General features: G+C 40.5%; 1 protein-coding gene across 1 annotated transcript; it reads right to left on the bottom strand.

Moving 5' to 3' along the window:
* Nucleotides 1–20,245: 20,245 nt before the first annotated feature.
* On the bottom strand, nucleotides 20,246–60,164 carry LOC306960804 (dual specificity testis-specific protein kinase 2-like). Its single transcript, XM_079553370.1, has 10 exons — nucleotides 59,955–60,164; nucleotides 42,964–43,085; nucleotides 33,342–33,390; nucleotides 31,281–31,427; nucleotides 28,488–28,570; nucleotides 28,285–28,372; nucleotides 27,112–27,195; nucleotides 25,831–25,917; nucleotides 25,660–25,753; nucleotides 20,246–21,457 (listed from the first exon to the last, which is right to left on the bottom strand). Exons 1-10 carry the CDS (start codon nucleotides 60,159–60,161, stop codon nucleotides 20,289–20,291), a joined length of 2,130 nt encoding a protein of 709 aa, XP_079409496.1. The 5' UTR covers nucleotides 60,162–60,164; the 3' UTR covers nucleotides 20,246–20,288.
* Nucleotides 60,165–72,089: the final 11,925 nt, after the last annotated feature.

Raw genomic sequence — 72,089 nt, forward strand, 5'->3', positions numbered from 1 at the left:
TTTGTCAAGCTCATGCCTTTACGATCTGGTGGTTACTGTACATGAAAGCATTAGTTTAAACGGGACAGTTCTTTTGACTTTAGGTTTTTGTTCTTGATCAGTGAAGTAGCACGATCAAGAGACTGAAACCCAAAGTCCAAAGAGCCGACCCGTTTAAACTAATGCTTTCATGAACAGTAACCACCAGATCGTAAAGGCGTGAGCTTGACAAAACCAAACGATGCTTTCAGACGTGTGTATTATCCTCACTGAGGCCACACCGCCTTTGCTCTGCCTGATCCCGTCAGATCTCAGAAGCTAAGCAGGGAAGGACCTGGTTAGTACTTAGATGGGAGACCCTTTGGGAACATCAGGATTCCTGAGTGAATGTTTCCACAGAATTATCCTCACTGTAACAATATTCACCAGACTCAGACCTTTACGATGGACATAATAATGTAAACTGGTCTCATTAACTGCAACACGACTCTGACCCCTGTCCTGAAGGTGTTTGAACACAAAAATCTCTTCACTCTGCGCTGATCCTAAACTCCTCGATCTCCTCCGTCAGCTCCTGGTTCAGCCGGTCCATCTCCTCACTCTGAGACTTTGCGATGCCGGTTAAATCCAGATGGATTTCTGTGCTGACGGTTTCCACAAACATCTCCTGCCACTTTTCGCGCAGCTGTGTGTTTTGCTGCAGCAGGCGCTCGTTCCCCTCGTCCAACTCCCTTATCTCTTCATGTAGCGGACGCTGTTCCCACCAAACGCTTACCAACCACGAGTGCTCCTGCTTCAGGCCGCACCTTGTCTGAAGCAACCACTCCTGCTCGGCTTTCAGGCTCTTCAGACGGAGCTGCAGCATCTTCTTGCTCGACATTGTCCCGTTCAGGTCTCGGATTTTGCTGTGAAGGAGACAGTTTTCCTCCCGCTCCTGGTCCAGGCCATGTGTGAAGTTCTCGAGCTCCACCTCCACAGGTCCAAGCTTCTCCAGCTCCTTCTGAAGCCGCTCCACGGTCGCCTTGAGCTGCTTGTTCTTAGCTTTCACGTGTGCATCTTTCTTAGCCATGTCTTTGTAGTTCTCCCTTGCGGATTTGTGGTTCCTGATCTCGGTCACCAGCTTATCCACGTCTTGCTGTAGAAGGATATTTTCGCTCTTCTGCCTGTTCACCTCCTGTAGGAGGAGCTTGTGCTCGAAGACGCTGATCTTCTGCACATCAAGCTCTTTCACCAGCTTCTCCTTGTGTTTCAGCAGCTGCTCGTTTTCACTGTCAAGGACGCGCTTCAACACTTGCGTCGTCTCGAGTTTATGCTTCCAGCTTTTCTCCTTAAAGAGTTTCCCGAGCGTTTGGGAAATCTCTTGCCGTATCAACTCATTTTTGTCTTGAACGCGTCGGCTCTCGGCTTCCAGCTCGAGACAGCGCTCCTTCTGGGACGTTTGCTGCTGGAGTTTGGCGTTGGCGCTCTCCAACTGACCCTCTAAAACGCCCGTGTGGCTCCTCAACGCCGAGATCTGCTTCTCCATGTCGTTTACCCTTTCCAAACACAGCTCTGGTTCTAGTTTGTCACAGAGCTGTGTGAGTTCGTTCTGAACGGCCTCCTTTTTCTCACGAAGACCATTTCTAACTCCTTCCAACTCGAGAAGCTCCTGTTTAATGTCGTCCTGTTCTTCCAGATTGGATCTCGCTTGTTTGACTTTCTCCTCCAGAGCTTCTGTCTCCATTTTCAGACCCGCCATCTCAATGTGAATCTCTGCAGCGTACTCAACACTCCACTGTGGGTCATGTTTCTGCTCCTTGTTAATCTCCTCCAGTACGTTCTGAACAGCTTCCTTTTTCTCGCGGAGACCATTTCTAACTCCTTCCAACTCGAGAAGCTCCTGTTTTATGACGTCCTGTTCTTCCAGATTGGATCTCGCTTGTTTGACTTTCTCCTCCAGAGCTTCTGTCTCCATTTTCAGACCCGCCATCTCAATCTGAATCTCTGCAGCGTACTCAACACTCCACTGTGGGTCATGTTTCTGCTCCTTGTTAATCTCCTCCAGTACGTTTTGAAGTGTCTTGTTTTTGCAGAGAATGACAACTTTTTCTGCCTCCAACTGGGCACAGCGCACTATCAAAACCTCTTTGGTTTCCTGGCTAGATTTGGCGACTTTGATTTCCTCCTGCAAAGAGTTTGTCTTGCTTTTCAACGCTGCGATCTCCTTCTCGATGTCGTTGGCTTTTTCCAAACACATCTCTTTGAAAGACTCCGGCTCACGTTTGTCACAGAGCTGTGTGAGTTCGTTCTGAACGGCCTCCTTTTTCTCACGGAGACCATTTCTAGCTCCTTCCAACTCGAGAAGCTCCTGTTTTATGACGTCCTGTTCTTCCAGAGTGGATCTCGCTTGTTTGACTTTCTCCTCCAGAGCTTCTGTCTCCATTTTCAGACCCGCCATCTCAATCTGAATCTCTGCAGCGTACTCAACACTCAGCTGTGGGTCATGTTTCTGTTCCTTGTTAATCTCCTCCAGTTCGTCTTGAAGTGTCTTGTTTTTGCAGAAAATGACAGGTTTTTCTGCCTCAAACTGGGCACAGCGCACTTTCAACGCTTCTTGCTCTGCCCGCCTTGATTTTGCGAGTTTGATTTCCTCTTGAAAATCGTTTTTCTGACATTTCAACGCTGTGATCTCCTTCTCGATGGCGTTGGCTTTTTCCAAACACATCTTTTCAAAAGTCTCTGGCTGTAGTTTGTCACGGAGCTGCGTGAGTTTGTCTTGATCGGTCTCGTTTTCCTTTTGAAGACCATCTCTTACGCGTTCCAGCTCGAGAAGCTGCTGTGTGATGGCGGCCTGCTGTTCCAGTTTGGACTGGGCGTGTGCGATCTCGTCCCTCACTGTCCCTTTGCGACGTTTCAACTCCGCGATCTCCCATTCCAGCGCCGCACATTGCTCCCTTGATGGTCCTTGCTTTTCTCTCTTACGAAGCGCTAATAAATCTTCATCCAGGGCCTCGTTCTCATGAAGCAGCTGTCTCTTTTCAGAGTCTAAATCGACGTGCTGCTGTTTTGAAGGCGTTTGACGGCGCGTCTTTGGCCGAGCGCCGGTCCTTTCATGCTCCTTTTCGTCGCAAAGCCTCGCGAACGTGTGTCCACTCCCAGCAGACGGTGTTTGGACGCTCATGAGAGTCACATTTCTGTCTGGGACGGACTCTTTAACCTCCGAACTGTCTTTTTCTCCAGTTTTTGGCGCGACTTTGACCTGTTCTCCGTGATCTTTGGGCGGTTTCTCCAAAGTCTCACGCTCAGGGGCAGGGGCTTGGCAAAAGTCGCCCAGTGCGGCCTTTGGTCCGTTTCCCTTAAAGCGAGGCTGGACAAATGGCCTTTGTTGCGTCGCTGGTTCAAAGATGGCTCTCAGCTTGGCGAATTTGGCCTGCGAGCTTCTGACCATCTCAGATTCAGCCATGTTGTGTTCGTCAGACATGGCGTCGACTCAGCTGCTGTAATCTCAACCCGCGGTGCAGTGAAAATGAGTAAAATGTCAGACTAAATCAGTTACAGCTTTACCAGTGACGGCTCTGTGTGCTACTGAGCTGATGTGAGGGTGTACTTCCGGGGGTGACATGAGCGGAATGTCATCGACCAATCAGATGCAGCGGAATGTTTGGTCTGGTTGCTAAGCGACGGGCTTCTGCAGGCGATGTCACCGCTGTTTGACCTTATATGGAATAAGGATAAGGTAAAGGAGTTCCATCTCTGGAACCGGAAATATTTGGTCATGTTCAAACGATCTGATGCTGGTATCGGATATCGGAGCCGATTCTGGCAAAATTGCGATATTGGGTATCGGCTACAAATATCCGATACAGAATCGATGCCTGTTTTGGCTCGCACTGCTTTAAAAATGCAACTTTCACCGACTAAATATGTGAATATGGCTGTACAGGTGTGTCATCTGAAGCTTAGAACATCGAGATTCAATGTGAGTTAGTTTTAACCTTTGCAAACGTAAACAGCATGCTAGTGCTAATGCTAACGCTAATGCTAACGCTAAAGAAAACGACTCAAGGCTGGATCAAAAACTCTTGTAGAAATACCTAAAGACGCCTAATAAAACAACATAATAACACTGCTGGTCACGTGTTGGTTTTCCCGTCTATGAAAAGCTGTTCAAGAATAACTGATGTAACATATTTTAATGATCAGATCACTTCATGTGAGTTGTTTATATAAATGCTGCTAAAGCCTGTTGTGTAGCCAAGGATATAAAAAGTCCAGCGATCCTTGTTCAATGTTTTCCATTTGTTTATTAATATAACGACCAATTGATCTGTGACATCATAAGAAATTATCATTGATCTTAAAATGGAGAAAAGATGAATATTATTTATTTCCCTCAAAGAAAGACACTTTTAAGAAAGACTGTTGGTATTGGTTAAAATCTGATTTTAGCAGATACTCAAACCCCCGGTATTGGTATCGGAAGCACAAAAGCTGGATCGGTGCATCTCTATTTGAAGAGAAAAGACTGAACTTTCTCCCATTTCTCCTTCATTACTTTCACAGATGAATGAAAGTGAAAGCCTGACATCTGGAACTGTGGGGCATCAAAAGCTTCCCACCGCTTTTCGCTACGTTTTAAGGTTTGTTTACGGCGAAGCAAACAAACCTTTCACCCCTGGACATCAAACAAATGTGAAAAAGTGACACTGAGCACGATAGCGCCCCCTCTAGGCTGGAGAAGTAAAATGCATTGGAAGTGAAAGGGTTAGGGGCGACAGAGGGGAGTGGAGCAGGTCGTCTTGTGATCGGAGGGGTCGGTGGTTCGAATCCTGTGGGTACACTCTCGTTGTGTCTTTGGGCAAGACACTTCACCCGCCTTTCCTCCAGTGTCTGCATACACTGGTGTTTGAATGGGGGACTGTGGTTCCTTGATGTAAAGTGCTTTGAGTGCCTAAAGCCGGTAGAAAAGGCGCTATATAAAAGTGACCATTGACTTTCTCTGAAATGGCTCATATTTGGCAGATAAATAGTTGTCATGTCGATCAAAAAGTTAATGGGACCCGTGTTGTATTTTGTGGACACATAAATCCAATATTGCACGTTAGTGGACAGTGGACTCGGGCGACATGACGATATTAGACAGTCTTACGATCTCCAGAGCTGACGATCTGTCATTTTGTGAGATTGTTTTATCACGGTTCTAAGCACTTCTGCACAGTTGACTCTTTTCACCAGGGCGGACTGGCCATATGTCCATTCTGGAAGAGCACAGAAGGGCCACTGGCTCTAGGGCAGCGGTCTGACCTCTCACTTTACCTTACCCTTACCCCCGGGCGAAACCGAGCTTTACCCAAATCCAAAAGCTTAAAAGAAAGGCATCCAAAACATAAATGTGCTGGATGAGCAACAAAAAAGTGACAAAAAGCCACAAAAAAGTAATGAAAAAGCAACAAAAACATGACAAAAATGCAGCGACAATGTGACAAAAAGTTACCATCACTTTTCTAGATTTTAGCTTTCACATGAGGCGTTACAGTGTTGCTCTCCAGTCAAGAAGCCTTTAGATTTGAGCAAAGCCGAACTGGAGAAAATGCTCTCGGTTAAGGCGGGGGGTAAGAGGTTAACATGTGTATTTGTGGAAGTGTCCCATTACACTAATTTGGGCCAGGCTGACCAATGTCCAGGGCTGTTTTTCAGTCCCAGTCCGCCCCTGCTTTTCGCTGTCAGTGAATCAAACCCAAGCCACAAACTTTCTGCTACACAGGCAGGATCCTTGAGGCAAGGGGCACTTGGTGCTTAAATCAACAACTACAGTGGTGCACGAGACACAACAGGTCGGGGACCAATCCTTAGGACCAAAACAAAAGTATAGGACATTTCTTGTGGAAAGACCCAAAGACCCTTCATTAGTCTATTGTCAGACGTGACCAAGCAGCCCTTGCCTCAAAGGTCTGTCTATTTTTGTTTTTTTTGTAAGTTCACTAAAAATATATCTTTTGTACATTTGTAAATGTTGTCTTGAGTTTTATGCACGTGTTTAGAAACATATGTACAGAATATATCTGTGCATTAATGTTTGTTTTGTTTGACATTCTCGCACCTTAAAGGGGCTCGATGCAAGTTTGCCATTTTATTCTCACTACTGCCACATCAGGTCATACGTGTAACTGCAGCTTCTATATTAAGCTCGTGCATGACGGCAATTCGGACCCGAAGTAACACCTTTTTGAGTGCAGATTTTAGAGGTAGTTGTGGTGAACAGGTCTGAGCTCATTCTACACATTAGGACATTGTTGGAACATTTTTAAACTCTGTATTGTCCCTTTAATTTGTTTTTGTCTGAACGCTGGAGATTAAAGCTGTGATATTTGACTGGACTTTGTGTTTTTCTTTCAGCGACGACACAGAGAGCGTTCTCTGTGTGTCTTCAAACCTGTGACACGCTCTTTACAACGATCAACACAAACACACGGAAACTTATGACCGAGTGAGGACAGGGACAGTCCAGCTGTGTTAATTTCGTCGACTAAAATATTTAGTCTTAATTTTAGTCAAAGTGTTATTTTTGACGACTAAAATTGGACTAAAACTAAATTAAAAGTTTCTCATGAGACTAAAACTATGACTGAAATGTCCAGATATTTTAGTCGACTAAAATCTCAGATCATGTAAATTCTCTGCCAAAGGATCAGCTCTGAGCTTTGTTCATGTGGAGCAGCTCCATGAAGCAGAGGAACCAAATTAAATATGATTATAATGAATATTACAAATGCAAAGTCGACTAAATTCGTCTTAAATTTCGTCGACTAAATTTACTTGCAATTTATTTTTTTACTAAAACTAGACTAAAATTGAATTACATTTTCGTCAAAAGACTAAGACTAAAACTAAATTAAAATATGTTGTCAAAATTAACACTGCGGTCCAGGAGCTTTGACCAGCAGGTTTAGGTCTATGTGAGTAGTTTATGTGGATTTACTTTCTCAGCTTTAGTATTTACCAATGTATACATTACTTTAATCAACGTGCCAGTCTGTGGTTTTAACCTCAACTATCCCTGTCCACACTCTCTGGAGGACGTGTGCACTGCAGATAAACAACAGAACCAAGTCCAGTAACTTTGTTTTTCATTATGACATCCCAAAGACTCCATTACTCCTGAAAAGAGTGAATAAATCCAGAAAAATCAAGCCCGAATGAGGAATTTTGCAAAAGTGTGGACTCAAGTCAGACTAAAGTAGATCAACATCAACCTCCCTAAAAGCAAATTGTCTAGATCTGCTTTTCCAGCAGAGGGCGCACTGGTTTTTAGTTAAAACTGTGGTGCAAACAATGTACGACACAATGGTCTCAAAGCGGTGCCTCTCGGAGACTTGATGTCACCCGATGCTCAGCACGTTAAGAGGAAGCGGTGGCTCAATCCGGGACAGCAAGAGTTTTCATGTGAGTTCACTTTGACCACTGATACTCATTTTGTTTTCGTCCTATACTTTGGACCTATAGTTTTTCGTTTGTGTCAAGATTTAGTTAACCTCTTAACTCCCACCTGAACCGAGCACATTTTCTCCAGCTTTACCCCCAGTCCAAAAGCTTCTGGAAAAAAGGTGTGGAAATAGCAACAAAACTGAGACGAAAACAAGGATGGAAATGTGGAAAAAAGTGAAAAAAAATGTACAAAAAAATGACAAAAATGGACAAAAATGTGACAAAAAAGTGAGAACAATTTGATGAAAAATTGAGAAAAAATGGACGAAAAAGTGATGAGAATTTGACAAAAAAAATGTGAATAATTTGACGAAAAAGTGACAAAAAAGTGACCAAAAAATTGACAAAAAAAAAATCGAAAAAGTGACAAATTAGTCACGAAAATTTGACAAAAATGAGATGACTGCCCAACAAAAAAAGTGATGAAAAAAAAGTTTAGTTTTGTAGGTCTTAGCTTTCAAATGAGGCGTTACTCTGGCCTACAGGATTTGGGTAAAGCTGAACTGGACAAAAAGCTCTCGGTTCAGGCGGGAGTTAAGAGGTGAAATAATTCTCTGAACTCTCTCTCTCTAAATGTAAATAGTCGACTAAATCTAAGATTAATTTAGTCAACTTTGCATTTATAATATTTATTATAATCATATTTAAAAGTCCAGTGATATTGATATTTGTGTGTTATTGACATTTTTTTGACCCAGTGGCTGCATGACTCTACAAGCCTCCATTTGAATTTAGTTTTAGCCTCATTTGAGTCATCATGTCATCATAATATGGACTAAAATTATGATGAAATATCGACAAATTGAATTGTGTGTAACTTCTGGTCACCCTTTTCCGACTTTCACTGGGTTTAACTTAAAGAGGGGGTATTATGCTTTATTCAATCACATAGCACGAGTCTATATCACACTACAATGATGGCCAAACCTTCTGTTGGTCTGTAAATGCAGTAAATTAGAATAACTGCCTTGTATAAAATTGCTCCTGGGAGGACTCAGGCAAACCTATCCCTAAAATGGCCGCCAAGGCAACACTTCAGGCATGTTTTTAATGAGGGAGTGACATAATAACATGATGTAAAGCTTGAAAAAGTTGATTTTGCATAATACCCCCCCCCCCTTTAACATAAAAAATCTTCAGTCTGTTTATACAGTATGAGGCTGTTGTACTTGGCAGCTGACACATATTTAAACATTAACACTGGGATCAGGTGATCACTGTTTCTGACCTTCGCCCTGTGGCCTGACTGTGACGTGTTATTGCAGTGAAGTTATTGCTGAAGTGTTGATGTAAAATCAAGACGTTCAGGATCAGAGACTTTTACTTCTCTCTCAAAGGGTAAGCTCACATTTACATCCGAACTTCTTATGGGCGATAATTCTTATATAACCTACTTTTACTTTCATTGAAGATACTTGACTATAGCAGGACACCTTTACAGTTAGGACATAACTTCAACATAATGTATGAGAATGGATAAAGTTAGTTTTCTTTCATACTTTGTCATATATATGTAAGCGGTTTGCATTCAATAAAACTCACTTATTTGCACAAAGGGAAAATGCATTTATAAACGTGATATGATTAAATCTGTTTTTTGTTTTTTTATCAAGACAATTCCGATCTAGTATGAGGTGGTTTGTAGATAAACTATTTCAGTGTTTATCATTTTAAATAGATCTAGAGCAGAAGTGAACTGCACATTCCTCTGGTGTGCACAGCTACGGCGCTTGTTTTCTCTCCAATAAAAACACCTGTGAGTAAATGTTTCACAGTGTGGCTTTAAAGGGATATTTCAGGATTTTTGACATAGGGCCTCATTTCCTAGTTATCCAGAGTGTTGTTGTTCTGGGGATTTTTTTTTTGTAATTCATGCAGTTCTTATATTTGAAGAGTTACGTGGCACTAGGCTAATGCAAGGCTAGCGCATGTCTATGGTATCAGCTAGCCTGCATTAAAAACAGTCTGACCCGCTCCACAGAGCACCTGAGGCAAATCACTTATAACACCAGACTAACCATGTAAATGTCTGTGTCCATAGAGTAATTTTAACCATTTTGCATTTAAAATACCTTATATTTGAGCAGCATCAGCTTCGTGGTTGTATAAGCTACGCAGCGGCGGAGTGATCTGCTAGAAAATAGTCCCTCAAAATGCGATCATTCATGTGATGCAAGGTCAGTTATATTCCCAAAATTATTACTCTATCAACACAGACATTTATATGGTTAGTCTGGTGTTATAAGTGATTTGCCTCAGGTGCTCTGTGGAGCGGGTCAGACTGTTTTTAATGCAGGCTAGCTGATACCATAGAAATGCACTAGCCTTGCACTAGCCTAGCGCCACGAAACTCTTCAAATATAAAAACTGCATGAATTACAAGAAAAATATATCTCCAGAAATCAGCAACACTCTGGACAACTAGGAAATGACGCCCTATGTAAAAAATCCTGAAAGATCCCTTTAAATGAAATAAACACAAACATGCATGGACAAGAGAGAACTTGATCTCTCCATCTGTGAGATCAATAAAGTATCATCTTATCTTATCTTATCCAAAGTGGGCTGGTCCACATGCTCATTGTTATAAAGTCGGGTTGTTCTGTTTGATTGCTCTTTGTTTATTGTTGTTGTCAGGTTTGATCAGACGGACTTTGCCTCTGGAGCCATTGCCGGGTATTCTAAGGTCACCACTGATGATCGAGAGAAGAGTGACGTGAAGTCCGCAACCAGACTGGATTCTAAACTAAAGACTGTTTGATATAATCATGCTTTCTTAGGGTTGTTGCTCAAAGGAGATAAACCACCACACAATATATTCAGCCCTCTGCTGAAGGATGTTGCTGACGAAGCCTCTTGAAGTGAGGGGTCCTCATCACTAAAACAACCCAGATAAGAACGTGTGTCTATGATGGAAAACTTGTCCGTACAAGCATTTGAAAGGATAAAAAAATTGCACGTTTGAATTATTTTATCGCAACTTGTGCCTCTGAGCGATTTGTTTTCTATATTGTTTGTGGACAAACTGAAAAGTTGCTTCAGGAGAGGATGGAGCAGGAGCCTGTTTTGAGGGTTCGCAGGGACAGCATAGAGATCCTCCCCCCGGACATGCCTGAAGAGAAGCCCCCCCCCTCCTCTCCACGGCACTCCGTCCTGCAGCCGCTGTGGGAGGTTCCGGGCAGCTTTCGGCCGGTGTACGAGTGGCTGAGGGGGACTCCGGTGCTGGGGTTGGGGGTCCGTGCGGCCAAAGGGTGGACCATCGCGGGACTGCTGGCGTCTGCTCTGGCCGTGGGGGTGGGGCTGACTGTTGGGACTCCCCCGGGGGGAAGTACGACTGCTGTCGCAGTGCTGGCTGTGGCCGGGGCAGCTGTGGCTGCATGGATGGCGGTTACGCGATGGAGAGCGAGAGCTTGACTCAGAGGAACAGGAGGAGGCAAAACCATGGGAATCCAGAGTGCTAAGGGTGATGCAGCGCCCCCTGGTGGATGGCTGCATTGCAGGCAATATTATGAATAGGAGATGAGCACAAAAAGCATTTTGGGGGCAAGCTTGTCCCTCAGCTCCCCCGAACCAAATACGTTCCCATGGCTCTGGGAGGAGGAGTTTCGAATAGCTGTTTTCATGTTTTCATGGATTCCTGTAATGGCAATGCTTACTTGGAGGGTTTATGTTCCAGCAGCATCTGAAGCATTTCTTACTCTAGTGAAAAACAAGTCAGGGATTTGTTTTTACATATTTCTATCAGACAGTGGTGACTCGGAAATACGACAAGTGAACTGTCACGCTAACGTCAGACAAATGTAGATGAATGTAGTAGAATCAGCGTTGACGAGAAAACTTTGAAATTGTATTTAGGCGATGAAAATTTGCCGTAAAATGTATTTTCTAGCGTTCTTTGTCCAATCAGAGCACTGTATTCAGAATACTGTCACGTCGATTCATGTCGATCACAGCAAGAGGGTCCCGGGTTCGATTCCCACCAGGACGGGGCCTTTCTGTGTGGAGTTTGCAGCATGTTCTCCCCGTGTCTGCGCAGGTTTCCTCCGGTTTCCCCTACCACTAAAACATGTACAATAGGCCAGGATGAGCGAGAGTGTGATTGAGAGTGCGCATTTATATGTTAATGTTCTATTGATCTGATCTGTTTTCTGGTAATGTTATGCAACTGTGAAGCTCTTTGTACCAAAATATGCACAAATGTAAATGATGTTAAAACCAGCCCTCGGGAGACTTTCTAAAAACAAAACCCTTTACGAGATTGAGCCAATGTGGTTTTTGGATTCAGCCCATCCAAACAGGCCTGGGTCAGCTCACAAAACGTACAAACCAGTGTAATTATGACTGGACATAAGAGAAAAAAACAAAAAATGAAAAAAAAAAACGGGTACTTTTAGCAGCAAGTCAAATTTAATGCAGTTTAATGATATTTGAATGAAATATGCCAAGATTTGTTGCATTTGTGGCATTAAAAATAATGCCACAAATGCAACAAATCTTGGCATATTTCATTTTGTAAGATGTGTAAACATTCAGAAAAGTCTGAGATTCAAAACCCAATTGGACACAACGGCAACTTTAAAGCAAAAGATTGTGTCGAATTTCAGTCCAAAATGCAGCTGGATTTGTCAGGTCATATTTTTGTGGTTTTCACAAATGTCTGCCATAAAAATAGTGGAGTAATGTCATTGTTATGGGTTCTGTCTCCAAGAAAAAAAAACACATTTTCAAAGAAATTTAGATTTAATTGCAGTTTGAATGCGATATAATGCTTTTTAATGACTCTTAAGGCCATTTTAGTTGATTTAAAGGCTTCCTAACATATTTGTAGCGTCCCAATTTGACACAGGGACACGTTTATCGGCACGTTTCACAACTGCAGGGTCACTTTCACAAAAATACAAATGAAATGTTTCATATTTGTGTTTTTCCCACAAATTTTGGAGTTTACAATATACTAAAGGAGGACAAAAAAATGTTCCATTACTTGCTTTTCACGCCCCCCTGAAACCCTGATGAACAAGCTTTCTCCGAGCTGCTTTTGAACCTCAACTAACACTGAATAATCTGAGTTTAGTTGATGACTTTGTAAAAAATATTTGCAGGATCCTCAAGGCAAGGGATACTGAACTATACGGGTACGTGAGTAAAAAACAAAAACAAATATAAGACAAAAAAACTTACAGTAAACTTCTTGCTGACAGATCCAAAGGCAATAGGAAAGCTATACATATACATCTATACAGCTGTACATATTTTTGTAAATTCACTAAAAATACATTTTGTACATTTGTAAATGTTGTTGAATGTGAGTGCGTCAATGTTTTTGTGTTTTTTTTTTTTTTAACATTTTCACAACTTCATCTGTGCTTGTTCTATTTTGTGTGTTTCTGTCTGAACTCTGGAGATTAAAGCAGTGATATTTTACTGGACTTTGTGTTTTTCTTTCAGCGACGACACACAGACGGTTCTTTCTTCATGTGTTTATTGCACGCAGATTTCTAGCTGAATGAACAAACAGAAGTGAAGCCTGAACATGGTCGGGAGAATTCTTCAAACCTGTGACATGCTCTTTACAAACGATCAACACAAACGCACGGAAACTTCTGACCGAGTGAGGACAGGGACGGTCCAGGAGCTTTGACCAGCAGCTTTAGGTCTATGTGAGTAGTTTGTGTGGATTTACTTTCTCAGCTTTAGTATTTACCAATGTGCCAGTCTGTGGTTTTAACCTCAACTATCCCTGTCCACACTCTCTGGTGGAGGACGTGTGCACTGCAGATAAACAACAGAACCAAGACCAGTAACTTTAGTAACATTGTGACGTCCCAAAGACTCCATTACTCCTGAAAAGGGTGAATAAATGCAGAAAAATCAAGGCAGAATGAGGAATTTTGCAAAAGTGTGGACTCAAGTCAGACTTAAGTCACTCTGGACTTGATTCTACAAAAAAAAAAAGATATGAAACCTTTTTTTCCCCACATGAACGGGTGGCAGTAAGCAACAATTGCAAAAAAATATTGTCAAATTTCAATCCGCACTGCAGCTGAACTTGTTTATCATAGTTTTTGCCAAACGTCTGCTGTAAAAAAAAAGTGCAGTAATGTCATTGTTATGGGTTCCATCTCTAACGGAAAAAATATTTTAAGAAATTTGGATTCAATTCCAGTTTGAATCAGATTAAATGCTTTTAAATGACTTGTAAGGCCTGAATTTGAATGAATGAATAACTTTTATCGCACAAACTTTCTCCAGGCTGCAGAGACTGGAGACCTGCACTAACTAGGGCAGTTCATGAGTCATCGGTTAATCAATTGATCTGTCAGTTAACAATTAATCGACACACTGTATGTTAATAAATAACCATAACTGTGAACATCTGTTGAAGTTTAAAAACCTATTATTTGTGTTTTGGTTCATAATTCAACTGTTTAACAATGTTTCGTTAACTGAATTTCCTTCGAGATTAATATTAAGTCTATTTTACCGTTTGATTATTACTGGGAGGAAAGAAAAGTTTACAATCTTGTTGCTAAAATGTCCAGTCCGATGACGCTACGCCGGTTCTTACAAATATATGAGGAAAGTTACGAATGACTTTTGACTACAACTAACATTTTAATCTAGTGGCTTCCCCTTTCATTGTTTGCAATTAAAACAAAATCAGGTATAGGACCTTTAAGGATAGTGGAGTTTAGAAAAGGTGACTTTCAGGCGTTAGTACGAATCTGAGGGTATCAGGGAGTCGATAGTCTCGTGTATTTCCCATCCTGACAATGGAGGAGGCTTGAGAGTGGAGCCTGCGGCCTCCCTAAAGGCTGATGGGTCTAGATCCGCTTTTCCAGCAGAGGGCGCACTATCACGCTGGATCTGCTTCGCCTCCGCCTTCCTCTACTCCATGTCGTGGACTTGCGAAACACACTAGTCTTACTAACTAAAGACAATGTCCTCCTCTGCAGTGCAACACAGTCGTATTTGTACCTGTAGCATCAAAAACCTGCAACAGCGACTCAAACGAAGCACCATTGAGTGAAAGCCGAGTGCTCTGAACGCAAGTGCAAAAATATAATTTACATGAAAAACTTCTCACCGCGCGACTCGCTCCATCCGTTTGCCCGTTCATTCGTCTACCGTAGAAATGTACAAAGTCGGACATCTTCATTATAAACAGTTCACGTCGAGCTAAGTTACAAAACTGCTTCACGAACCCGCCGTTGTTCACACGCAGCGAGCGGGAAAGTCCCTTCACCCGCTCCGTCTGCAAAAAACACCGCTTTGTTTTACGCTTTACAAATAAAACACAAGCAAAATACTTTAGTTCAATCAGTGCGGAAGTGAACGATGCAATAAATATGAAGTTTAAATTGCTTCTATTGGATTAAAGGCGATTTTAACTCATGCGCCTCATCATTCCTGCAGCGTCACTTCCTCGAATTAATGTGTCGCACCTTTAAAACGTCATCGTCGAAACAGAAAAAACGGCAACAAAGACGGATTATAGTAGTTCCAGTGTGTGATTACAGTGCTAGAATAAATAAATAATCAATAATTTAGCAAAAATAGATCAGAGAAAGGACGTACGGACGTATAGCAGTGCAGTACGGGTTAGATACAATCATCATCAGCTGTATTTGTACACTTTATGTAGATTCTCTGTAAGTGCTTCTAATGTTTTACCCAAGATCCTCCTGTGACATTAGACACGTCATCTTTGAACAAAACCACAGGAAGTTGTAATTCTCTTTCAGCTCGAAGGTTAGAGTCGCCACGAGCGCTCGCTGCACAGTCTGAACCGATTAAAGGCAGTGTGTGTGTAAGTTTATTTGTAAATGTATCATAATGAGGACTCACTTGTGTCCCCAGATCTGAGGTAAACGTGTTCAGATCACATGTTGGTGTTACTGATTTAGACAAAAGCAGGGGCTGGACTGGGACTGAAAAACAGCCCTGGACTCTGGTCAGCCTGGCCCAAATTAGCGTAAATGTGACACTTCCACAAATACATATGTGAACCTCTTACCCCCCGCCTTAACCGAGAGCATTTTCTCCAGTTCGGCTTTACCCAAATCAAAAGGCTTCCTGACTGGAGAGCAACACTGTAACGCCTCATTTGAAAGCTAAAATCTAGAAAAGTGATGGTAACTTTTTGTCACGTTGTCGCTGCATTTTTGTCATGTTTTTGTCGCTTTTTCGTTGGGTTTTCGTCTCTTGTTTTTAGGTTTTTTTTTCCCATGTTATTGTTGTTTTTTCATCGAGTAGTCAACTTATGTAGGGTTTTTGAGGATCTGTACTTTTTACTTTACTCCTCTACATTTGTAGTAGGAGTTGTCTTTATTTCGGATTATGTTCCTTATGTAGATACATACAATAACAAATAAAAGAAAACATTAGAATCCGAAAAGGAGTAGGTAGTGTTATCTTTCCTTCCTGTTTTTACCATTTTTTCTTTTACAGCATTTCAAAGTTACATTTACTTCGATGAATGGACACTTTAGACTGTCTAATTTTTAAGTCGTTCAAGTTAAAGTCAGACCTTACATTGACATCAGATCAGTGTTAATTTTGACAACATATTTTATTTTTAGTTTTAGTCTTTTGACTAAAATGTAATGTAATTTTAGTCGAGATTTAGTCAAAAAAATCTTTTCAATTTTAGTTTAGTTTTAGTCGACTAAAATTGCATGTCAATTTAGTCGACTAAATTTAAGACTAATGTAGTCGACTTTGCATTGATAATATTCATTATAATCATATTTAATCTTGTTCCTCTGCTTCATGGAGCTGCTCCACATGAACAAAGCTCAGAGCTGATCCTTAACACAGGATTTACATGATCTGAGGCTCTTTCAGACGCTCAATAGAAGTTTGGATAATTTTAGTCTCTCCTTTTCATTTTTATTTAGTCTTATTTTAGTCGACTAAAATATCTGGACATTTTAGTCACAGTTTTAGTCTCATGAGAAACTCTTAATTTAGTTTTAGTCCAATTTTAGTCGTCAAAAATATCACTTTGACTAAAATTAAGACTAAATATTTTAGTCGACGAAATTAACACTGCATCAGATTGAATTTTCTTAATCATATTAACACTGTTATTATTGTAATTGTAATATGATTACTAGGGCCCGACCGATATGGATTTTCGGGGTCTGATACCGATATGAAGGGGGTTGGCATGGCCGATAGCCGATATTTTAGGCAACTTAATTTGATGCTGTTTTTTTTTTAATCTCTCAAATAGCCTAAAGTTAAGCATTTATTATCATAGTAAATGTATCATAGAAATATATAGAAATATGGGCCGATGTGGGGATTACCAAAGTGCTAAATGTAGTGCAGCCATCTTTTTAATATAACTGCACACTGTCCTTTTAATGAACTAAACTACTAAACAATTATGGGGTATTTTGATTGGCCGATGCCGGTTTGCACCACTGATACTTTTGGCCAAATTTCAGAACTGTCTATAATCCTGTGTATGAAGCTTCTAACTGTGTCTTCACTTAATATTTTGCAGAGCAACTTTTACTTACATTGGAGTAATACTTGAAATGTAGCGTCTCATTTTCGATATTTGAACAGTTTTGCTACTAGTACTTTCACTCAAGCAGTGAAGTACTTTGACCACCTCTGGAAACAAAATGAATTCTCAAACATCCAGGTACAAAAAAAATAAATAAAGTTCAATGAATTAGCCCAATACTCACGTAACAAATAGTTCACCAAGAGTTATTAACACCCTTTGATGAAATTGATCTTTTAACAGACCTATTAATTCAACTCGTAGTGAGATACGAGTTTAAAATGGATTGTTTTGTGCTTTTGTGACTTGATTTAAGCGACTTGAGAACGGGGATGTTTAAATATATTGGCTCAGCTCGTCGTCTGCGGCGTCAGACGGCTCGGTCTCTGAAAGTGTGTGAAAAGCTGTTGGTTGTTTGGAGAGAAATCTGTGCTCACAAGACGGTGCTGCTGCTCTGGTCCTGATGATCAGACAGAAAAGCACACAGCAAAAAGTGCCCTACTAAAAACAAGGAAAAATATTATTATTATTAAATAAAATTCTGCCAATGGGGTCAGCATTTTTTTCTTGCTAAGAATTTGTATTTCTAGAATATTTTTCTCATCATAAAACAAGAAAGAAACTCTAGATATAAGCAAATAAATAGCTAGAATTAAGCAAAATGTCCTCAGAAAATGGAATAATTTAAGGAAAACATTCTTATTTAGTGAAAAATTGTGGGATATTTTACTTAAATGTTGCTTGATTTAAGCAAAATGTTCTTAATAAAAACTAATATTTAAGGAAAATATTGCCCTCACCCCGGGACCCGTCTCCATGATGTGGAGCCAGGCTGATGGTCAGAATCACCTGCTGGAGGATTCACTTATTCCACTTTAAAGAATGGAATGTATTTTCTATCTGTGAGAATCAGTTCTTAAATTAAGAGTTGTGATCTTAGTTTTTCTTAAAAATAAGTAAAAATATTATTTGTCTAAATCTGAAGAAGATTCAAAAAGTTGGTCTTTCTTGTTACAAGAAAAATTAGCATGTTTTTAGCAAATATATCTGAACAAGAAATGGCTAGATTTTATTTCCTAAAATAAGATTTTTTTTCTCAAGAAAACTTTGCTCAGCAAAACATTATTACTTTTTAGGGAAAAGATAAGAACTTATTTCTTAAAGTAAGACATTTTTTACTTGCTTAGAATCCACTTTTTGCAGTGCAGCGTTTGTGGCAATTTGTAGAGTCGCATTAATGAGGATGGAGCACATTTTGTCCTAGTTTTTTCTCCTTGTAAAATAAAAATAAAATAACTTGATTGAATTTCCGGAGCCCCTCGACAAACCAGACCAAACCAGACCTAATGAACAGCTCGAGTGATCTACTGTAGTCATACAATGATAGTAAATATTTAATATTTCAATAAAATAATACACAGGTTGATAAAATATGGTAATGATTTAGTCAAGTGCTTCCCAAAGTTCATATTGTTTGAACTGTAAAACTCCTCTGGACTAAATCTGACTGGAGCTGTCCCCGTGAAATGCCTTTGTTTTGTTGATAAAACTGTCATTTAAGTTTTCCACTGAATATTAATGGCACCTGTGTTGCTCTACTGACCTCATGTGGTGGAATAAGGTAATATCAGTGGCCGTGCAAAGTCCCTGTGTTCAATTAGGCCAGGGGCAGTCCTTTATTGTGATGAAATATATATTATGTTTTATTAAATTTAATTGTTCTACTCCTCACCAAGATTGAAATAAATGTATATTAATTGAACGGACATTTTGTGCTGTTCTGCTCTGACTGGGACGGGATTATATTTGTTTATTTGTCATGCTGCAGTGTGTTTGTGTGGGGGGCCCTGCCCACTGAGCCCCCTCCTCTGATCCGCCCCTGGACTGGACTGTGCAGAGAACGCACTCTAGGCTGCACAAAGTTCATAAACTTTAACCAGGAGCCTCTGGAGGACGAATGAGATTGTGTTTTATGTCGCATTTGTCGCATTTGTCAGTTACCGTCACATGTGAAAGAAAAGTTCATGATTAGGCAAATCAGAAACGTGAGGCTGCTGCCCGGGCACCTTTAACACGCCGCCTCGAAAAGGAGGGAGATACAGACTCTCATTCCTGTGTTTAGAGACGGGAAACGGGCTCTGAAGGACTATGGTTGGAAATTTACAGTTTATGAGAAACCCTTCGAGATCGGGTGAGGAGCTCAGTTACCCGGGAGGAGCTCGGAGTAGAGTCGCTGCTCCTTCACGTCGAAAGGAGCAGCTGAGGTGGCTCGGGCATCTGTTCCGGATACCTCCTGGTCGCCTCCCGCGGGAGGTGTTCCAGGCATGTCTTAGTGGGACAAGGCCTCGTGGAAGACCCAGGACACGGTGGTGGGACTATGTCTCCGAGCTGGCCTGGTGTGGCCTCAGGGTCCCCCCAGAACAGCTGGAGGAGGTGTGTGTGGACCGGGAAGTCTGGGCATCTCTGCTGAGACTGCTGCCCCCGCGACCCGGCCCCGGATAAAGCGGAAGAAAATGGATGGATGGAGAAATATGCGCCCATTCTTTTGCAAAGAGCCGCATTGTATTAAACACATCCAATCATGTAAACAGCCGTATGTGGCATTCTGTTGAATGTAAACAACTTATTGTGATTTTGAAATAAATAAACCAAGAGATTACTGTGATTTAATTTCTCATAAGACGGTCTTATCTTTTATCACAATATATTCTTGCCTCAATATCTTGGAATTAAAGCAGCACTAAGTAACGTGTTTACCTTAATAAATAGTTTCCGTCGTCCCTGTGGGGGTAATACAAGTGTTTATGGGATGATTGGCGGGTCTTTTATCTCCCCCTGGTGTCTCTGGCCAGCGGGCCGGAGCCACCAATACACACTAATAGAATCACGAAGATGAAGCTAACAGGCTAACGGGCAAAGCTAACTGCGGGCTAGCACCACTTTAACAGTATTTACAGCCAAGCTTGAGTGAAAAAAATATTTCCATTGTGTAATTGGATGCACAATATCCCTCTGTCCCTTTGTCTTTTCTGTCAGCGTAGTATTTACTCTCCAAGACAATTAATAAGTTAAAAAATCGTAACTTGCTACACCTGCAGTTGCGCTTATGGCCTCTAGGGGCAAGAGTTACTTAGTACTGCTTTAAAATGACTTCTTCTTCCTGAATCACTGCTGAAGAACAAGTTTGCCGGGTCAGAAAGTTTCCATTAAAACTAACCGTGCCAGTGTGTTTGGTTCAGACTGTGCAGCGCCGTCGCTTTTCTACCGCCATTACATCCGTTTACATTCTGTGCTCGCTCAAAACCTTCGTCTTTCCCCCCGACCTCTACGTCTGCGCCTCCGGTAGCGACAGTCCCGGTTCCCGCGGCACCGACGGCGCGGCGGCTAAACCGTTCGTGCCGCGACACAGCAAAGCTTTGGCCGCGCCGCCCGCCGTCGTTTCGGACGCGCTCCCCCCGGATATCGTCCCGTTGAGATTCCTGTACTGTCTTTGCCGAGGCAGCGACGCCCTCCTCCGCTCCGCCGCCGCCGCCGCCGCCACCCCCGTCGACCCGCGGAAGCACACGGAGGGGAAGCTCAGCCCGACCAGGCAGCAGCTGGGACAGGCGACCACGTCCTCGCTCTGCTGCTCGAGCCGCGGGTCCGCGTTGTAGAGGGACGAGGCGGGGGCGTAGCCTTTCCCCTGCGGCGTTACCCCGGCCACCCACTGCCCGAAGGTCTGGTTGTTGTTGTCCAAGCGGGGCAGGGGAGGCAGCGTCGGGGGGCCGTTGGAAATGGGGATGCGCCAGCAGTTCGTAGTCCGTAGACACGACGAGGTAGAGGTGGAGGTGAGGAGGGGTTTGGTCGTCGGATTCAACTGGGACGTCCCATCTGCTGATTCCGGGGATTTAGTGCAGTCCATCGGCTCGGTTTGAACGCCGCTCTCTTCCTCCTCCTCCTCCTCCTCCTCTTCCAAACGCCCCAGCGAAACCATGTCCAAATCAACCGCCAAACCCGTTTCCCCCTCAGCCCCCGCACTTCCCGCCTCCGCCGCTTCGAAACTCAAATCCACGCCGTTTTCCACCACCGCACGTTCTTCTTCTTCTACTCCTGTGTCCTTCGCGTCTTTGCCGCTTTGCAGAACCACCGTCCTGCCCAGCTCCGGCGTGCAGGGCAGCGACTGGCACCTCCTGGGCGGCGCCCTCACCCCGGGCGACGCCCTGAACAGGTGCGGCGACATGCACGGGTCCCGGAGCGCGGGCAGGGCGAACGTCAGGCTGATCACGGACTTGCTGGGCGTGTCCAGGAGTTTGCACCGGCCGCCGTTCAGGTCCCGGCGGAGGGAGAAGGGGTTGACCCGGGCGGGCGTCCCGAGCAGGGGAGGGGTGAGCGGGGAGGGCGGGATCATGTCCGACTGACTCCGGGACAGACCCTGCTGCTGCTGTTGGAGGCAGTTGCCGTGGTGACAGGGAGAGCTGCGGCGACGGTACGGGCTCACGTCGACCGCCGGTGGCTCTGTGAAGGAGAGAAATGGTATAATGAGAAGCTTAAATTGTCGACTGGACTGGGTTTGGTTTGGTCTAATTGCAGTGTTGTTTTTGGCCCTTTTAGTTTTAGTCTTTTGGACGAAAATGCATTTAGGTTTAGTCACATTTTAGTCATTTCAAAATGGGATCGTTTTAGTCACGTTTTAGTCAGAGGAAAATATAAAAAGGTTTTTGTCAAGTTTTCGTCTGTTTCATTATAAGAAGTTATAATTAATTTCGATAAGTCTTGGAAATTGGGATAAATAATCGCTTCTATTGGCTCTTGACAAACAGATGACACCACGATAGGCACTGGCAGAAATGGTCGGCCGACTGTGAAGAGGACTTTTCCCAAAAGCGCCCGCTCTCCTCGTCCTCTGATCATCACTTTGAGATTTTTTATTTTTTTTACCAACAGCGCCGTCTGCACATACGTAGCCGACCTCATCGTGCGTCACGATTATTTTAGTAATAATTGAAATCACAATTATTCAAACGATTATTTGTTCCCTTCAAAAAAACAAATCTTTGTTTTATTTATTCATTTTTATTATTATTTTAAAAAACAACTATGGACTACATTTTCGTTGGACAACGATAATATGTTCAGTTTCTAAACTAGTCCTATAGGGACACCTGCCCCCTGTCCAACAGAGCCGTGCGGCCTGATGACATCATCACTCAGCGCTAATGTTTTTATGTCAAACCAAAGCCTGAGCCTTTAGCTCAGGAAATGCGAAAGGAACAGAAACAATCATCTCAGTGGCATGAAGTAATAAGAGTTTGTTTGATCTGCTCCTGAAGAAGAGTTTTAGACTTTTCTATTAAACAAAACCAGTGCCTGAGCAAAGGATGTCGAGGCTTCTAAACAGCTGTTCTCCTTCAGCACAAGGTGAGCCTTAACAGTGGCGTTAAGAAATATTAGTAGATATTATTTACAGTTCTGTCGGGCTGCGCTGGTGTTTCCGCTGATCAGACGCGTCACACAAACCGCGCAGGACGAGCGGGAGGGCATCCTTAATAATCGTTTGTTCTCGATTATGCTATTTTTGGGATCGTCTAGTGTAATAATCGAAATCGAATTTCGATTAATTGCGCAGCCCTACCCTGTGACAGACGCTCCGAGGAGGATGTACACGAGCAGTGACCGCACGCCACGAGGAGAGAGAAAGATCACGGGTCACGTTTACCGTGTGTTCTCTCACTCCGCGCACAAACTGTTTGTGAACGACCTGACGAAAAAATGTCTCCCATTTTTGTCTCGTCTCATTGACGTAAACTCGTAAACGTCTCGTCGTGTTCTCGTCCCCAAAGAGCTCATTTTAGCTCGTCATCGTTACGTTATCATCATTAAAAAAAGGGGCGTCAACGAAAAGATATCGTCATCGTTTTCGTTGACGAAAACAACACTGTTTAATTGGTGGATTAAAACATTTGATTACAGCACAGAAGCATAAACAAAGATTATAAGAATTTTTAGGCCACCATTTTTTTTTAAATATTTTATACGAAATCAAGTGAAAAATGGGTACCTAATTTTAACAAGTTGAAGTCGTTTTAGCTGGTTATTTTAAACTACAAAACTAGACACTCTAATACACCTTATGTGTGATTTTGGGAGCTCTGTGATGAACAGAACTGAAATAAATGAAAATCAACAACTTGTGAAAAGTCACGCTCTGGACATCGCGGCAGAAATGAAGCTGCCCCTCGTTTGTTCATTGTGTGTTTTCAATGCCCATCGGTCCTGCAGCAGCGCTCACAGAGAGAGGAGGAAGTGACAGCAGAGGGATCTCCTGCACAGAACAACAATCTCCACACCCTGTGCTTCAGATCGCTCTTCATTCTTTATCAGTCGGCCTCATAATCGCAGACAGATGAGGTCAACCAGCCGACAGTTTTGATCTAAAAATCAACCTTGTGTCCATCCTATTTTTGTACCAATATTCGCTCTATGTTCTCTTAAAACGATGTGAAACTCACGTCCAGACATTCTCAAAAGTCCATGTTCTTTTCTTAAGCCCCTGTTTTCAGTCACAGCCCAGAGAAGAGAGTGAAATGAGGGAAACGGTTGTGTTTCATAAAACACACGATATCTCAGTTTCTAGGGGGGGGGAAAAACAGTGATTTTGATCAAAACTAGCCTCTGTTTGGATTTCTCAGGAACCGAGGCACGTAGAATTAAACTGTTTTCACCTACGGAGAGCTTAGAGTCTCACCTTTCAAACGAGCCACAGCATGTGTCCATAGCTATAACATAGAACATGCTGTGGTGCGACAAATATCATGAAAAAGGGTCTAGATTGTTGGCACTCTACACCTAAATCCCAATAACAGCGCGGCCTCAATGTGTTAACCCCCATCTGAACTGAGCACATTTTCTCCCGTTCAGCTTTACCCAAATCGAAAAGCTTCTTTAAACAAGGCAACAAAACAGGCAACAATAAAGGGATGAAAAAGCAACAAAAAAGTGATGGAAAAACGCAGTGCGAGAAAGAATCTTAGTTGAGTTTTGTAGGTCTTCGCTTTCAAATGAGGTGTCCCACTGTCCTATACTCCAGTCGAGAAGCTTTAAGATTTGAATAAAGCCGAACTGGAGAAAATAGGCTTGGTTAAGGCGGGGGTTAAGAGGTTAAACATGTATATTGAAACTTATCTTGTGCTTATGAGACGTCGCAATGATGAAGTTTGTCCACAAGAGGTCAGTGTTGAAACAGAAAGAAACCGCTCTGAGGCTTCGAACCTTACAGACTTTTTTTTGCCAGGAAAGGCTTGAAGTGTTACAAGTAGAGGTGGGCATAGATTATTTTTATTATGGCTCGTTTGAATTCTGCCGAAGCCATTCAGAATATGTGTGCTACCCAAATAATGACTAAAAGTAAGTCTCTGAGAACGAGTTTCTCAAATCAGGTGGTGCGTTAGACCAGGGGCTCATCTCCTGTTTCCAAAATGCATCACAAACTGCATGAGAACGTTCTACTGTGATAATTGGTTATCATGTTCTACATGAATTATTTTCATCATTTTGAACTGCTGACCAGCATGTTCACATTTTCTGGTGACAAACTAGATCTCCTCTACTGCACAAAATGACCTGCTAAAGAAAAAAGTCTCTCACATCGGACAGTTGTGGCAGGAGTCCCCAAGTATTTATTTACGGGGGGATCATTATTTATATTTTTTTTATTTACCAGATCAGAAAATATAGGCCTCTGTTTGTAAGCATGGGAAACATGTGCGCGTCTCCTGATTGGTCAACAGTGTCAACAGTGTCACGTGATCACAACACAACAAGAGCTCATGCTGCTGCTGCTGCTGCTACTACCTGGCGATAGTTCTGTCAAAATGGAGATAAACGTCGACAACACGAAGATGCGGGACGTATTTCTTTGGATTTAATAAGAAAAGGCGGAGGAGACAGCGGAGAAAGAGAAACTAACGGAGAAAAGTAGCTGTAAAGTTCGTCTCCAAACTCCGTAAGTGCTGCGGTTAAACTCTGCTCGCGGTTGAAATTTACCTGGAAAAGGCTCTCGTGAACTTTGAAGTTGCGCTGTTTCGTGTGGGGCTGTGGCCGTGAAACGAGTTGTTTACGCAGTTTTGAAGTGAACACGGAGGGGCTGCGGTGTTTTTCATTTTTTTCACTCTGTCATTGGCCGCTGCTTCTGTGTGTCGCTTTGGAGACACTATATTCACTCACGTTTCTCCTGTGCGTCTGAAATTGGGCATAAAAGTTGTGCAAACCTTAAAATATCAGGTGAAAGTCATCATAGCTCGCAGAGTATAGACCCAGCTCCCAGCCCAACTTTGAGAATAGATTAACGGCGATATTTTTTTTATCGCCCGATAAGAGTCTCGCGTTAACGCCGATAACGGCCCCACCACTACTTACAAGGCTTCACTCGCCCATCACTACGTGCAGCTCCTACATCGGGCTTTCACCGGCATCGCCAAGAGCGCTCACTCTCCGCCTCAGCTCGTCCTAATTTAACCAAAACTCCATCGCGCTGCAGCCTCACAACTTCTATTTGTACAAATCCTTTCATGCTCTCCCAGAACAGAGAGCTCCAGGCTTTAAAAACATGACCCATAGTCTAATTACCGGCGCCGAAGTGCTTTGATTTCTGAAGAGTTGCTTGTTTTAGCTCAGTATTACACATTCACAGCCTATAGTCTAATTTCAGCTCCGTTTACCGAGTGCGAAGGATTTGTCCGCCTCCTCCTGCTGCTCCATTCCCTCCAAAGAGAAGACGATGTCGGAGAAAGTGGGTCGCCTCTCCGCGCTCATCTGACGCCGCAGGAAAGAGACCGTTACATCATTTTAGTGAAGTAACATTTAGTGACACGATTCTCAGAAATACTCACGTTACAGCAAGTGACCGCGAGGCTGAAGAAAGCGGGAGGGCAGTCTCCAACCATGTTCTCGAAGGCCTCCACGTCCAGACCGAAGTCCTGCAAACGCACGGAAATCACAGATCAGCCTGGAATAATGCCGTATAAGAAGTAATCAAGCCTCTTACCACCCACCAAAACCAAATGCATTCTCTCCTCTTTGCCATTGTCGTCACTTTTTATTTCTCTTATGTGTTTTTGTCACTTTTTTAATGGCACTTTTGCTACTTTTTTTGCCAATTTTTTTTCTGGATTTTTGCCAATTTTTTCGGGATTTTTGTCAATTTTTTCTGGATTTTTGTCCTTTTTTTTGCTGGATTTTTGTCACTTTTTTGCTGGATTTTTGTCTTTTTTTTGCTGGATTTTTGTCACTTTTTTGTTGGATTTTTGTCACTTTTTTGCTGGATTTTTGTCTTTTTTTTGCTGGATTTTTGTCTTTTTTTTGCTGGATTTTTGTCACTTTTTTGTTGGATTTTTGTCACTTTTTTGCTGGATTTTTGTCTTTTTTTTGCTGGATTTTTGTCACTTTTTGCTGGATTTTTGCTGGATTTTTGTCATTTTTTTGCTGGATTTTTGTCATTTTCTGTGCTGGATTTTTGTCTTTTTTTGCTGGATTTTTGTCATTTTTTTGCTGATTTTTTGTCACTTTTTTGCTGATTTTTAGTCATTTTTTTGCTGGATTTTTGTAACTTTTTTGTTGGATTTTTGTCACATTTTTTTGCTGGATTTTTGTCATTTTTTAGCTGAATTTTTGTCATTTTTTGCTGGATTTTTGTTGGATTTTTGTCACTTTTTTGCTGGATTTTTGTCATTTTTTGCTGGATTTTTGTCTTTTTTTTGCTGGATTTTTGCTGGATTTTTGTCACTTTTTTGCTGGATTTTTGCCTCTTTTTTGCTGGATTTTTGTCACTTTTTTGCTGGATTTTTGTCATTTTTTTGCTGGATTTTTGTCATTTTTTTGCTGGATTTTTGTCACTTTTTGCTGGATTTTTGCCTCTTTTTTGCTGGATTTTTGTCATTTTTGTTGACCCATAATGACATTTCTGCCTTTTGTGGAGGAATCGCTCTGTCACAAGTTCAGCCGGTCAACCTTCATCCTTATTTCCAATTCTTATTTTAAATGACTAAAACTTGACTAAAACCTTTTGTCAATTCCAAATGTCAATATAAAAGCTTGATCTTTGACGAAATGAGTAAATATAAATAATATGACCTTCCCTTATCCTGACATCACAAGAAAGAAAAACTTTGTACCTCAGTCCTTGGTAGAAAGTCGGGGTCGGCTTCAATCCTGGCGATGATCTCACACAGGATGATCCCGTACGCGAACACATCCACCTGAACAAAGCGAAAACACACTTTCTAATAAGACTGAAAGCAAATAAATAAAAAACAATCCAAAATGGCAACTATTAGCCTCTTAACTCCCGCCTGAACTGAGAGGATCTTTTTCCTCACGTTAGATTTTTTTTTTCCATCATTTTTTTTGTTGGGAACTCATTTTCGTAACTTTTTTGTCATTTTTTGTCACATTTTTGTCATTTCTTTCTAAGTTTTATATCACATTTTTGTCTTCTTTTTTTTGGTTAATTTTTTGTAATTTTTTTGTAAATTTTTTATCACATTTTTGTTACATTTTGTCACATTTTTGTAATTTTGTGTCACATTTTTGTCAATTTTTTTGTCACATTTTTGTCATTTTTTGTCACATTTTTGTCATTTCTTTGTAAATTTTATATCACATTTTTGTCATTTTTTTGGTCAATTTTTTTGTCCAATTTTTAGCACATATTTGTTACATTTTGTCACATTTTTGTCATTTTTTGTCACATTTTTTATCACATTTTTGTCAATTTTTTTGTCATTTTTTTGTCAATTTTTTGTCATTTTTTGTCACATTTTTGTCATTTTTTTGTCAAATTTTTATCACATTTTTGTCACATTTTTGTCATTTTTTGTCATTTTTTAGTCAAATTTTTGTCATTTTTTGTCACATTTTTTTTCATTTTTGTCAATTTTTTGTCCATTTTTTGTCAATTTCTTGTGACATTTTTGCCACTTTTTTGTCAATTTTTCGTCACTTTTTTGTCAATGTTTACTCACTTTTTTGTCACATTTCCATAATTTTTTTCATCTCAGTTTTGATGCTATTTTCACAGCTTTTTTTTCCAGAAGCTTTTGTTTTATCAATTATTTATCACATTTTTGTCATTTTTTGTCATTTTTTTTGTCAATTTTTTTGTCAATTTCTTGTGACATTTTTGTGACATTTTTGCCACATTTCCATCATTGTTTTCGTCTCAGTTTTGTTGCTATTTCCACAGCTTTTTTCCAGAACCTTTTAAACTGGGGTAAAGCAGCCAAACTGGAGAAAAATGTGCTCGGTTCAGGCGGGAGTTAAGGCGTTAAGTGGAATAAACTCTTCACCTTCTCATCATAAATCTCTCCTCTCAGCACTTCCGGGGCCATCCAGTAGGGGGAGCCAACGATGGCGAGAGGCTTATTCACGCCGTCACTGGAGAATAAAATGATGGAAAACGAATCAAACCACAGACAGGAATGAACATTTAAAGCATGACTGGACTTAAATGTGATCATGAGGATTGTTTGACAGTCTCTCCGGTCCTGACCTGTAGTCGGGAATCTTCTCTGCAAGTCCGAAGTCTCCCACCACAGCAGCGAAGAGGCCATTATCACAGCGCACCAGGCAGTTCTGCAGCAAACACAGGCCAGAAACAAAACAGACACAGCGGGTCAAACAAACTCTTTAAGACACGGTATTGATTTTTATTACGGATCCTCATTAGTCATTACTGCAGCAGCTCTTCATCCTGGAGTCCACATAACATTCACATAAAGCATTTACAGGTTTGTTAAGGCGAGACGCTGCAGGAAGAGGAAAATATATACAGCAATTTGAAACTTTTGCTGCAGATTACTGACATAAATATAAATAGAGAGATGTATTAATGTATGTTTTAATAATGCATAAAAATGTCCTATTTACAGACGAAATCTAAATGATGGATCGACCTAGGTAGTAGATCATATTTAAATGGATATAAGTATGGCGCAAAAAAAGAAATCTTGAATGAATCTTCCCGATAGGCGTAAGGCTGTTTTTTGTCTTTTTTTTGCTGGATTTTTGTCTTTTTTTTCTGGATTTTTGTCTCTTTTTTTTTTTCCTGAATTTTTTTCTCTTTTTTGGGGGATTTTTGTCTTTTTTTGTCACATTTTTTGTTGCTCTTTTGTCATTTTTTGCGGGAATTTTTGTTTTTTTTTGGCTGGATTTTTGTCACTTTTTTTGCTGGATTTTTGTCATTTTTTTGCTGGATTTTTGTCATTTTTTTGCTGGATTTTTGTCATTTTTTTGCTGGATTTTTGTCATTTTTTTGCTGGATTTTTGTCATTTTTTTGCTGGATTTTTGTCATTTTTTGCTGGATTTTTGTCTTTTTTTTGCTGGATTTTTGTCATTTTTTGCTGGATATTTGGCTTTTTTTTTTTGGATTATTGTCATTTTTTGCTGGATTTTTGTCTTTTTTTGCTGGATTTTTGTCTTTTTTTTGCTGGATTTTTGTCTTTTTTTGCTGGATTTTTTTCGTTATTGTCAATTTACATCCTCATTTTCTCCTCGTTTTTTGTCGCCATTTTGAAGAAGCTTTGAGATTTGGAGAATTTGGAGAAAACGAATGGATCGACCTAGGTAGTAGATCACATTTAAAAGGAAATAAGTATGGCGCAAAAAAAAAAATCTTGAATGAATCTTCCCAATAGGCGTAAGGCTGGGATTTTGAAGTACTTTGTCCGTTGTAAATTATATCGTGAAATATACTATTATTGTGATATTTCTTTTTCATATCGTGATAAAGATTTTATGTCATCCAATAAACAATACAATATTTACCAATTTTACCCACAGTTCCTTCCCACAGTTTTGTCCCTATTTTAGCCCCATTTTCTCTCAAATTATTCCCCATTTTTCACACATTTCTTGGTATTGGAGATGTCACACATTTCTGTTCCGATTTCTGGTTCTAGATGACAAATATTTTAGTATATCGGAAAAAGTAACGGTATCGAAAACAAAGTATCGTTAAAGTACTGGTATAAAAAATGAACGGTATCCAGCCTGACCTTTATGAGACAGTCATGTGACTGTACGGGCTGAGAGAGAAGACGTGACTGTTTTTGTTTTAAGTGGATTGGGCCAGCCGTTACAGAGATATTAACCATAAACCATGTGTAAAATTCTGCCTTTTTAACCTCTTACCACCCGCCAAAACCAAATGCATTCTCTCCTCTTTGCCATTGTCGTCACTTTTTATTTCCCTTATGTGTTTTTGTCACTTTTTTAATGGCAGGTTTTTTTTTTGGCACTTTTTTTGCTACTTTTTTGATGCATTTTGGTCCCATTTTTTGCTGTATTTTTGTCTTTTTTTTTGCTGGATTTTTGTCTGGTTTTTGTGTCTTTTTTTTGCTGGATTTTTGTCTTTTTTGCTGGATTTCTGTCATTTTTTTGCTGAATTTTAGTCACTTTTTTGCTGGATTTTTGCCATTTTTTGCTGGATTTTTGGTCATTTTTCGCTGAATTTTTGTCATTTTTCTGCTGGATTCTTTGCCATTTTTTGCTAGATTTGTGTCTTTTTTTTGCTGAATTTTTGCCATTTTTTGCAGAATTTTTGTCTTTTTTTTTCCTGGATTTTTTTCACTTTTTTGTCACATTTTTTGCTGCTCTTTTGTCATTTTTTGCTGGATTTTTGTCTTTTTTTTGCTGAATTTTTGTCATTTTTTTTGCTGGATTTTTGTCATTTTTTGTGCTGAATTTTTGTCATTTTTTTTGCTGGATTTTTGTCATTTTTTTGCTGGATTTTTGTCTTTTTTGCTGGATTTTTGTCTTTTTTTGCTGGATTTTTGCCATTTTTTTGCTGAATTTTAGTCATTTTTTTGCTGGATTTTTGCCATTTTTTGTCAATTTACATCCTCATTTTCTTCTCGTTTTTTTGTTGCCATTTTTTGCTGGATTCTTTGCCATTTTTTGCTAGATTTTTGTCATTTTTTTTGCTGAATTTTTGCCATTTTTTGCAGAATTTTTGTCTTTTTTTTCTGGATTTTTTTCACTTTTTTGTCACATTTTTTGCTGGATTCTTTGCCATTTTTTGCTGGATTCTTTGCCATTTTTTGCTGGATTTTTATCATTTTTTGCTGGATTTTTGTCATTTTTTCGTTGGATTTTTGTCAATTTACATCCTCATTTTCTTCTCGTTTTTTATCGCTATTTTGAAGAAGCTTTTAGATTTGGAGAATTTGGAGAAAACATGTTCAGGTGGGAGTTAAGAGGTTAACACAATCAAATTCTTAGCTGCACCAACTCCTCTTATCTGATGAAGGCAACGAGGCTGTGTGTCCCGTGGGGAGTCTGTACCTTGGAGGTGAGGTCCCGGTGGAAGATGCCTTTGCTGTGGAGGTAACGTAGTCCTCGGGCGATGTCCAGAGAGAGTCCGATCCTCACGCCCCACGACAGGAACAGGTCACTGTCCAACAGCTGCTCCAGGTTTCCCCCGTTTATGTACTGCACGAGAGAATAAAAAACGTTTAATTATTCAAATGATGTACAGCTCCATTAGGAAACTGAAGATCTATTTGTCCTCCACATTTTTAAAGTTCTGAATCATAAACCACGCTGTAAATCGAAACTGAAAGTCCATTTTTAAAGACGTTATTCCCACAGCTGCCAGCAGGAGGAGCACCAGTCTAAGTTTGGTGGGTTTTTTCAGGTTTAGATGTGGTATATGTAAGGAGCCGCATTAGACGCATTAGACGCATTAGACGCATTAGACGGTTATAATGCACTTCGTGCATTATAACCGTCTAATGCACGGCTCCTCGTTGTTTAATCCGCTTATACCAGGGTCCCACAAACGTAACATTTATAATAAATATTTGTTTCATTTACTAAACTCACTAAATCTGCCAGACCACCGGAACTATTTTGTGTGGGTTATTAGCCGGTCACTGAAGGCTGGTCTCAGAGCGAGTCATTCTCCGCAGCTATTACGAGGATCTCAGTCAGGCTCAACGACACAACATCAGCACAGAATCACAACACAACAGGACTAACCCGGAAACACTTTTCCCTGGAAGGAAACACCGATATGCGGCACTCGTGGGCAGGAGTTATTTCACTTTTACGCTGTTTAACCTGAAGCTAAAGCTAGCTAGCTCAACCAGCTCAACTGTTTATGGAAACAGCTGCGGTGGAGTCGCTCACACCTGGGCCCAACTCAAACTTTTATGTTTGACTTTACTAATCCAGACAAATATGCTTCAATGCAGGATCATTTTATGTACGCCTGAAAGTAATGAATAGCCTTAACCGTTTTCAATAGAAATGTAAAGCTCATATGTTATTAACAGTAGCTAACCTAGCTGCTCACTCTCCTCTACAAACATTTAGCAAACATTTTGTTTTGGCCAAAAACGTTGAAATTAACACAAAATCCATCTCATACGTTCCTGTCAGTCACTAATTACGCCTTTATCTGATTCAGCTGTGTCATGCGTTGCTATGGCGACGCCACAGTGGAGTGATATCCCAGTGATTTAACTACCGGACTACGTGTGCGGTTATACCAAAATAATGCACCAGCCAATCAGAATCCAGTATTCACCCAGACCATGGTATAAGCGAGTTTAGACTTAATTTCGTCCGATGTAGGACCAATAAAACCTATTTTAGACTCTTTTGACCTGGTTTACGACTTGGTGGTCCTGAGTTTGACAATCACTGATCTGGTCATTTTTTTGTCACATTTTATTTTTTTTTTGTCAAATTTTTATAAAATTTTTGTCGTCATTTTTTTGGTCATTTTTTTCGTCATTTTTTTATCACATTTTTGTCCAATTTTTGTCCAATTTTTGTCCAATTTTTGTCATTTTTTTGTCACATTTTTATCATTTTTTCGTCAATTTTTTGTCAATTTCTTGTGACATTTCTGCCACTTTTTCATAAATTTTTCGTCACTTTTCTGTCAATGTTTTCTCACTTTTTAGTCACATTTCCATCATTGTTTTCATCTCAGTTTTGTCGCTATTTTCCCAGCTTTTTTCCCAGAAGCTTTTGGACCGGGGTAAAGCCAAACTGGAGTAAATGTGCTCGGTTCAGGCGGGAGTTTAAGGGGTTAAAATGATATGCAGCATTATTATTTTTTCACATTGTCTGGTGCTACACTTTATCAGCAGCCGCATCTTGAACAAAAGCCGATATTGAACCTATAGGAGACTCGTCCTCATAAATTATTAACCCGTCGATGCGCTGATCCAGGGACGTGTGCGGGGCCATGAATGATTTATGTTTTTCTGATCCAAAAAACGCAGCTGTCAGTGTTTTGACTGTTGTCTCCAGACGTCGCCATGGAAACCGGCCCCTCTGCGCTCGGCGATGGACTGATGATAAAAAGATGAATAAAGTGAAAAGAAGCGGTACCTCTGTGAGAGCGTGGAGCTGGCCTTCGTGCACACAGACGCCCAGAAACCTGCAGAGACGAGAGACGTTACTGTTCTGAAATAATACGAAGGTTATTGAGAAAATATCTAAAAAGTACAGACACTCTTCATGCAGTAATCCATGTATCAAACATTTTTATAGAGCAGAATATTCTAAACTGATTTATTAATAGTGCTGTCAATCGATTATTCATCATTAACCTCTTAACTCCCACCTGAACGGATCCCATTTTCTCCAGTTTGGCTTTACCCTAATCAAAAAGCTTCTTGGGGAACAAAGCACAAAAACAGCCACAAAAAATGAGAAGAAAACAAGGATGTAAACGCAACACAAATGTGAGAAAAATTCAACCAAAGAGTGACAAAAATTCAATAAAAATGTGACAAAAATTCAATAAAATTGTGACAAAAATTCAATAAAATTGTGAGAGAAATTCAATAAAAATGTGACAAAAATTCAATAAAAATGTGACAAAAATTCAATAAAAATGTGACAAAAATTTAACAAAAATGTGACAAAAAATCAATAAAAATGTGATAAAAATTCAATAAAAATGTGACAAAAATTTAATAAAAATGTGACAAAAATTCAACAAAAATGTGACAAAAATTCAATAAAAATGTGACAAAAATTCAATAAAAATGTGACAAAAATTCAACAAAAATGTGACAAAAATTCAATAAAAATGTGACAAAAATTCAATAAAAATGTGACAAAAACTCAACAAAAATGTGACAAAAATTCAACAAAAATGTGACAAAAATTCAACAAAGTGTGACAAAAATTCAACAAAAATGTGACAAAAATTCAACAAAAGTGTGACAAAAATTCATAAAAAATGTGACAAAAATTCAATAAAAATGTGACAAAAATTCAATAAAAATGTGACAAAAATTCATAAAAAATGTGACAAAAATTCAATAAAAATGTGACAAAAATTCATAAAAAATGTGACAAAAATTCAATAAAAATGTGACAAAAATTCAATAAAAATGTGACAAAAATTCAATAAAAATGTGACAAAAATTCAATAAAAATGTGATAAAAATTCAATAGAAATGTGACAAAAATTCAACAAAAATTCAACAAAAATTCAATAAAAATGTGATAAAAATTAAACAATAATGTGACAAAAATTCAATAAAAATGTGACAAAAATTCAATAAAAATGTGACAAAAATTCAACAAAAATGTGACAAAAATTCAACAAAAATGTGACAAAAATTCAATAAAAATGTGACAAAAATTCAACAAAAATGTGACAAAAATTCAATAAAAATGTGACAAAAATTCAATAAAAATGTGACAAAAATTCAACAAAAAAGTGACAAAAAGTGACAAAAATTCTACAAAAATGTGACAAAAATTCAACAAAAATGTGACAAAAATTCAACAAAAATGTGACAAAAATTCAATAAAAATGTGACAAAAATTCTACAAAAATTCAATAAAAATGTGACAAAAATTAAAAAAAATGTGACAAAAGTTCAATAAAAATGTGACAAAAATTCAATAAAAATGTGACAAAAATTCAATAAAAATGTGACAAAAAGTCAACAAAGTGTGACAAAAATTCAACAAAAATGTGACAAAAATTCAACAAAAGTGTGACAAAAATTCAATAAAAATGTGACAAAAATTCAATAAAAATGTGACAAAAATTCATAAAAAATGTGACAAAAATTCAATAAAAATGTGATAAAAATTCAATAAAAATGTGACAAAAATTCAATAAAAATGTGACAAAAATTCAATAAAAATGTGATAAAAATTCAATAGAAATGTGACAAAAATTCAACAAAAATTCAACAAAAATTCAATAAAAATGTGATAAAAATTAAACAATAATGTGACAAAAATTCAATAAAAATGTGACAAAAATTCAATAAAAATGTGACAAAAATTCAACAAAAATGTGACAAAAATTCAATAAAAATGTGACAAAAATTCAACAAAAATGTGACAAAAATTCAATAAAAATGTGACAAAAATTCAATAAAAATGTGACAAAAATTCAATAAAAATGTGACAAAAATTCAATAAAAATGTGACAAAAATTCAACAAAAAAGTGACAAAAATTCTACAAAAATGTGACAAAAATTCAACAAAAATGTGACAAAAATTCAACAAAAATGTGACAAAAATTCTACAAAAATGTGACAAAAATTCAATAAAAATGTGACAAAAATTCAAAAAAATGTGACAAAAGTTCAATAAAAATGTGACAAAAATTCAATAAAAATGTGACAAAAATTCAATAAAAATGTGATAAAAATTCAATAAAAATGTGACAAAAATTCAACAAAAATGTGACAAAAATTCAATAAAAATGTGATAAAAATTAAACAATAATGTGACAAAAGTTCAATAAAAATGTGACAAAAATTCAATAAAAATGTGACAAAAATTCAATAAAAATGTGACAAAAATTCAATAAAAATGTGACAAAAATGCAACAAAAATGTGACAAAAATTCAATAAAAATGTGACAAAAATTCTACAAAAATGTGACAAAAATTCAATAAAAATGTGACAAAAATTCAACAAAAATGTGACAAAAATTCAATAAAAATGTGACAAAAATTCTACAAAAATGTGACAAAAATTCAATAAAAATGTGACAAAAATTCAAAAAAATGTGACAAAAGTTCAATAAAAATGTGACAAAAATTCAACAAAAATGTGACAAAAATGAAAAAAAAAAAAAAACATACAAAATGTGACACAACTCAGCAACAACACAAGGAAAAAGATCAGTTTTGTCGGTCTTAGCTTTCAAATGAGGTGTTACATAGGCCTATATAATGAGGACAGAATGCATTTGGTTTAGGCGGGTGGTAAGAGGTTAATACTTGGCCGACATAAAAACTAAAATTTAAAGCATTTGCTCACATTTCATTTACCAAATATTCAAATATTCACAGTTTTGTAATTCTTTGGGAAAAGCCCAACAGCTCTTCTCACTTTACGTGGCTCTCGCTCAACATTAATCATGTTTAGAGACATTTTCTTTGGTGCTGAACATTTGGAACATAATCTGCAAAACAAAGGTTCACAAAGTGAGTTCAAGGACTAAATTAAAGTCATTTTGTTGAAAAAGCATCATTAGTCTGAGCCTCTTTGATGCATTAGTAGCTCTGTGTGGCTGTTCATGTGAAAAGGCTCGCAATATGGAGTTAATACAAGAGCTTAGTCTTTCAGGCCATGTGTGGCTCAAATACAGGACTGTGCTTGGTCAAAATATATAGGATGCAATTCATCAAAATTAATTGCGATTCATTATTTTTCAACTCTTTCCCCTAGAGGCCATAAGCGCAACTGCAGGTGTCGTAGCAAGTTGCGATTTTTTTTACTTCTTAATTGTCTTGGAGAGTAAATACTACGCTGACAGAAAAGACAAAGGGACAGAGGGATATTGTTCATCCAATTATACAATGGAAATATTTTTTTTCACTCAAACTTGGCTGTAAATACTGTTTAAAGTGGTGCTAGCCCGTAGTGAGCTTTGCCCGTTAGCATGTTAGCTTCTTCTTCGTGATTCTATTAGTGTGTATTGGTGGCTCCGGGTCGGTGGCAGTCAAGTTGCAAGCATGGTTTTCTGGCCAGAGACACCAGGGGGAGATGAAAGACCCTCCACTCATCCCATAAACACTTGTATTACCCCCACAGGGACTACGGAAAGGATTTATTAAGTTAAACACGTTACTTAGTACTTAGAGACCAAATACGTGAAGTACAAACTGTGGAAAATACCGTCAATATTTTCACATTTCCCGGCAAAACACTCCATTAAGTCATATATGATTTGCAAAACGTATATTTGTAGAAAAAAATTGCTTTACTTTGGGCTACAATTGTTAGTTTTGGCCCTTGGCATTTTAGCAATGAAGAAAATCGGCCCTCCACCAAACAAACTTGCCGACCCCTGCAGTACAACATACAAAAACATTTACTTATAAATGAACATTAAAGGGGCTGGAAGCAAGTTCGCCATTTTATACTCACTACTGCCACCTCAGGCCATATGTGTAACTGCACCTTCTATATTAAGCTCGTGCATGACGGCAATTCGGGCCGAAGTGACACATTTTTGAGTGACCGTACAGGATTTTAGAGGCAGTTGTGGTGAACAGGTCTGAGCTCATTCTACACATTAGGACATGGCTGGAACATGTAGGGGGAGGAAAAATACTTAATTTTAACATTTTTAAACTCCTTATAGTCCCTTTAAGGCGCCTTATTGCACATACCAAAAAATCTAGAGAAAACAATAATAACTTGATTTTCATCTTTCCTGAATGAACGGGGCTGGTGTGTGAGCTTGTGCAAATCCTACACAGAAAGTCAAACATCAAAATCAAAACCCAGGACTTCATCATTGTGTGAGGAGAAAGCACTAACCACTAGGCCACTGTGTGTTCTCCACAAGTTATATTTATGCACATACAGGACCCACAGTCACTATTGCTCCGGTAACTGATGTGGCCCTGGGACATGGAAATGGTGATGGAAATCATTCGGATGAACTGCTCTACAACTGTGGCACCATTTACTCCGCGTTCACACTTCGACTCGAAACGTTATGAAGATAAAGAAGAGACTGAGGACTGACAGGAGCAAATTTACCCTCACGTGCTCCTGTCAGACGTGTTTGCAGTCCTTACACCTTTTCAAACTGTGATATTAGTCAGTCTGTGTTGGTGCTTTAGTTTGTCCGTAAGAGAGTAGGTTATTGCAATGATGTAGTAAAGTACCGGAGTATGTTGGGAGGGCAGAGGCTTCTTATACAGATGTAAAGTACCTGAGTATGTTGGGGAGGCAGAGGCTTCTTATACAGATGTAAAGTACCTGAGTATGTTAGGGGGGCAGAGGCTTCTCATACAGATGTAAAGTACCTGAGTATGTTGGGAGGGCAGAGGCTTCTTATACAGATGTAAAGTACCTGAGTATGTTAGGGGGGCAGAGGCTTCTTATACAGATGTAAAGTACCTGAGTATGTTGGGAGGGCAGAGGCTTCTTATACAGATGTAAAGTACCTGAGTATGTTGGGAGGGCAGAGGCTTCTTATACAGATGTAAAGTACCTGAGTATGTTGGGAGGGCAGAGGCTTCTTATACAGATGTAAAGTACCTGAGTATGTTAGGGGGGCAGAGGCTTCTTATACAGATGTAAAGTACCTGAGTATGTTGGGGGGGCAGAGGCTTCTTATACAGATGTAAAGTACCTGAGTATGTTGGGGGGGCAGAGGCTTCTTATACAGATGTAAAGTACCTGAGTATGTTGGGGGGGGCAGAGGCTTCTTATACAGATGTAAAGTACCAGAGTATGTTGGGGTGGCAGAGGCTTCTTATACAGATGTAAAGTACCTGAGTATGTTGGGGGGGCAGAGGCTTCTTATACAGATGTAAAGTACCTGAGTATGTTGGGGGGGCAGAGGCTTCTTATTCAGATGTAAAGTACCTGAGTATGTTGGGGGGGCAGAGGTAGGGCTGTGCAATTAATCGAAATTCGATTACGATTTCGATTACAACAATAAACGATTACAAAATTAGCATAATTGCAAAAAATCGATTATAATTTATTTTTTTCAATTTTTTATTCACGTTTTTTTTTTCTAATTTTTAATTTTGGGATTTTTGTCACTTTTTTGCTGGATTTTTGTCAATTTTTTGCTGGATTTTTGTCATTTTTTTGCTGGATTTTTGTCATTTTTTTGCTGGATTTTAGTCATTTTTTTGCTGGATTTTTGTCACTTTTTTTGATGGTTTTTTGTCTTTTTTTTTGATGGATTTTTGTCATTTTTTGCTGGATTTGTGTCATTTTTTTGCTGGATTTTTGTCTTATTTTTGCTGGATTTTTGTCACTTTTTTTGCTGGATTTTTGTCACTTTTTTGCTGGATTTTTGTCATTTTTTTGATGGTTTTTTGTCATTTTTTTGCTGGATTTTTGTCTTTTTTTGCTGGATTTTTGTCACTTTTTTTATGGATTTTTGTAACTTTTTTTATGGATTTTTGTCTTTTTTTTTATGTTTTGTTGCCATTTTTTGCTGGATTTTTGTCACTTTTTTGATGGATTTTTTTAAAGGCAACAAATAATCGGTTGAATAATCATGATTTCAATTATGACTAAAATAATCGTGATTATTATTTTTTCAATAATCGAGCAGCCCTAGGCAGAGGCTTCTTATACAGATGTAAAGTACCTGAGTATGTTGGGGGGGCAGAGGCTTCTTATACAGATGTAAAGTACCTGAGTATGTTAGGGGGGCAGAGGCTTCTTATACAGATGTAAAGTACCTGAGTATGTTGGGGGGGCAGAGGCTTCTTATACAGATGTAAAGTACCTGAGTATGTTGGGGGGGCAGAGGCTTCTTATACAGATGTAAAGTACCTGAGTATGTTGGGGGGGGCAGAGGCTTCTTATACAGATGTAAAGTACCAGAGTATGTTGGGGTGGCAGAGGCTTCTTATACAGATGTAAAGTACCTGAGTATGTTGGGGTGGCAGAGGCTTCTTATACAGATGTAAAGTACCTGAGTATGTTGGGGGGGCAGAGGTAGGGCTGTGCAATTAATCGAAATTCGATTACGATTTCGATTACAACAATAAATGATTACAAAATTAGCATAATCGCAAAAAATCGATAATAATTTTTTTTTTCAATTTTTTTTTTCACGTTTTTTTTTTTCAAATTTTTAATTTTGGGATTTTTGTCACTTTTTTGCTGGATTTGTGTCTTTTTTTGCTGGATTTTTGTCACTTTTTTGCTGGATTTTTGTCTTTTTTTGCTGGATTTTTGTCACTTTTTTGCTGGATTTTTGTCATTTTTTTGTGGATTTTTGTCTTTTTTTTGATGGATTTTTGTCATTTTTTAATGTTTTTTTTGTCTTTTTTTAATGGATTTTTGTCACTTTTTTGCTGGATTTTTGTCTTTTTTTTGCTGGATTTTTGTCACTTTTTTTTGCTGGATTTTTGTCACTTTTTTGTGGATTTTTGTCTTTTTTTTGATGGATTTTTGTCATTTTTTTATGTTTTTTTTGTCTTTTTTTTAATGGATTTTTGTCATTTTTTTGCTGGATTTTTGTCTTTTTTTGCTGGATTTTTGTCACTTTTTTGCTGGATTTTTGACTTTTTTTTATGGATTTGTGTCATTTTTTGCTGGATTTTTGTCACTTTTTTGATGTCTTTTTGTCATTTTTTGCTGGATTTTTGTCACTTTTTTGATGTCTTTTTGTCATTTTTTTTATGGATTTTTGTAATTTTTTTATGGATTTTTGTAACTTCTTTTATGGATTTTTGTCTTTTTTTTAATGGATTTTTGTCTTTTTTTTATGGATTTTTGTCATTTTTTTGATGTTTTGTTGCCATTTTTTGCTGGATTTTTGTCACTTTTTTTTTTCTGGATTTTTGACACTTTTTTGCTGGATTTTTGTGTTTTTTTGCTGGATTTTTGTCATTTTTTGCTGTTTTTTTGTCATTTTTTTGCTGGATTTTTGTCTTTTTTTGCTGGATTTTTGGCACTTTTTTGATGGATTCTTGTCATTTTTTTGATGTCTTTTTGTCATTTTTTTAATGGATTTTTGTAATTTTTTTATGGATTTTTGTAACTTTTTTTATGGATTTTTGTCTTTTTTTTAAATGGATTTTTGTCTTTTTTTTGATGTTTTGTTGCCATTTTTTTGCTGGATTTTTGTCTTTTTTTTTGATGGATTTTTGTCACTTTTTTGATGGATTTTTTTAAAGGCAACAAATAATCGGTTGAATAATCATGATTTCAATTATGACTAAAATAATTGTGATTATTATTTTTTCAATAATCGAGCAGCCCTAGGCAGAGGCTTCTTATACAGATGTAAAGTACCTGAGTATGTTGGGGGGGCAGAGGCTTCTTATACAGATGTAAAGTACCTGAGTATGTTGGGGGGGCAGAGGCTTCTTATACAGATGTAAAGTACCTGAGTATGTTGGGGGGGCAGAGGCTTCTTATACAGATGTTAAGTACCTGAGTATGTTGGGGGGGGGCAGAGGCTTCTTATACAGATGTTAAGTACCTGAGTATGTTGGGGGGGCAGAGGCTTCTCATACAGATGTAAAGTACCTGAGTATGTTGGGGAGGCGGAGGCTTCTTATACAGATGTAAAGTACCTGAGTATGTTGGGGGGGGCAGAGGCTTCTTATACAGATGTAAAGTACCTGACTATGTTGGGGGGGCGGAGGCTTCTTATACAGATGTAAAGTACCTGAGTATGTTGGGGGGGCAGAGGCTTCTTATTCAGATGTAAAGTACCTGAGTATGTTGGGGGGGCAGAGGTAGGGCTGTGCAATTAATCGAAATTCGATTACGATTTCGATTACAACAATAAACGATTACAAAATTAGCATAATTGCAAAAAATCGATTATAATTTTTTTTTTTCAATTTTTTATTCACGTTTTTTTTTTCTAATTTTTAATTTTGGGATTTTTGTCACTTTTTTGCTGGATTTTTGTCACTTTTTTGCTGGATTTTTGTCATTTTTTTGCTGGATTTTTGTCATTTTTTTGCTGGATTTTTGTCATTTTTTTGCTGGATTTTTGTCACTTTTTTTGATGGTTTTTTGTCTTTTTTTTTGATGGATTTTTGTCATTTTTTGCTGGATTTGTGTCATTTTTTTGCTGGATTTTTGTCTTATTTTTGCTGGATTTTTGTCACTTTTTTTGCTGGATTTTTGTCACTTTTTTGCTGGATTTTTGTCATTTTTTTGATGGTTTTTTGTCATTTTTTTGCTGGATTTTTGTCTTTTTTTGCTGGATTTTTGTCACTTTTTTGCTGGATTTTTGTAACTTTTTTTATGGATTTTTGTCTTTTTTTTAATGTTTTGTTGCCATTTTTTGCTGGATTTTTGTCACTTTTTTGATGGATTTTTTTAAAGGCAACAAATAATCGGTTGAATAATCATGATTTCAATTATGACTAAAATAATCGTGATTATTATTTTTTCAATAATCGAGCAGCCCTAGGCAGAGGCTTCTTATACAGATGTAAAGTACCTGAGTATGTTGGGGTGGCAGAGGCTTCTTATACAGATGTAAAGTACCTGAGTATGTTGGGGGGGGGGCAGAGGCTTCTTATACAGATGTAAAGTACCTGAGTATGTTGGGGGGGGGGGCAGAGGCTTCTTATACAGATGTAAAGTACCTGAGTATGTTGGGGGGGGCAGAGGCTTCTTATACAGATGTAAAGTACCTGAGTATGTTGGGGTGGCAGAGGCTTCTTATACAGATGTAAAGTACCTGAGTATGTTGGGGTGGCAGAGGTTTCTCATACAGATGTAAAGTACCTGAGTATGTTGGGGTGGCAGAGGCTTCTTATACAGATGTAAAGTACCTGAGTATGTTGGGGTGGCAGAGGTTTCTCATACAGATGTAAAGTACCTGAGTATGTTGGGGGGGCAGAGGCTTCTTATACAGATGTAAAGTACCTGAGTATGTTGGGGTGGCAGAGGCTTCTTATACAGATGTAAAGTACCTGAGTATGTTGGGGAGGCAGAGGCTTCTTATACAGATGTAAAGTACCTGAGTATGTTGGGGAGGCAGAGGCTTCTTATACAGATGTGAAGTACCTGAGTATGTTGGGGTGGCAGAGGCGGTTCATCAGCTGCACCTCTCGCAGCATGTTGGCCTTGTTACTGGCCAACGTGTTCATCTTCAGAGCCATGACCTGCCCGGTGATCCGGTGCTGCACCTACAACACACACAAAATCCAAATATATAATTTCGCATGACGCTAGGGGGCGCTGCAGGCTGATCGAGCAGTGGAAGGAAAACAAAACAAAGCCAATCGCGGGCTAAAAGCTCGATGGCCACAGCGAGAGGAACGACTTCGCAAAGGAGAGCTTGAAAAACGTGCTGCCGGGAGAAGCTCGTCAACGGTAAAGTTACGCCTCCAGGGCGTTGCCAAGGCGATAGTTCAGAAGTGAAACCGAGGATGAAGATTTCAGTGGATTTAGTGATTTGGAGTGAGATGGAGAGTTTGGTTTGTTCTTTATGCTATAGTTGACAGTGAAATTGTGCTCAAGGCAGAGAGAGTCAAAACAAGACTTAAAACTAGTGCTCAAGACAGAGTGAAATAGTGCTCAAGGCGGAGCGAGTCAAAATAAGACTTAAAACTAGTGCTCAAGACAGAGTGAAACAGTGCTCAAGACCGAGCGAGTCAAAATAAGACTTAAAACTAGTGCTCAAGACAGAGTGAAAAAGTGCTCAAGACAGAGTGAAATAGTGCTCAAGGCGGAGCGAGTCAAAACAAGACTTAAAAATAGTGCTCAAGGCAGAGAGAGTCAAAACAAGACTTAAAACTAGTGCTCAAGACAGAGTGAAATAGTGCTGAAGACAGAGTGAGTCAAAACAAGACTTAAAAATAGTGTCAAGACAGAGCAAATTAATGCTCAAGACCGAGGGAGTCAAACCAAGACTTAAAAATGCATATAACTGAAAGTATTTTATCTACTCTTGCCTCTTACTGTAATTGATTAATTCTATGTTGATGTTTTTATTGATTGTATTTGTTTTCTTATATTTATGCAACTGTGAAGCACTTTGAATTGCCTTGTGTATGAATTGTGCTCTACAAATAAACTTGCTTTGCCTACAGTTATCTGAACTGTTTCTGTGACGTTAACATACCAGACACCTGTGTAGTTGTTTGTGCTGCATGTAGCTAACCTTCAGCGTGCTACGTTAGCAAACCCTGCGCCTATTTAGCTTGTTGTTTTTTATCTTCATTAGGCCTTTTTTGGCTGGTGCGTCTTAAACTCCGGAGCGACTTATCCGGAAAATACGGTCATCTAAGATAAGTGGCATTTTTTCCAATGTTTTGATGCTGTTTGTTCAAGGACAGCATTAAAGGAAGGTTGTTTCTGTTAAAATAAATGATACACATTTTAGTGACTGTGGTGAACCTAGCGGTGACTGTGGTGAACCTAGTGGTGACTGTGGTGAACCTAGCGGTGACTGTGGTGAACCTAGCGGTGACTGTGGTGAACCTAGCGGTGACTGTGGTGAACCTAGCGGTGACTGTGGTGAATCTAGCGGTGACTGTGGTGAACCTAGCGGTGACTGTGGTGAACCTAGCGGTGACTGTGGTGAACCTAGCGGTGACTGTGGTGAACCTAGCGGTGACTGTGGTGAACCTAGTGACTGTGGTGAACCTAGCGGTGACTGTGGTGAACCTAGTGGTGACTGTGGTGAACCTAGCGGTGACTGTGGTGAACCTAGTGGTGACTGTGTTGAATGTAGTGGTGACTGTGGTGAACCTAGCGGTGACTGTGGTGAACCTAGTGGTGACTGTGTTGAATGTAGTGGTGACTGTGGTGAACCTAGCGGTGACTGTGGTGAACCTAGTGGTGACTGTGGTCAACCTAGCGGTGACTGTGGTGAACCTAGCGGTGACTGTGGTGAACCTAGTGACTGTGATGAACCTAGCGGTGACTGTGATGAACCTAGCGGTGACTGTGGTGAACCTAGCGGTGACTGTGGTGAACCTAGCGGTGACTTTGATGAACCTAGTGACTGTGGTGAACCTAGCGGTGACTGTGGTGAACCTAGCGGTGACTGTGGTGAACCTAGCGGTGACTGTGGTGAACCTAGCGGTGACTGTGGTGAACCTAGCGGTGACTGTGGTGAACCTAGTGACTGTGGTGAACCTAGCGGTGACTGTGGTGAACCTAGCGGTGACTGTGGTGAACCTAGCGGTGACTTTGATGAACCTAGTGACTGTGGTGAACCTAGCGGTGACTGTGGTGAACCTAGTGACTGTGGTGAACCTAGCGGTGACTGTGGTGAACCTAGCGGTGACTGTGGTGAACCTAGCGGTGACTGTGGTGAACCTAGCGGTGACTGTGATGAACCTAGCGGTGACTGTGGTGAACCTAGTGACTGTGGTGAACCTAGCGGTGACTGTGGTGAACCTAGCGGTGACTGTGGTGAACCTAGCGGTGACTGTGATGAACCTAGCGGTGACTGTGGTGAACCTAGTGACTGTGGTGAACCTAGCGGTGACTGTGGTGATCCTAGCGGTGACTGTGGTGAACCTAGCGGTGACTGTGGTGAACCTAGCGGTGACTGTGGTGAACCTAGCGGTGACTGTGGTGAACCTAGCGGTGACTGTGGTGAACCTAGCGGTGACTGTGGTGAACCTAGCGGTGACTGTGGTGAACCTAGCGGTGACTGTGGTGAACCTAGCGGTGACTGTGGTGAACCTAGTGACTGTGGTGAACCTAGCGGTGACTGTGGTGAACCTAGCGGTGACTGTGGTGAAACTAGCGGTGACTGTGGTGAACCTAGCGGTGACTGTGGTGAACCTAGCGGTGACTGTGGTGAACCTAGCAGTGACTGTGGTGAACCTAGTGGTGACTGTGGTGAACCTAGTGGTGACTGTGGTGAACCTAGCGGTGACTGTGGTGAACCTAGCGGTGACTGTGGTGAACCTAGCGGTGACTGTGGTGAACCTAGCGGTGACTGTGGTGAACCTAGCGGTGACTGTGGTGAACCTAGTGGTGACTGTGGTGAACCTAGTGGTGACTGTGGTGAACCTAGTGGTGACTGTGGTGAACCTAGCGGTGACTGTGGTGAACCTAGCGGTGACTGTGGTGAACCTAGCGGTGACTGTGGTGAACCTAGTGGTGACTGTGGTGAACCTAGCGGTGACTGTGGTGAACCTAGTGGTGACTGTGGTGAAACTAGCGGTGACTGTGGTGAACCTAGCGGTGACTGTGGTGACTGTGGTGAACCTAGTGGTGACTGTGGTGAACCTAGTGGTGACTGTGGTGAACCTAGTGGTGACTGTGGTGAACCTAGCGGTGACTGTGGTGAACCTAGTGGTGACTGTGGTGAAACTAGCTGTGACTGTGGTGAACCTAGCGGTGACTGTGTTGACTGTGGTGAACCTAGCGGTGACTGTGGTGAACCTAGCGGTGACTGTGGTGAACCTAGCGGTGACTGTGGTGAACCTAGTGACTGTGGTGAACCTAGCGGTGACTGTGGTGAACCTAGCGGTGACTGTGGTGAACCTAGCGGTGACTGTGGTGAACCTAGCGGTGACTGTGATGAACCTAGCGGTGACTGTGGTGAACCTAGCGGTGACTGTGGTGAACCTAGCGGTGACTGTGGTGAACCTAGCGGTGACTGTGGTGAACCTAGCGGTGACTGTGGTGAACCTAGTGACTGTGGTGAACCTAGCGGTGACTGTGGTGAACCTAGTGGTGACTGTGGTGACTGTGTTGAATGTAGTGGTGACTGTGGTGAACCTAGCGGTGACTGTGATGAACCTAGCGGTGACTGTGATGAACCTAGAGGTGACTGTGGTGAACCTAGTGGTGACTGTGGTGACTGTGTTGAATGTAGTGGTGACTGTGGTGAACCTAGCGGTGACTGTGGTGACTGTGGTGAACCTAGTGGTGACTGTGGTGAACCTAGTGGTGACTGTGGTGACTGTGGTGAACCTAGTGGTGACTGTGGTGAACCTAGCGGTGACTGTGGTGACTGTGTTGAATGTAGTGGTGACTGTGGTGAACCTAGCGGTGACTGTGGTGACTGTGGTGATCCTAGTGGTGACTGTGGTGAACCTAGTGGTGACTGTGGTGACTGTGGTGAACCTAGTGGTGCCTGTGGTGACTGTGGTGAACCTAGTGGTGACTGTGGTGACTGTGTTGAATGTAGTGGTGACTGTGGTGACTGTGGTGACTGTGATGAACCTAGCGGTGGCTGTGGTGAACCTAGTGGTGACTGTGGTGAACCTAGTGGTGACTGTGGTGACTGTGGTGAACCTAGTGGTGACTGTGGTGACTGTGTTGAATGTAGTGGTGACTGTGGTGACTGTGGTGACTGTGATGAACCTAGCGGTGGCTGTGGTGAACCTAGCGGTGACTGTGGTGAACCTAGCGGTGACTGTGGTGACTGTGATGAACCTAGAGGTGGCTGTGGTGACTGTGATGAACCTAGTGGTCACTGTGGTGAACCTAGCGGTGACTGTGGTGACTGTGATGAACCTAGAGGTGGCTGTGGTGACTGTGATGAACCTAGTGGTGACTGTGGTGAACCTAGCGGTGATTGTGGTGAACCTAGCGGTGACTGTGGTGAACCTAGCGGTGACTGTGGTGAACCTAGTGGTGACTGTGGTGATCCTAGCGGTGACTGTGATGAACCTAGCGGTGACTGTGGTGAACCTAGCGGTGACTGTGGTGAACCTAGTGGTGACTGTGGTGATCCTAGTGGTGACTGTGGTGATCCTAGCGGTGACTGTGGTGAACCTAGCGGTGACTGTGGTGAACCTAGTGGTCACTGTGGTGAACCTAGCGGTGACTGTGATGAACCTAGCGGTGACTGTGGTGAACCTAGCGGTGACTGTGGTGAAACTAGTGGTGACTGTGGTGATCCTAGCGGTGACTGTGGTGAACCTAGCGGTGACTGTGGTGATCCGGTCGCTGCTGCACAGACAGGGTTCAGCTCCTGCTGCAGTGAAGTGCACAGAGGTAATAATAGAGCCATAATAGGCTTTTCCCATCACCGCTGCTGATCTGTTAAATCCACCGCCGTGACACTTTCAGACACTCAAACATAAACGAGCTCGGGCTTCAGTTTAGTCTCGGTTTAGCTAAACTTTTGCTAATTATTTGTAATGTAGGCTTTAGAGTCCTTAGACTTTATCACAATCACCTGATAGGACTTCACTTTAACAACTATGATCCAGTTCTTTGCAGATAACATTGATAATTTTACATTTTGTTCAAACTGGATTTATTTATACTTTTGCTTCCTCTTTAAGTTATTTTATTAATTGTACATACGTGCTTTTATCCTATTACTTCTACTTATTTGCATATTTACCTTCTTCTTTGACGCACATTTTTCTGACATAAAAGCGATGAATACGCAACAAAAAAAAACGTCAAAAATATGACAAAAACGTACCAGAAAAGCAACAAAAAGACAACGAAAACGCAAAAACCTCAGTCCTGTTCACCACAACTGCCTCTAAAATCCTGCACTGTCACTCAAAAAGGTGTTATTTCGGGTCCGAAGTGCCGTCATGCAGGAGTTTAATATAGACGGTGCAGTTACACATAAGACCTGAGGTGGCAGTAGTGAGTATAAAATGACCAACTTGCATCTAGACTCTTTAAAGGAACAGGCCACCATTTTTCCATACTGAGATATGTTCTTACCTGAGCTTAGGTGAGTTGATGCGTACCTGTCTGATCTAAAAGTTTTTGTTGTTTTTTATGTGCTTTATTGTTGTGCAATTGTCACATAATTTGACGTGTTCTTGACGTTTTTTGTTGTGTTTTTTGTGGCATATTCATCGCTTTTTTTGGCGCTTTTGTAAGTTTGTTTGTCGTTTGCTTTTTTTGTCCCTGTTTATTTTATCATGTATTTGTCGGCCAGTGCCTCACTTGAAAGCTAAGATTTTGTAGTTTCTGAAAATACGTGTAGGATCAGTGTGAGTAAAACAACTTACAGGTGGTGGATGGCGGTAACTGGTTAAAAATGGGTTATTATGATTATATTATTTGGAAATAATCACAAACACATCAACATTTACAATATTGATCTAAAACAACTAAAGCAAAAAAATCCTTCATTTCCTGATATTCAAGCAATATCACCATAAGCCCCTCCCACAGATTCACGTGAAAACTGAATCATTTTCAGATTTGTGAAAGTTGCTGATCCTATAAGTAACTTCGATGCGTGTGGGATTTCGCTAAACACGAATTCCACTCGGCCAAAGTACCTGTAAGTTTCACGGGCCGGTCCCGTCCACTGTTTGGGGGAGCGAGACTCCGATAAGAGCCTCAGGAATGCGGATTTACAGCAGCGTTTCTGCAGGACTCCATTAAAACGCAACACCAGAGCGGAAAGTGTCTCATGTGAAATCAAACAGCCTTCATGTTGACTAATGGAGGAACGTTTAAGTGCTGTTTGGAAACTCTGCGGTGTAAATTTATGTCGATAACAATCCATTAGTCTGAGAAAGTGCATTTCTAGAGACTCAAAGATAAATGACCGTTATTATTTCACTCCTGATGAAGGCTCTGGTAAACATCTCCATCAGCCTGCACTTCTGGAAGGTAATGTATAAGGGCTGGGGCAAAGTGTGTCATGTATGTGATACTTTCAATACTTTTATGAAATGTCTTCAGTCAAAAGGACGAATTGAAGATAAAAGGATTTAAAGGAATAGGCCACCGTTTTTACATACTGAGATATGTTCTTACCTTAGCTTTGACGAGTTCTTTAGGACCTGTCTGATCTTCAGTCACGTAAACACAACGCAGACGGCGTTAGCATTTAGCCTCTCCCTCTCTCCTCTATAGCTCCAAAACAGGTCAAGATAGAAGCTACCAAGCTCTTCCACGTTTTCCCTATTTAAATATGGTTACGTGAAGTGTTACACTACAAAGTATAATTACACAAAATTAAACAATGTGGATTTTCTAAGCGGATAAAAGGGGGAACTATATTGTAAGGCGTAATAATACCAGGAGTAGTTCGAAATCCGCGCAGTAATCTTCACTTTACTGTGCGGATGCCAAACTACTCCTGGTATTATTACGCCTTATACCATGGTCTGGGTGAATACTGGATTCTGATTGGCTGGTGCATTATTTTGGTATAACCGCACACGTAGTCCGGTAGTTAAATCACTGGGATGTCACTCCGCTGTGGGCGTCGCCATAGCAACGCATGACACAGCTGAATCAGATAAAGGCGTAATTAGTGACTGACAGGAACGATTTTGTTTAATTTCAACGTTTTTGGCCGAAACAAAAGGTTTGCTAAATGTTTGTAGAGGAGAGTGAGCAGCTAGGTTAGCTACTGTTAATAACATATGAGCTTTACATTTCGATTGAAAACGCTTAAGGCACTATTCATGATTTTCAGGCGTCCATAAAATGATCCTGCATTTAAAAATATTTGTCTGGATTAGTAAAGTCAAACATAAAAGTTTCAGTTGGGCCCAGGTGTGAGCGACTCCACCGCAGCTGTTTCCATAAACAGTTGAGCTGGTTGAGCTAGCTAGCTAGCTTCAGGTTAAACAGCGTAAAAGTGAAATAACTCCTGCCCACGAGTGCCGCATATCGGTGTTTACTTCCACGGAAAAGTGTTTCCGGGTTAGTCCTGTTGTGTTGTGATTCTGTGCTGATGTTGTGTCGTTGAGCCTGACTGAGATCCTCGTAATAGCTGCGGAGAATGACTCGCTCTGAGACCAGCCTTCAGTGACCGGCTAATAACCCACACAAAATAGTCCCGTAGTCTGGCAGATTTAGTGACTTTAGTAAATGAAACAAATATTTATTATAAATGTTACGTTTGTGGGACCCTGGTATAAGCGGATTAAACAACGAGGAGCCGCATTAGACGGTTATAATGCACTCCGCTGCGCGTCGTGGTGTTCTTGACTCTGCGTCGTGCATTATAACCGTCTAATGCACGGCTCCTCGTTGTTTAATCCTTACTTACATTATAGTTCCCCCTTTTATCCGCTTAAAAAATCCACATTGTTTAATTTTGTGTAATTATACTTTGTAGTGGAACACTTCACGTAACCATATTTAAATAGGGAAAACGTGGAAGAGCTTGGTAGCTTCTATCTTGACCTGTTTTGGAGCTATAGTGGAGAGAGGGAGAGGCTAAATGCTAACGCCGTCTGTGCTGTGTTTACGTGACTGAAGGCACGGGGGAAGACCAGACAGGTCCTAAAGAACTCGTCAAAGCTCAGGTAAGAACATATCTCAGTGTGTAAAAACGGTGGCCTATTCCTTTAATAAAGGTGGAAATGTTCGGACCTTAAATGTATTAACTGGTCTGATAAAGAGCAATCAGATATTGAGCCTTCATCATTTTCTTCAATCTAGTTGCAAAAAAATGAATGAACTGGATGTGATTAAGTTGGGACTTAACGACACAAAAGGCCTTTTTTACACAATGTAAACAAAAACGTACCAAAACTACAGGCAAAAGCAGCTCTTCTCCTCTAAATAACTCGACTAGACTTTGACTTAGCTCGACATAACTTAAAATAGCCGTGACGCGTCCCCTCTGCTCCAGCCGCACCGGCCCTCACCTTCACTGGACACTGGACTGAACGTGGCCTCTCAGGCTGGTGTGGGACAGTAATCTGCTTAGTCTGCAGCAGGTCCTGACCCCACTCTCACACAACACTGACCCACTGACAAAACAACCAGAGAATCTATGAGGCTCTGCAGGTGTTACACACAAGAGAGGCTTAAAAACATTCTTTCTGGAGGCAGCAGTGGGATAGAATGATGAGAAATCAAGCTTTCACTCAGCATGCTAGAACATCCATGGCTTCGTGAAGAACACACTTTGAGCGCAGAACAGGTCCAATGATGGATTATGACCTCACAAATGTGCATGTTCCTTCTGAGCCAAGAAAATACAGATTTGAGGGAATTAAGCTGCAGATGAGGGAATGTTATAAAATGGCTAAAATCTCAAATGTTTCCTTTTCTCCTTTAAGAGTCGGTATTATGCTTTTTGAAGGTATTTGGTCAGGGACGGCTGGGGTGGCATTTACGATTTAGAAAGTGATGATGTCATAATGTCAGATGGAGGGCAGGGCCAATACAACTCTATGGGAGGAATGCAGTTTTTGTAAGAAGATTCCTCTTCAGTATCTGATCGTGATTGGATTCACAAACCTGTGATATTATTTTTATGTCTGAAAGTAGGGCTGAAACGACTAATCGATTAATGAAATAGTTGACAACTATTCTAGTAATTGATGAATCGTTTTCTGGTTCACACAGACTAAAATGGAGCAAAAATGACATAAAAATGTAGTATTTTTGATGAAAACCTACTTTGTTTATATAGTTAGGGTCTGTGTACATGTTGTTCATGAATAGAGTCTCCAACAAACATTTCCCTTTAGTTTACTCCATCAACACATCTTCAAGCTGGCCACTTAAGCTATATGTGATTAAAAAGAATTGAAAAAATACAATTTTCCTACACCATTCACAGCCAAGCGATTACTCGATTAATCGTAAAGATAATCGATAGATTAATCGATTACAAAATAATCGTTGCAGCCCTGTCTGAAAGTCCTTTCTATTGGACAACATCACGCTCATGTTTTCACATATTGTCACCACCTTTTGACGTGTTTCAGAGAAAATAATTGGACATTAGTTCATAAGTGCCGACAGAGGAGAAAATGAACTTTGTGACAGTTTTTGTTCCATGTGGATTCTTCCAGTAATGACTGAGATATGAGCCAAAAAACCTATGGGCAAGGTGGACTAGGCTAAGAGAAAGAAGAATGAACAAGTATTTTTCATTTATTATAGTTAATTTTACATCCTAATTGCCTAATGTCATTACTGTGTATAATCATTGTCGTTTTATACATCTGATTTTTAACACAAGGACAAAAAAAGGGTTCGTTCCGATTAGTCCCAAGAACACATAATGACAGTGATGATGGCGGTGCCGCAGGTCCCGCCTCCAGCACAGACACTTGGCTCCGGGACTGAGCCCGGGACCCAATCACGGAGCAGTTCACCACACTGAAGACTCCTCATTGGTTACTTTCACTTAAGTTGCACAGGCTCTCTGCAAACACTATGGGGAAACTAGCAAACACTGGTGGATTATACGGATATTCTTTGTTTTTTTGGACGACTCCTGGAGACACATGTAGTGGGGGAGCTGCCGAGTGTTTATGGAGTTTCAAACAGACGTGAGGATGTGATGCTCCTCAGTGCGACAGGTGAGTCCATGTTTACACCGCGGCTCACATCTGTCCAGGTTCAGTCTCTTGTTAACTTTAGCAGGACACAAACGACTCCTTCATGTTCTCATATCATTGTGCTGACTGTGAATGCACTGCTAGGCAATCTGCTGTTTAAATTATGTTTTGGAGCTGTTTGACTGCAGTGCAATGGCATCACACATAGATACAGACGGCATCTCGTCATAGAAGGGGGCGTGGTTTCGCCGAGGGGGAAAATAGAATCTTTAGAGAAACACAATGTTTCACTCTTTTTTGCCATTTTCTGGTGGAATATCAACTTATTTATCACATACAAATAAAGTCAAGTGTAAATCGGGCCCATTTGGATATTTTCTCACAGCAGATTGTTCAGTAGAAGTGAAAAAACGGCAGTTGTAGCAAGCGCTAGCTAACCGTTAGCATTAGCCCGATGCTAACATGTAGCATCAAGTTTGCATTCTCCGTTATTCATGTATTTATGGGATGTTGAACCACTTTGCTCCTCCCCATGTCTTTGTATCATTATTTAGTAGAAACTATGTTCATATTTCAGCGTTTGTTACAGTAGTTTTTGAATAATTAGAGAAAATATACAGTTTTTCGAAATTGTTTTCCCCCTTAACTGTTTTCAAAAATGACCATATATGGGCGATTCCAGAGATGCCGTCTCTATCTATAGTTCCGGCGGCCATTTTGAACACTGAAGTACAATTATGCAGAACTACAACATGTAACAATATCTCTACTCAGGATGAAAATGAAAGACAACTGATCGACAGCGGCATTTTTATGTACTCGTAATCATTGCTCAAAAAAGTAACAGTTAAAACACGGCCCCAGAGACGCACGTTTATGTGAAACAACCAGCAGATGTGGCTCAGACGTAGCAGCTCTGTCTGTCGAGCTACAGCAGGATTTACTGAAGATCTGCTTCACTCTGAAGACTAAATGAACACATCAAAGAGGAAACAGAAAACCTTTCTCTGTGATTTTTACAGTGTGTCATGTCAACAGAGTCTCAGTCTGAGTCAGTGTTTAAGCTGCTCAAGGCGTTAGCATGCTACCGGTTAGCAACTGTCAGCCATTGACGGCTCACATCTATGAACTGAGAAAACACTACAGTAGCAGTTCAGCTCTGACCTCTGTCACATGTTGTATCTGAGGCTAGATGTTTGGAGGACCGAGCCTCAGTGTGAATCCGACCACAGCGATTTGGACGCTCCATAAAGCAGTGCTCGGAGCGGCTCCCGTCGCTCTGGAGCCTTGGTTACCATGACGATTGTCCTGTCACAATTCTACATCTACATTTAATCCATGATTATTGAAATTGTGGAAGAAAATTATTTCTCAAAGCCTTTACAGTCCTGTCTATATTCACAAGATGTGTATTTTTTTATATATAATTTCATTGAAAAGCTATCGAACATTCAGCTTTCAAGTTTTATCTTCAGGCTTTTACCATGGCGAAAAAACATAAAATAAAATTTGGATTTTTAAATATTACGCGAGGTAATACAATATTATTAGCAAGGCCCGACCGATATGGATTTTGGGGTCCGATAGATACAGACGGCATCTCGTCATAGAAGGGGCGTAGCAGTTCAGCTCTGACCTCTGTCACATGTTGTATCAGAGGCTTGATGTTTGGAGTCAGAGCTGAGCTGTTTAAGCTAAATGCTAACCGCTAGCATACCAGTAGCAGCTTAAACACTGACTTACTGGTTTCTTCAAATAAACGTGTGTCTCTGGGGCCGTTTTCTTCTTGAGCAATGATTACGAGTGAATAAAAATGCCACTGTTGATCAGTTGTCTTTTATATCCTGAGTAGAGATATTGTTACATGTTGTAGTACTGCATAATGCAGGGGTGTCCAAAGTACGGCCCGGGGGCCAAATGCGGCCCTCAGTCCAATTGTTGGTGGCCCTCGGGCTCCTTGCTGCATCGGTACATATCATGAGATGGTCCTTTTTAGTTTAAATGAAATAATTCAACACAATTCTAACCTACCAACTAACATTTTATTCTAAGACAGAGCTGGCACGAAGTTTTTAAGCATTAACAAAGGTGTGGGACACAATTCAGACTTCTGCTAATCGAAGGTTTCGCGGCCCTAACCACCGATCTGTGGCCCTTCACCGCCTGTACGCGGCCCCACATGAAAAAAGTTTGGACACCCCTGGCGTAATGCTACCTCGGTATTCAAAATGGCCGCCATAACAACAAAAGTCACATGACTGAAAGGCATGTATAGAGTACTTTTGCCTTGTTGTTGGTCTGACGCTCTGGGAATAAGCATTGTTTGTAAAGCTTGTTGGTTGCGGGCTTCTTTTAAGTCTGACAAGTGGGGGTAAATGCGTTTAGTAGATCTGATAGCAAAAAAAAAAACACAAACACCTTGTACAACAGCCCCGTCTAGAGTTTACATCACCAGCCGCCACATTATTTGGTAAAAATCACATAATAAACACATCTTCATCACACTCTGTCTCACACTCTGTTGGTTAGAAAACACAATATTGATCTAGAACCGCTGAAACAAAACATCCAGTAGTTTCACCTCAGGGCGAGAAGATTCAAAGATTACTCAAAGAGTGGCATGAAATACAACTCCAGGTCTGTTTTGCATTATCTCATGCAAAATTGACTTATTTGAGACAATTTTGAATCTTTCCCCTGGAGTCAGTCTTCACAGAGTTTTGAGGAACACCATTTAGTAGTTTCTTCTTCTTTGTGAGCTCATTTCCAGACTCTCTGCCTTCGTACAGAAAGCAGGAGCGTCTGTGGAGTTAAGTTCTGTCTGCTATATAAATAAATGGATCAGTGGGCCTGTGTACATGGGGAGTGAGTTTCGTTCCGCCTGCTCCAGCTTTACTTAAAGGGATTGGCGGCTCTTCGCTCAGACGTACAGGAGGTGAGGGGGCCACGGGCAGGTATGGATTATTTACCACTGAAGTGAGATAATCGAAGCTCTGTACATGAGGGGGAGTGGAGGGAGGCGGCCATTTGCAGACACACTCTGCCTTATGTCTGCCTTATGTCTGCTGCTTCCTGTAATGTTTCTCAAACTGTGGAACGTGTGCCACTGGAAACTATTAGATTCATTGTGATTAATCGATTATTAATATAAATGTCAGCTGTTTTAATAATCAGTCATTAAAGGGATATTTCAGGATTTTTAACATAGGGCCTCATTTCCTAGTTATCCAGAGTGTTGCTGATTTCTAGAGATTTTCTTTTTTGTAATTCATGCAGTTCTTATGTTTGAAGAGTTACGTGGCGCTAGGTGTGTTTAAGATGAGCGAGGCGCTGCAGGCGGGCGGTGCGGGCCGGTCAGATTCGTGTCCAAGATGGCCCCGCCTCGCTCTGACGCCACCTGTGCGACGGTGCCCGTGCTCTCGTGAGACCGAGGCGGCTGGAGCGTCTTGGGTCGGCGAGCGAAGTTGCTTTTCTCGCTCGGCTGGCTGTACTACAAAGGCCAAAGGGATTGTGGGAAATGAAGTGCCGTAAACACGTGCGCCGACAGAGGACTGACAGATGATCCGATACGAGTTATGTTTAGGTCGGAGACGTGTTGCCCTGACGCTCCGCAGCTCCTGCCTCATCACAGATCTACTTAAATCTGCAGAAATGCTTCATATTTGACAGAAAGTGCCAGTGTGTTCAACATATGGCCTACATTTAAATAAGCATAAGTTTATTATTCTAATCCTAAACTGTAAGAGGAGAGTCTGTTATTGTAGCTGTAGTGATGGGTCTGTCTGGTGTGTGGGAGAAGCAGAAATGTGTTCACAAACTTTTAAAACAGTTTTATTCCCAAACTCTTTCTAACAAACGCGAGACGCTGCGTGACCTGAGGCTCCTCTCTGTTCTCGGGGCTGAGATGTGTCTGACTCGATTAGAGGCGCCTTTCTCCGCCCTCGGACGCCACCGCCCGGTCCCGTCTGGAATCGAGGCGAGGCGCACTTCGTCTTAAACACACCTAATGCAAGGCTAGTGCATTTCTATGGTATCAGCTAGCCTGCATTAAAAACAGTGTGACCCGCTCCACAGAGCACCTGAGGCAAATCATGTATAACACCAGACTAACCATATACATGTCTGTGTCGATAGAATAATATTTGGAATATAACTGACCTTGCATCACATGAATGATCGCATTTTGAGGGACTATTTTCTAGCAGATCACTCCGCCGCAACGTAGCTTATACAAACACGAAGCTGATGCTGCTCAAATATAAGTTATTTTAAATGCAAAATGGTTAAAATTATTCTATGGACACAGACATTTAAATCGTTAGTCTGGTGTTATAAGTGATTTGCCTCAGGTGCTCTGTGGAGCGGGTCAGACTGTTTTTAATGCAGGCTAGCTGATACCATAGAAATGCGCTAGCCTTGCATTAGCCTAGCGCCACGAAACTCTTCAAACATAAGAACTGCATGCACTGCAAAAACTAATTAACTAGATTAGTATAAAAGGCTCAATTTGAGCATAATAATCCGAATATGAGATGTTTTGACGAGGAAAGATGTAGTTGGGCTTTTGACCCAGATTATTTTACTTGTCTTGAGATGTTTCTGACTCGTTTCAAGACATTTCGTCCTTATTTCAAGTAATTTTCTTTGCCAATGGGGTAAGAACATGGGTCTTATCTCATTGGCAGTTTTACTTTCTTATTTCAAACGAGATTTCCCTTAGAACTAGTCGTAAACGTACGTCAAAAGAGCAAAGTAAACTTGGTCAGATCAGGAAAAAAGTCTAAATGAGTGAAAACTGCTCAAAACTAGTAACATTTTCTCAATTCAAGACATTTAAGACAATGCTTGATATTCACTTTTTGCAGTGTGAATTACAAAAAAAAATATCTCCAGGTATCAGCAACACTCTGGATAACTAGGAAATGAGGCCCTATGTCAAAAAATCCTGAAATATCCCTTTAACTGGAGAACATGGCTGCAATATTAGGGTGATGCAATATTTGTATGAGCTTTTAACACTCTGTCCGTTGTGTCCTCGGGCGAGACACTCACCCACTTTGCCTCCAGTGTCTGACGCTGCTTGTATGAATTAATGGGTGAGTGGTTCCTCCTTGATGTAAATCGCTTTGAGTTCTCCACGCGTCTCTGTAGGTTTCCTCCGAGTAATACGGTTTCTCCTACTGATAAAAACATGTACAATAGGCCGCGATGAGTGAGAGTGTGTTTGAGAGTGTGGGACGATGGATGGGAAATTAGGCTTATGTCGCGTTCTTTTCCCAAGATAATAATAATAATGCATTTGTTTTATATAGCGCTTTTCTGGACACTCCAAGATGCTTTACACTTTACATTGCATTATTCGTTTACTCCATACTTGGTGGTGCTAAGCTAGTATTGTAGCCACAGCTGCCCTGGGGTAGCTGTGACATCGCCCCCCAGTTGGTTTGTGTTCATGTGCTTTTTTCTGTGGGAAAGCAGGGAACTTCACGTCATCAAATAAAATGGTCTTTTATCATTGAGCTAGTCATTTAAATGCGTTGGCGTCTCAAAAGCTTGAAAGCGTTGGCGTGTTTACATGCACGAGTCCCGTGAGTTCTTACCTGAGCTTAGACGAGTTGATGCGTAACTGTCTGGTCTTGCCCTCAGTCACGCAAAACAACCAAAGATATTGTTAGCATTTGGCCTCTCCCAGTGTATTCGTATGGCCCCAAACAGGGGGGGAAGTTAGAAGCGACCAAGCTCTTCCACGGGCACAAAGACCAGACAGGTACGGATCAACTCGTCTAAGCTCAGGTAAGAACATATCTCAGTATGGAAAAACGGTGGCCTGTTCCTTTAAAGAGGAGGTATTCTGCTTTTTTCAGTCACATAGCACCAGTCTATATCACACTACAATGATGACGAAACCTTCTGTTGGTCTGTAAATGCAGTAAATTAGAATAACTGCCTTGTATAAAATGTCTCTCTCAAAATGGCTGTAGTGAATGTCTTGAAATAGGCCTCTGTCTCTTTAAGAACCTCTGAGCCTTTCCGACACGCCCCCTCCACACGCTGTCTGTGGCATCAGTGGGGAGGGGGTTCTGCTGAGGAGCAGTGGTTGGTTACTCGGCTGGTGACGAAAGCTCGGAGGCGTCTCCAGGAGGTGGGGGCGTTCCTAGGAGGACTCAGGCAAACCTATCCCTTAAATGGCCGCCATCAGAGTTTTTACAGATTACTCAAAAATACGTGGATGTGCCAAGGCAACACTTCAGGCATGTTTTTAATGAGGGAATGACATAATAACATGATGTAGTAATACCCCCCCCTTTAAAAAGACTAGATCTGAGTTGGCCATTTTATACTCACTACTGCCACCTCAGGTCATACGGCACTTTGGACCCGAATTAACACCTTTCTGAGTGACAGTGCAGGATTTTAGAGGCAGTTGTGGGGAACAGGTCTGAGCTCATTCTACACATTAGGACATGGCTGGAACATGTGGGGGGAGGAAAATACTTAGTTTTAACATTTTTAAACTCTGTATAGTCCCTTTAACATGCTCTGTCCCGACCAAATACAAAAATAAATAAATAAAGTAATCGCAAACTCACCAGTCTTCCACCGGACTGAGATGTTTTTAAATGCTTGTTGCTTAAAATACGGAAATTCGGAAAAGAGTATTACAAGTTCTTGTTCCTGATTTAGTTTAATCCTGGTGTGAAACGTTTGAGAACCACCGCTATAAACAAAACAAAGCCAAAAGATCTCGCAGCTCCACAACACGCTCGTAAAAAACCCGCTCATTTTTCACAAACGCTTCATAGATCGACGAAGGCCCGTCCGCCGAACATCTCCACGTACCTTAAAGACCTCGGAGAAGAACCCCGAGCCTATTTTCTCGCAGAAGAAGTCGTCGATCCTCGCCAGGCTGGACACGGCGCTCCTCAGGGCCCTGTAGGACGAGGGCCGCATGCGGTTGGGGGCGTGGATGCTGTGGAGGGGCAGGTCGTCCGCCCCCGGGTGCCCCTCCTCCGGGTCGCAGAAGCAGCACTCGGCGTGGTAGTCCATCCTGCGGGCGCTCCCGGAGACCACCGCCGCTCCTCTATTCTCGGCCAAATGATCTCAAACGTTAGGATTTGGTAGTCCTTCCGGGAGCGGCGACGGCGTTCAGGCCCGACATCGTGAAAGGAGGGGACCGAAGGTGATCCGAGAATCCAAAATCTTACTTTTCAATCAAGATGGAAATAAAGTCATTCTTAAAACACGGAAAAAGCCTCCAAAGATGATTCTCCTGCCGGTTCGGTCACTCAGGCTTGTTCCTCCTCATGTCACTGGGTTCGATGGCAGGTTGTTGGGAAGACGCCTGTTCCCAAACACAAGAGAGATTGAGAAGCTGTGGTTAATGTACAAAGTATTACGGAAAAAGCAAGTTCATTTATAAGTAGGGCTGGGAACTGATATTATGTTAGAAGGTTTAACAAAAACACGTGCTGTAAGTTTAAAAAAACAAGGGTAGGCAAAATAAGCATTAGCTTCAGCCTATACCTTTTCGGTCATTTTGTATGTTATGCAAGGCCGTGGGAACCCAGGGTGCTGAGGGCGCTGCAGCACCCCCTGGTGGATAGTTTGTGAACTGCAGGCAATATTAACCCCTTAACTCCCACCTGAACAGAGCACATTTTCTCCAGCTTTACCCCAATCCAAAAGCGTCTGGAAAAAAGGTGTGAAAATAGCAACAAAACTGAGACGAAAACAATGACGGAAATGTGACAAAAAAGTGACGAAAAAAATGACAAAAAATGACAAAAAATGACCAAAAAAAGACAAAAAAAGAACAAAAAAATGACTAAAATATGACAGAAAAATGACAAAAAATAACAAAAAATGACAAAAATATGACAAAAAAGACAAGACAAAAAAATGACAAAAAATAACAAAGAAGGACAAGAAAAGGACAAAAAAAATGACAAAAAAAGAACAAAAAAAATGACAAAAAAATGACTAAAATATGACAGAAATATGTTTTCTGTAAAGCGTCTTTGAGTGTCTTGAAAAGCGCTATACAAATAAAATGTATTATTATTTAAAAAATGACTAAAAAATGACAAAAAAATAACAAAAAAATGACAAAAAAATAACAAAAAAATGACTAAAAAATGACTAAAAAATGACAAAAAATAACAAAAAATGACAAAAAAATGACTAAAAATGACTAAAAATAACAAAAAATAACAAAAAATGACAAAAATATGACAAAAAAAGACAAGACAAAAAAATGAAACAAAAATGAAAAAAAAATGACAAGAAAAGGACAAAAAAAGACAAAAAAGAACAAAAAAAATGACAAAAATATGACAGAAAAAATTGACAAAAAAAGAACAAAAAATGACAAAAAAAGACAAAAAATGAGTTGAATACTTCCCCCCCCCAAAAAAGATGGAAAAAATCTGATGACGTGAGGAGAAAAAGATCGATTTAGATGAGTTTTGTACATCTTAGCTTTCAAATGAGGTGTTACACTGGCCTTACAGGATTTGGGTAAAGCTGAACTGGAGAAAATGCTCTCGGTTCAGGCGGGAGTAAAGAGGTTAATAAATAGGATTTACGCACAGAAAAAGTATTTTGGGGGTAAACTTTGTCCCTCAGCGTCCCCTGACTAAAATATCTTCCCACAGCTCTGATGTTACGTTATGAAGAAGAATACTTAACAATTTTGTCATAATTTTGACCGAATAAACTGAAACTTTAAAGTGTTGTTGTAAAGTGCTCTAGAAATAAAAATGGGTTATTCACCTTCTATATCCCGCCTTAAATCCAACCAGATTTACAAGCCAAAAATCATTAGGTAAAATAAAAGATGAGACTGACCCCTGGTTCACATTGGGCAATAGTCTTTTCTTTGTTGAGCTGGCAGCCAGTTCAATATATGTCTATATAGGAGCCCATGACATCACCACATAGCCCTGCTCTGTACAAGCCACTAGCTCCTGACTGACCTATATGCAGCACTTGAGAAATCTGTGTGTACAATTTGCAACGTAGAACTGACAAATGATAAATAAATGAGTCAATTCTTTTCATTGCGTGCAAATCCTCATATCAGCCCAGAGAAGGATGTGGGATAAGCAGCAGCAGCAGCAGAAACGACCTACTCCAGATCCTCACGCGGCCATTTCATCACGTTTTGGAGGAAGAATTAACCATAAAAATCGCGTTAAACACAACTGCTTATCGTCGCACCGTAACATCCACGCGTAACAGCATCGAGCCGCGAAATGATGCAGCTTTCCATCCGTGAGCAGGGGGGGAGCTGTCAGTACCAGGCAGCAGCAGCAGCAGCAGCGGGCCGAGGCAGGAGCAGCAGCCGCAGAAGCCTCACCTCTCGCGGCCCGCCCGGAGGGGGAAGGTCGGCTCGGTCCGGTTCTCGTAGTGGTTCCCGGCGGTGAAATGAAGCCATGGAGAGGTCGGTGTTTTGGGCCGTGTCTGCTGTTGATAATCCGATGTCGATTCCCCGGCCGCTTGTTGGGGATGTCCACCATAACCACACGGGGAGCGTCAAGGCGGAAGTAAACACGACAGCTGCATCCGGTCACGCTTTCACAATAAAGGCCCGCGACCGATAAAGTACAAGGGAAGAAGGAGCTGAAACTCAAATCATTAGAAATTCATGTCTAAATTGCAATCTATATCATATACACATTATTATATACAGTGTATTTAAATGTACCCCTCGTCCTCTCCTGGATCTGTTGTCGGGGCTTCATAGATACAGACGGCGTCTCTGGAATCGCCCATATATGGTCATTTTTGAAAACAGTTAAGGGGGAAAATGTTCTCTAATTATTCAAAAACTACTGTAACAAATGCTTTTTTCTACTAAATAAAGATACAAAGACATGGGGAGGAAGAAAGAGGTTCAACAGCCCATAAATACATGAATAACGTCGAATGCTAACTTGATGCTACATGCTAGCTACAACTGCCATTTTTTCACTTCTACTGCACAATCTGTTCTGCGACAAAATATCCATATAGGCCCAATTTACACTTGACTTTATTTATATGTGATAAATAAGTTCCACCAGAAAATGGCTAAAAAGAGGGAAAATTGTGTTTCTCTAAAAATTCTATTTTCCCCCTCGGCGAAGCCCCGCCCCCTTCTATGACGAGATGCCGTCTGTATCTATGCTCCTGTAGGGTCTCCCATGGCCATTTTTTTTTATCACATTTTTGTCACATTTTTATCTTTTTTTTTGGTCATTTCTTTCTCATTTTTTTGTCAATTTTGTGTAATTTTTTGTCACATTTTTGTCATTTTTTTGTCATTTTTTTGTCATTTTTTTGTCAATTTTTTAATCCAATTTTTGTCATTTTTTTGTAACATTTTTATCACATTTTTGTCATTTCTTTCTCATTTTTTGTCAATTTTTTGTCAATTGTTTGTCACATTTTTGTCACAATTCTGTCATTTTTTTGTCAATTTTTTAATCCAATTTTTGTCATTTTTTTGTAACATTTTTATCACATTTTTGTCATTTCTTTCTCATTTTTTGTCAATTTTTTGTCAATTGTTTGTCACATTTTTGTCACAATTCTGTCATTTTTTCGTCAATTTTTTAAATCAAATTTTTGTCATTTTTTTTTTACATTTTTGTCACATTTGTGTTATTTTCCGTCAATTTTTTAATAACGTTTTTGTCATTTTTTCATCAATTTTTCATCGCTTTTTTGTCACATTTCCGTCATTGTTTTGTTGCTATTTTCACAGCTTTTTTCCAGGAGCTTTTGGACTGGGGGTAAAGCCAAACTGGAGAAAATGTGCTCGGTTCAGGTGGGAGTTAAGGGGTTAAACTATCTTTTAAAGAAGATTTTTCAAAACAATGATGCTAGGATGTACATGAAAGGCAACAACAATGGTGAAGTTGGAAATGGAACTGAAATTTCCAAAAAGATCCTAACTGTGAGGGGGAAATTATCATAAGAATCTATGTGATAAATTCAGCCTATGACGATTTTAAAACATAGATAGATAAATGGCTTCATCTCAAAACGTCCAGGCCTACATATATATAGTATGAGTCGAAATAAATTGAAATGAGAATGTAGTTTCTCTCAAAAGACTTTTATTTGTTCAAATCATAAAATCAACTTCCGGTTTGCTCATCCGCTACTTTACGCACGGCTGACGTCGCTAAAGCCCAGCGCGGAGCTGCGATTGGTCCAGAAGGAGGCAGAGTCGGGCCCGAAGCGGCTGATCTGAGTTCAGCATCCTCAGATAAAGCTCGAATTAAACAAACGCATCGTCCTCAACATAAAAACAGACCCCAGACCAGCGCCGCGCCGGAAGCGGTGTCCTCACGATGACACAGATTTCAGAAATTATGTCAAGATTTATTCTAAGGACGATGGCAGGTGTTTTGTGGGGGGAAAAAAAACAATGCATTAAACGTCAGGAAATGCCTAAGAGTGTTTAATAAAATAACGCGTTGATGTATTTCACCTATATTTATATTAAAATGGGTTTCAGAAATAAATAAATAATAGGAGAAGCCATCTTTTTTTTCCTCTTCCTGTGAGGTTTTCCTGTTCGCGTTGGAGGAAGTGATGGTGGAGGTTGATTTATTTATTTATTTCAGTCCTGTATCCATCAGTGGGCAGTGCAGCGTCAGCGAATCAATGAGTGCGGTTGAAGAGATCTTTATTAGAGGAAAAAATAAAATACATTTATTAGGTGTAACAATAATAAGGATAAACAGGTTCCATAAAATAATATATATATAACGGCACGAGCAAAAAGGGCAAAAAGTGAGGTCATTTCTTTTTTTTTTTTGTTGAAACTTTTCCTCCCTCTGCATTTTCTTCCTCTGCATATTTTTTTTTATTTTTTTTTATTAACATTTACAATTGTTAACAACAAAGAGGAAGTAGTGCCAGGGATATATTACATTTTTACCAGAGGAAGATCTGTCATTAAACGAAAAAACAACAACATATTAAGAGGAACCAGGAGTAATATTGTATTCAACTCATTTTTGTAACTTTTCTGTCATTTTTTTGTCATGTTTTGTCACATTTTTGTCATTTTTTTGTCATTTTTTTGTCATTTTTTTGTCATTTTTTTGTCACATTTTTGTCATTTTTTTGTCATTTCTTTCTCATTTTTTTGTCAATTTTTTGTAATTTTTTTGTCACATTTTTGTCAAATTTTTGTCATTTTTTTGTCACATTTTTGTCATTTTTTGTCATTTTTCAGTCATTTTTAGTCACATTTTTGTCATTTTTTTGTCATTTCTTTCTCATTTTTTGTAAATTTTTTGTAATTTTTTTGTCACATTTTTGTCACATTTTTGTCACATTTTTGTCATTTTTTTGTCATTTCTTTCTCATTTTTTGTCAATTTTTTGTAATTTTTTTGTCACATTTTTGTCATTTTTTGTCATTTTTTTGTCACATTTTTGTCATTTTTTGTCATTTTTTAGTCATTTTTTTGTCACATTTTTGTCATTTTTTTGTTATTTCTTTCTCATTTTTTGTCAATTTTTTGTAATTTTTTTGTCACATTTTTGTCACATTTTTGTCATTTCTTTGTCATTTCTTTCTCATTTTTTGTCGCATTTTTGTCATTTTTTTGTCACTTTTTTGTCACTTTTTTGTCACATTTTTTTGTCATTTTTTTGTCATTTTTTTGTCACATTTTTGTCCTTTTTTGTCATTTCTTTCTCATTTTTTGTAAATTTTTTGTGATTTTTTTGTCACATTTTTGTCACATTTTTGTCATTTCTTTGGTCACATTTTAGTCATTTTTTTGTCATTTCTTTCTCATTTTTTGTCGCATTTTAGTCATTTTTTTGTCACATTTTGTCACATTTTTTTGTCACATTTTTGTCATTTTTTTGTCACATTTTGTCACATTTTGTCACATTTTTTTAATTGTTTTGTCATTTCTTTCTCATTTTTTGTCAATTTTTTTTAATTTTTTTGTCACATTTTTGTCACATTTCTAGGATATACATTGTTTTACCTGCTTTTGTATTGAATTAATAGTAGAAATATATAGGTTCAAGTCTGCAAGGAAAGTATAAAAATGTTTTTTTTGTCAGCCCATTTCATTTTATGCAGGTGATACTTTCCAATTAAAATATAAAGTTGAATAACACATTTTACGGGAGAGGTAGTTTTGAACATCAATCCAAAATATTTTACAGTACATGCATTCAAAAAAACATGTAAATAATTGTCTCCTTGTGTAAACCACAGAAAGCGCGTGAAAAGCAAATATTCAGTGTAAACCGTTCCAGAATATGTTTTGCGGGGTATATTCTGTGAAGAATCTTGAAAGACACTTCCTTTATCTTGTTGGTTAGGCAGTACGTACAGTATTTGTGACATTCCATGCTTTCTTCCAATTGACACTGCCATTGTTTGAGAATGTCTATATCAAGTGAGGTCATTTCTGTGGGGCTGTGGGACGGCCTGAATGACGTCATGCCATGATTGCACACGTTGGAAGTAATATTGTGGGTTTCAGTTTGCTTCATGTATGACATCATCAATCAAAGTCTGTACGAATATGAAAGAAAAAAAAATGTTTGGCTTAGTTTGAAATGACGTCATTTTTTAGTCATTGTAGGATTTCGGGTGACGTCATCAAGTTGCATTCAGTGAAAGCAACATTTCATCACAATCTGACAATTATTCACCTTAATTGAGGACATTGAGGAGGTGGACAGTTTCAAGTACCTGGGTGTTCACCTCAACAATAAACTGGACTGGTCCCACAACACCAACTCCCTGTACAAGAAGGGCCAAAGTCGCCTCCACCTTCTGAGGAGACTGAGGTCGTTCGGAGTGATCAGGCCTCTGCTCAGGACTCTTTATGACTCTGTGGTGGCCTCTGCTCTCCACTACGCTGCCGTGTGCTGGGCCCCGGGCCGCACAGAGCGGGACAAGAACAGACTGAACAAGCTGGTCAGGAGGGCCAGCTCCGTCCTGGGCTGCCCCCTGGACTCTGTGGAGGAGGTGAGGGACAGGAGGGTGTTAGCCAAGCTCACCTCCATCATGGACAACACCTCCCACCCACTGCACAGGACTGTAGAAGAGCTGAGCAGCTCTCTCAGTGGCAGACTGAGACACCCTCAGTGCAGGACGGAGCGCTACCGCAAAGCCTTCATCCCCACTGCTGTCAGACTGTGCAATAAGACTGTGAAGTAACATGTGCAATAATCTCTGTATCAGCTGCACTTTATTAACTCTGACTGATCTTCTTGAACGCCGACTGTAACAAGTGAATTTCTCCTTTGTGAGATCAATAAACGATTATCTCATCTTATCTCATCCTTATCTTAATCCTCTCAACCAACCACCCAATATCAGCGATCTCCCATTGTTTTCAATAAAGCCAGAGCGTTGTATTTACCTCCGATTGATTTGTAACGTAAGACCGTAGAGCCCTATACCTGCCTTTCAGTCATGTGACCTGTGTTGTTATGGCGGCCATTTTGAATACCGAAGTAGAATTATGCAGTACTACAACGTGTAACGATAGGTGTGTTTGAGGTGAGCCAGACGGACGCAGTTCTGACAGCCGACTGCAGACTCTCGGGGCCGGTTAGATTTCTGTCCGACTGCAGCGGCTCCTCGGCCTCGTGCATGATGGGAAAACGCCCACCTGTCCTCATGCTCAGGTGATTGGATACGAGTCTGCTGTGATCACAAACGTGCTACTCGCCCCCTCCTCTCTCTCTTAGATCTGAACAAATAAACTATGACCTGAACGAGACGCTGCGTGATCTGAGGCTCTCGTTGTTCTGCATGTGGAGCGGTCGGATGGGCTTCAGACTTTTTTCTCCGCCCCCGTCGGCTACTCTCGCCGATCATCCAGGCGAGCCGCAACGGCATGTAAGCCACACATGTGTTTATCGTGTTGAAGCCATTGAGTGTTGCTAACCGGTAGCATGCTAGCGTCTTGAGCAGCTTAAACACTGACTCAGACTGAGACTCTGTTGACATGACAATGGTTTTCTGTTGCCTCTTTGATGGATTCATTTAGTCTTCAGAGTGAAGCAGATCTTTAGTAAATCCTGCTGTAGCTCCACAGACAGAGCTGCTACGTCTGAGTCACGTCTGCTGCTTATATCACACAAACATTCCACTGTCGATCAGTTGTCTTTCATTTTCATCCTGAGTAGAGATATCGTTGCATGTTGTAGTACTGCATCATGCTACTTCGGTATTCAAAATGGCGGCCGGAACTATGCGTGACGTCACTGGAAACGCATGTATTTGATGCGTCCGAAACGAGCTGATTGCTAAGAGCTCTTACGCAAAAACCGGATGTGCGTCAGCGTCCGCCATGGCAAGATGCTTCCGAATTGGTCTGTCAGATAGGAAGGAGTTAGGAAAAGGAGCCTTGATGCTAACTATCATAGCCGCTTTAGCATAGGGACCTCTGATGCTAACTATCATAGCCACTTTAGCATAGGGACCTCTGGTGCTAACTATCATAGCCACTTTAGCATAGGGACCTCTGATGCTAACTATCATAGCCACTTTAGCATAGGGACCTCTGGTGCTAACTATCATAGCCGCTTTAGCATAGGGACCTCTGATGCTAACTATCATAGCCGCTTTAGCATAGGGACCTCTGATGCTAACTATCATAGCCACTTTAGCATAGGGACCTCTGGTGCTAACTATCATAGCCACTTTAGCATAGGGACCTCTGATGCTAACTATCATAGCCACTTTAGCATAGGGACCTCTGATGCTAACTAACCAGTGATTAGGAGCTATGTGCCGTCCCATAAGCCACTGTGCCAAATCCCCCCACCCCCCTCGCCCCCACCTTCGAGTGATTCATGGGCAACCACTGTTGATTGACAGGAGCACATTTAATAATAAAAATAATAATAATTAAAAAGTAAGATTCTGCACAAGCCAAACTTTATAAAAGTGATAAATCCATGTTGTCGTCCCCACAGCTCAGTCACATGTCAGTGTTAAAGAGGAAACTCAGTAAACGGATTAAATGTTTTTGTTTTCATTTAGTAGAAACTTAAGCCACATGGATCATTTGCTGCTGTAGCTTTAAGAAACAGCTGTTGAAATAAAATAAGACTAAAGGGAAATGTTTGGATCATTTGGATTTATTTTTCTCCTTAAAGAACAACTAACCCCCAAATCAACTTTTTTTTCTAGCTAAGTTGTATAAATGGGTATCTTATAGTGTTGTCTACGTGTATATGTCACTATTTTAACAATTTAGTGCAAATTTGTTGAAATCCTGTCTTTGTGTCCCAAACCGTCTGTGTGGCGCCATCTGCAGCGAACTGTCGGTACTGCATTTGATTTTTTGAATTCGGCACCCAATTAGCGGAGGGGAGAGAGATGATGTCAGGAGGCGAGAGATGATGTCACGGGCTCTGCCGCTCTGGGGTATAAAAAGGCTCAGTCTCGCTCACGCCCCCGTAGCGAGTTGGAGTTGGAATAACGAGAGAATATTATCATCGATTGTCAGGTTTGCGATTAGTTGTCATAGCATTTAGGTAGATTTTATTAGGATAGCTTTTTTATTATAAATAAGTGTATAGTTTTAGTAGTGTTAGTTGTTGAATATTGTAGTTGTAATCACTAGTTGCTTTTATTGTTAGATTAGTTAGCTCAATTTAGCTTAGGGCGTTTGTTAGTATTGCTTTTAGTGGTCTATCGTGTATAATTTAATTGTTAGTTGTTAATTGTACTGTGTTAGGATGGGGAGGAAGTGTAGCGTAGTGGGGCTGGAGTTTGCAAAGACCATTTTACGTGCTGATTCCTTCGCCAACTTCACCGAGGTTGAACTGGGCTATGCTAGTCTTCTCCGTTTGAAGAGCGAGGCCGTCCCCACCGACACTCCTGCCCCGCCAACAATGTGAGGTGAGTGAGAAAAATAATGATTTACCCATTTTGGGTTTGGTAGTAATTGCATTGATTGTAGCTGCTGTAAAAAGAGGCACTTGGTTCACTCTGTCCCGGTCATTTCTGTCAGTAGAAGCTACTTTGCTCACAGATTGAGTCATGTACAGTATATAGAATATTGATGTGCACGTCAGAATAGATCGTTATTGTAGTGTCTCAAACAAATTCGCCGGTTTGGCCTCTGATAACACCAATCACATGAGTCGTGTAGATATGTTGAAAAAATATGGCGTGTAAATAGACTCTGCAGCCTCAGCTCCAGGCGATGTGTCCCGCACTCGCTCACTGTGGCTGAGGAACAGCAGCCACCGGTTATAAGCGCGTCTACTCGCTGCCCGGGGCAGCCTGCTAATGCATCAGTCTGCAAAGTTACGCCAACACTGCGCAAATGTGCACGAGTCTGAGCACCAAACTAATCTAAGTTTGACATGACTGTAGCTTTTGACAGTAGCTACAAGCTAGCCTGTATAGCTAACGTATAGCTAGAACGTACTGTGTGTCGGAGGCTAAACTGACCCGCTCCGTGCGCGCTCTGCTCCCGTTTGATGCTCGACTGCGGTCAGTGAGGAGAGGGCTGACCACTCCAGGTGGACCGTGTGGTCAGTGAGGAGAGGGCGCTCACAGATGTGAGCTGTTCTTACGTGGTTTCAGAATCAGTATAGTTGTTATTGCCATTGTTGTTGAACAGGTTCACAAAATAGGATCAATTCTGATAATTATGTTCATGTTGACAAGTTTTCTGAACTGAACCAAAGTTTACACCTATTTGGACGCAGCTTTTCAAAATGCCAAACCATTTGGAAGTTTTTAGTAGCCGACTGTAGCCAGAATTAACCTGATACAAATATTTGGTTGATCTGCTATAGGGTGGCATATTCTGAAGTATATCCTAGGTTGTATTCCTATAAATCATCAATACAAACAATGTGTTTGCATGTCACTTGTGTGTGCACTTTATAAATATTATTTATTGTTATGTTTTCAGCCAAAAGTGAGCAGAGAGAAATGTCCAGACTGATCCAGTCATTACAAGGCATGCAAGTGTCCAGGCCAATGTGAAGCCGAGCAGGCGACGCAAAGGTGAAATCTATTTATCCTTTATACAGTACTGTCATTTTATGTATAAAACAGTCTACACTTTTGTTTTTTTTATATACTGTAGTTAGACACAAGTTGTGTAATTACTGCCATTTTAAACGTGTTTTTTTTGTTTGTGTTTTGTACAGCTACTCAAGCCCGGACCGCTTACACAAGCGTCGGTTGTGGGACAGGGGACCTGATGGAAATCCCTCTTCCTGACAGTCCCAGAGCAGCCTCTACACCTTTAAAAAGGAGAAGGTGTGAGGTGTCAGCGTCTGACCCCAGCTTCCACATCGATGACAGTGCCAGCACTGTGAACTGTTCAAGGTACAAAGAAAATCTAGAGTTTTAATTGAAAAAATATATACAGCGTCCTGGTTTTTTGAGGGATGAAATATCCTTTATTTTATATAGCATTCCCACTGAAGTCCCTCCACACAAGGACAAAAAATATATTGTTCTTGAGGACCAACTGCTGGAGCTGTTTAGGCGATGTCCTGTCTGGGTCACTCAACAGTGTCCTCGCTGTGAGTTCTCCAGTCAGTGGTCCAGTCAGCCCATGGTGAACAACGTCCCAGCTGGAAACCTACAGCTCTGTGCTGCTGTGCTGTTCACCGGCTCATCCTTTAGCCAGATTTCAAAGGCACTACAAAAACATTTTGTTTTTCCATATATTATCCGATGATAACAGATGTTTTAATTTTATAGTTCTTGGGGGCCTTCAATATTCAGGGACTGTCAGAGCAGTGCTTCTATAGGCACCAGGCAAAGCTCCTCATCCCTACGGTCAACTGGCAGTGGAAGCTGGAGCAGGATAACCTCATCAGGGAGGCTCTTGAAAGCGGCTCTGTGTCACTGGGCGGGGACATGCGGGCAGATTCACCTGGTAAATACATTTAATAAACATTTATCTGAAGTATTAAAAGTCAGCTAATGTATAACTTGCATTCATGTAGGACATTC

Source organism: Gobius niger (genome assembly GCF_951799975.1).
Source record: "Gobius niger genome assembly, chromosome: 3".
Lineage (NCBI taxonomy): Eukaryota > Metazoa > Chordata > Actinopteri > Gobiiformes > Gobiidae > Gobius > Gobius niger.

What these genes read in the sequence shown, in the direction of transcription:
- LOC306960804 (XM_079553370.1), bottom strand. Translation starts at nt 60,161, where the DNA reads ATGGACTACCACGCCGAGTGCTGCTTCTGCGACCCGGAGGAGGGGCAC. An exon ending in GAGAAGATTCCCGACTACAG is followed by an intron (nt 28,373 to 28,487) that starts GTCAGGACCGGA and finishes TTTATTCTCCAG; the next exon opens with TGACGGCGTGAATAAGCCTC. An exon ending in ACTTTCTACCAAGGACTGAG is followed by an intron (nt 25,918 to 27,111) that starts GTACAAAGTTTT and finishes GTGCGTTTGCAG; the next exon opens with GACTTCGGTCTGGACGTGGA.